The sequence below is a fragment of the Juglans regia genome, chromosome 16 (assembly GCF_001411555.2).
Source record: "Juglans regia cultivar Chandler chromosome 16, Walnut 2.0, whole genome shotgun sequence".
NCBI classification, from domain to species: Eukaryota; Viridiplantae; Streptophyta; class Magnoliopsida; order Fagales; family Juglandaceae; genus Juglans; species Juglans regia.
This window is the reverse complement of record NC_049916.1, coordinates 6,781,072-6,853,160: the sequence shown is the minus strand read 5'-3', so window position 1 is coordinate 6,853,160 and position 72,089 is coordinate 6,781,072. Positions and strand designations below refer to the sequence as shown.

The 72,089-nt window shown below is 36.6% G+C and overlaps 5 protein-coding genes across 5 annotated transcripts; 1 reads left to right on the top strand and 4 right to left on the bottom strand.

Moving 5' to 3' along the window:
- Nucleotides 1–2,959: 2,959 nt before the first annotated feature.
- On the top strand, nt 2,960–4,757 carry LOC109007460. Its single transcript, XM_035686181.1, has 4 exons — nt 2,960–3,167; nt 3,309–3,547; nt 3,658–3,867; nt 4,398–4,757. Exons 1-4 carry the CDS (start codon nt 2,960–2,962, stop codon nt 4,755–4,757), a joined length of 1,017 nt encoding a protein of 338 aa, XP_035542074.1.
- Nucleotides 4,758–28,960: 24,203 nt separating this feature from the next.
- On the bottom strand, nt 28,961–30,978 carry LOC109007459 (G-type lectin S-receptor-like serine/threonine-protein kinase At1g11330). The gene is made up of 6 exons (XM_035686180.1): nt 30,486–30,978; nt 30,260–30,367; nt 29,901–30,115; nt 29,579–29,789; nt 29,205–29,442; nt 28,961–29,102 (listed from the first exon to the last, which is right to left on the bottom strand). The coding sequence occupies exons 1-6, from the start codon at nt 30,976–30,978 to the stop codon at nt 28,961–28,963; spliced, it is 1,407 nt and encodes a 468-aa protein (XP_035542073.1).
- Nucleotides 30,979–36,543: 5,565 nt separating this feature from the next.
- Nucleotides 36,544–37,188, bottom strand: LOC109007457 (S-locus-specific glycoprotein S13-like). The gene has a single exon (XM_018987130.1). The coding sequence runs from the start codon at nt 37,186–37,188 to the stop codon at nt 36,544–36,546; it is 645 nt and encodes a 214-aa protein (XP_018842675.1).
- A 6,271-nt stretch (nt 37,189–43,459) lies between these two features.
- On the bottom strand, nt 43,460–45,806 carry LOC109007472 (ubiquitin-like domain-containing protein CIP73). Its single transcript, XM_018987144.2, has 2 exons — nt 44,506–45,806; nt 43,460–44,362 (listed from the first exon to the last, which is right to left on the bottom strand). The coding sequence occupies exons 1-2, from the start codon at nt 44,543–44,545 to the stop codon at nt 43,977–43,979; spliced, it is 426 nt and encodes a 141-aa protein (XP_018842689.1). The 5' UTR covers nt 44,546–45,806; the 3' UTR covers nt 43,460–43,976.
- Nucleotides 45,807–52,352: 6,546 nt separating this feature from the next.
- LOC109007456 (protein RKD4) lies at nt 52,353–64,646 on the bottom strand. The gene is made up of 4 exons (XM_018987129.1): nt 64,528–64,646; nt 60,828–61,329; nt 60,199–60,335; nt 52,353–52,437 (listed from the first exon to the last, which is right to left on the bottom strand). The coding sequence occupies exons 1-4, from the start codon at nt 64,644–64,646 to the stop codon at nt 52,353–52,355; spliced, it is 843 nt and encodes a 280-aa protein (XP_018842674.1).
- Nucleotides 64,647–72,089: the final 7,443 nt, after the last annotated feature.

Below are 72,089 nucleotides of genomic sequence, written 5' to 3'. Positions count from 1 at the left end.
AATCTTATAATTTACATTGTGTGCCGTAATTGGATTGGTAACAAATTTAATATTCACCTATATTACGTTATATTATGTACAAAGGTGGTGTAAAAATTATTAGGCTCAAAGGCAAAATGAAAGGCCCAAATTTTTAGGCTCAGATGATAAATTTATTTTTGGTAGTCAAAGTATAATTAATGCAAAGCAGATTTTTATAATTTACATTGTGTGCCGTAATTGGATTGGTAAATATTGCAATGGAAGGTGCAAACATTGTATTGAACCATAAGCGTGAATCTCATGCAAATGTGCAGAATGGAGTAGAATATTTAGGGGCTGTACAAAGAGGCGGGAGATATTTGTGTAAGGGCGGGCTAGTAATTTTAAGCTACGGGGGAAATGGCGCCAGGGGTCAGAACATGTAGATGTAAGGGCAGGATGGCCTGGACAGCTGGCAGTGGGTGATATTACACATTTGGAGTTGCTTTTAATTTGCTTTTCCATGAAGACAAATGGAGGGAAGTCATTTTGGTAGTCAAAGAGAAGAAAGTCCAGTTTGCCTTCCTTCTTCTTCCAGCGAGAAAGCTCCCAAGTTGCCTCCATTTGTTAAAGCTTGAGCAAGTCTTCATTTCCACCAAGACTTGCTGTTTCTCTCCAAGCTGTTTTGCACCAAGTCTTCAGGTACATGCAACCCAGACCCAAAACATTTGCATTAGTTTTTTGCTTTTCTAATTTATTCCTTATCCTCCTTCTGCCCTCCTTGATAATTTATGCATTGTTATACTCTGTTTTACACATTATAACAACAAAAAAGTCTGCTTCATTTCTGGGTGATATTTGTTTCCTAACTTTAGGATATTTAGAATATCGGGCTGCAAATGCAAGTCTGCCAACACAGGCAATTGCATTTTCTGTTTTATTTTTTGCATTTCAAAAAGTAAAAGAACACAGATGTGGCAGCACTTTTGGCATTTGGAATAGGTTGGACCAATATGAGTCTACACCTGACTTCAAATGGGCTGTGAAACCCATATGTGACAACAAATTTCTTCTTAATTTATATTACATTATTACCAAGAAAGTTGCTGTCAAATATTTTGTGACTAGTGCTTCTCTTGAAAGAACCCTATAGACCTGGAAGATCAGAACATGGCCTTAAAAACTTTTTTCAGTTATTTGGTCGTGCAATTGTGACCAAAGTTAATACTATGCCGAGTGTTATGTATCTTATATCAACCACCAACACATTCTAGTTTCTTCTAGATACATATATATGTGTAGCAGTAAACATATGGCTAATATAAATCTGTTCATCTATAAAGGCATGCTCTCCAGTGGTCTACTTATAATGATTTGTTCTAAATCCAGAGGCTGTTTTCTTAGATGTTTCCCTTCCCAAGAGGGGTGAGTACTAGTAGAGAATATAAAGTGTCATACACCTTTATTTAATACATTTGTGTAAGAGACATTGTTGATTGTTTTCACAATAACAGAATTTCATAGATGTTTTGGGTTTGAAAATTTCATAAAGTGAATGGTAATACACTTTATGAGAAGTTAGTAATGAAGTTAAAGTCTACTTATATATATAAAAAAAAGAGTTAAAACCTAATAGACATTCTAAATGGACGGAAAAACCACAAGTACATAAAGTCATACATCAATTTCAGACTTACACATGTAGTAGATTAAGAGCTTCAGCTTTATCAAAATGTGTAAAAGAACAAGGAAATCAAAAATTTTAACAACTATATTTTTGAATGTATAATAAAAGAGGCAACACTATGGAGGTTGCCTCTAACTTCCATAGAGTTGACAATAAAATGAAAGGCACTTCAGAATCCTACAAGGGGGCAACATTTGCACATCCTCATTACTATTGATTTAGAGATGAACCCTACAAAATATAACTACAACATGAATTATATCCATCAAAGCTTCTTAGTTAAGCATGTATGATCTAAGGTGGGTGAATAAATGGTTGCAATATTAGTAATGCTCAATTGCTGATATATGTGTAGCAGGGAATCTTAAGCTCAATTGCTGATATAGTCAATTGCTGATATACTCCAGATGTTCATCTATAGTGGTCTATTTATAATGATTTACTCTAAATCTAGAGGCATGGTTTTCTTAGATGTTTCCCTATAAAGATGGCTGTGTTCAGTAGAGAATATAAAGTGTCATCCAGCTCTATTTAATACATTAGATGTAAGAGACATGGTTGATTGTTTTAACAAGAACAGAACAATATAGATGTTTTGGGTTTGTCGTGTTTCATAAAGTGTAATGGTAATACACTTTATAAGAAGTTAGTACTGAAGTTAACATCTACGTATAAGAAAAAAAAACATAGTTAAAACCTAATAGACATTCTAAATGGACGGAAAAACCACAAGTATATAAAGTCATACATCAATTTCAGACTTAGTGATTTAGTAGATTAAGAGCTTCAGGCTTACAAAATGTTCAATGAGCAAGAAAAAAAAAATTAACAACTATATTTTTGACAGGTATAATAAAAGAGGCTGCATTTATGGAAGTTGCCTCTAACTTCCATAGAGTTGACAATAACTTGAAAGGCACTTCAGAATCCTACAAGGGGGCAACATTTGCATTACATTCCCATTAATAATGATTTATCTATGAACCCCACAAAATAGTAATTACAACGAGAATTATATCTATCAAAGCTTCTTAGTTAAGCATGTATGATCTAAGTTAAATGGTTGGAATATTAGTAATATTCATGCTGATAGATGTCTAGCAGTGAATCTCAAGCTAATATAAATCTGTTCATCTATAAAGGCATGCTCTCTAGTGGTCTATTATAATGAGTTACTCTACATACAGAGGCGAAATGATCTAATATCTGGGTTTACTATGTTCTGGATAGTATATTAATAAAAAGTGCTTAGTAGTGTTTTGTTTGCTACATGTTACAACGTTCTTCAATTGAATTCAAGCAAAGGCATGGATGTGGAGATCTGTAAAGAGGGGAAGGAGGGGGCGACTCCGACACTCAAGACCGATCATATGTAGCACTCCAGAATCAGAAGCATTGCCTCCGGCAAATAATTTACGAGATGAGGTGGACCCAAATGAATCAACTCAAGCAGTAGGAGGTGCAGACGTACAAGAGTGCAATCAAGCAGCACAGGGTGGAGAGGGGAATATTAATACAGGTAACCCTTTTGTGGACTCATAACTTATGCATCTTTTGTGATCAATTTATGGACATCATTAAATTGGTGGGAATTTATTTACTCTTGTATTCACATGTAATTTAAGGTTTTGATTTAACTCCATACCTCTTCGAGATATAGATCCACCTATTCAGAAACGGGGTCGAGGGACTGCACGGGGCACACTATTTGAACGCCTTCGGAAGGTGGGTAAGATTCCTTTGGATATAAAGGATGGCCATCGAGGTCCTTCATGCGAGAATGCCTCCATCTTCACTGGTCAAGTTACATGGATCGTTAAAGTATATGCCGACATGAGGCATGAAAGTTGGAGTTACGTACCTGAGGAGGAGAAACAAGAGTTGGTTGACCGGGTTAGGGTAAGAGAGTTATTTTATAGTAACCAATTAAAATGTAGTTGTTGAATAATTTCGCTTATAGTGAGTTTGCAGAAAATATGCCTTCAATTAAATCATAACTGAACTTGCAGGCTGATTTTGTATTGGATTGGGGGAAAGACAACCATCGGGAAATGGTTGTGTTGCATTTGTCCGACAAGTATAATGCATATCATTATGAACTGCACAAAATCTACCAAAAATATGGATCGCATGAGGAGGCCATGCGTGGTGGGACACCCATGGTGGAGAAACCTGTTTGGGAGTTGCTTTGTGAGAGGTGGGCAAGCAAGACATTCAAGGTATATATGCCTTAAATTTCAGCTTCAAGCATGGCTATCCATGATTGTCATATTTTTTTGGGGTTTGTGTTAGCTGTGATATATATAATACTGCCGCAAATAAATTACAGCAATAAATGTGGAAAATGTTTATACATTTTTTGGGTAAAAAATGCAGGAGAAGTCACGAAGGAACACGTCAAATAGGCAAAAACTAAAGGCGAATCATACCGGAGGGAGGAAATCCTTTGTAAGGATTTTGGAAGAGAAGGTTTGTGCCTTTTATGATGTATTTAGTGAGTTTCCCTATATATGAAGAGACTTGAATATTAACATATATGGTTAATGATATGTGGCAGCGGGAGACAACACCAAATATGGTCGATTTCTATAAATAAACACATTGGTCAGCACGGAAGGGGAAATTCTTGAATGTCACAACTGAACACAATTATGTGGGAAATACTTGTCCAGTTTGAAATAACTTGTGTTAGACTATAAAGTAGATCAAAATTAACAGGATGTTTTATTTTCTGTGATATTATTTTCAGAATATCATGGTGGAGAGATTGAATGAAAAAGATCCCGATGAGGACTATGAAGAAGCGGCGGCTGACATTGTGAAAGACGTGTTAGGGTTCAAATCAGGGTATGCGCAGGGGATGGGGCACATGGTCATTCCTGACCCCTCTCCTTCAATGAAGAAGAACAAAGCTTATATGCGTCTAGCGGAGGAAAATGAACGGAATAAGGGCGAGGCGGAAATGTACAAGGCCAGACTAGACCAGATGATGGCAGATATTGTGGCAATGAGGAGGAATTTTTCTGAATACGAGAAAGAAATGAACTTTCGGGTATCGGAGTTGGAGCAAAATACTGAGTCTCATAGAGAGACTCAGCAGGATGCATAGGCATCCCAAGTCCAGTGAATATTTTTTGTGGACTTCTTTTGTGGATGTTTTTTGTAGATGAAAACAGTCCAATGCCCATTGGGGTTTGTAGAAATGCAGATATTTTTCTATTATAAGTATTTGTTAGGTTGGGTATGTTAGAACCAGTGTAGGCAAATTACATGTAGTTTGCTCATGACTTTTTTTGCTAGCATTTTGTAATGGGAACATGATATGGAAGTCATGGAAGTTTTGTTGTCTTGCTGCTGCAGAGAGACTTGTGGTTATGAATGGGTAATTCCTGACTATAATGTGTATATAATTCTCCTAGTTACGTTTTTGTGGACTGTGTATATAATAAACCAGACCACTTTTAGGCTAATTAGATATTTGATTTCATTGTATGCAGGTTTAAGCTGTCTTAAGTATAAGTATGGGGAAAATTCCATGGAAGGATAGAACAATAGTTGGCGGGCACCCCAGTAAGTTAAGGTTGTTGACAACAGGAAGCATTGGAAGGAAATGATAGCAGTAAGTAATAATTTTTCAGCCAATTTCCTATTTTTGATTCAAGTTAATCATGCTAGTGTACATGGTGGATGACTTGTCATACTACATCCTTGGTTGGGACATACTTGAAGGTGTTAATGTGCAGGATTGAGGTTGGTTATTGTTATTCCCATCTTATTATAAGACTATGATTGTCAAGTAGCTTAGCCTCATGCATGGAAACTAGTTGGATATGCACTCTGGTCAGAATATAACCCTGAGTGTATCTTTTGCTTTTTTTCTCAGCTAGATATAATGTTCACATGTTACATTAAGTATCTTATATCAAATATACATCTCGGACATGGTTAGTAGTATGATCTTCATTATATATAGATGTGTATATATATTGATAGTTGAGCATCAGAAATTTCATACGAATGGCCATGTAAAAAAGATATAGTTTAGTAACTTTATTCTATCATCCCGGATAGACCTTCTGGTTATTATGTTGATATTGGTAGGTGAGGGGAAATTCATGATTAGTTGTTATTGACATTTACTAGTATTTGAACCGAAAATAATTTGTAAACCATTGGGTGGTTTGGTTGGCACAAACTAGGGGGTTTGTGGGGGCACCAAGCTCAAACACCAATTCCATGCATACTTTAATTACCTGCATTAAGTCACCCAGATTATCGATGCATGGTGATCTGTAAGGCCATAATTTGGTCCATGCATGATGACATGTCAGCCATGAGAACCATAACTAATAACCAAGAAATATGTAGTGACGGGCAGGACCAAGTATTCTGCTATAGCATAATAAATTGAAGAAATCTACATGTTAAATACGTCACTAAGTATTTAAAATATCATAACAGTTGGTAGATATATATATATATATATATATATATATATGAATACACTAACTTTTTACTTATAAAAAAAAAAGCATATATATCGACCAACTTGGTCGAAATTAATTTGAGATTCAACTCCTAGGACATTTGGCATTTTCCATGCATGACCCTAGGTGGGTTTATTTTGGGAAGCCTCATTTATTTGGGATTAATGCACTATGAAAATAAGTAAATCTGTGTATGACATGTTACAACAATTATCATGTTACAACACAACTTATATGTTTTGTTAAGCCTCATTATTTGTGATTCAATTCTTGATATCATTAGTAAGCTTCCCAACCCATCTCACTTCCTTGGCCATATAAGTATTAATATCAATGGACATAGTTCTCATAAGAAATATTTCCCATCAATACCCAACATGAATGGCCAGACTTAGGAATGAAGGGGGATTCAAAAGAAAGACGTCAGCTTGAATTTGGCCACTTCTTTAATATAATTGTGCACTATTTTCCTGTAATTTGCCTTGGCAATGGCTATTTATATTTTCTAGCTACTACCTTTGCCTAAAAAATGTTTTCTATTGGCTATTACAGTTAAGCATGGATGACAACTAAAATTCGAGTGGATTTTAGGACACCATGCTTTGTAGATCAAGAGGGGAATATTAATCATGTTTTCAAGAATGAAGATTGTCTCTTGTGAATCAGCATTACTGTCACAAGAGATGTTTACAAAAGATACACTCTTTTAGTCCCAAGGCTGCATATCATCTATGCTGTTGGGCTGCACCAGCAATTATATTTGCTCTATTCATTGTATTTTGATGGTCTTAATTGACTGGTTAACCCAGTGGACAGAATTGTAAAGTACAATATTAATTATGTATAATATATGTTGCCAACTTTGGTGGTTTGGTTGGAATGATTTTTTGGGTGTTGGTTACATTTGTTGATGGATTATATTGTGTTGAGAGAGGTTCCATACAGGCCTATTTGTGGGATAAATGTAAAAAGTGCCTATATTTTTGGTTGGATTGTCTATGGGATTGATTGGCAGGAAATCGATTTTTTTCATAGTGGCAGATATTAACAGCGAAAACTGCTATTTACGAGGGCTTGATTTGGTGGGAAAACAGGTGTAATGCAAGAATTATATTTCCCACGACTATTATTCATGGGTAATAAAGGTTTTCGACTTATGACGTTTATGGCAAGTATATCACAAAATTGAGTAAAAAGTAATATTTCCACCGATAATTGTAATGAGAAAAACTATTTTGCCATGACCCAGTACCCGCGGGATATAGGCAAGACCACTTTTCCTACGAAATAAGCTTAACCAGGAAAAACTATTTACAATTACATTCGTTTATAGGAAGTGATCTTTTCCCACCAATTGATTGTGGGGGGGAATACCATATTTCCACCAAAAGTCACCATCGGGACTAATTTGTTCCCTTGAATAGCATGGTTGGTAAAACTTATATACACGACTTTTGCCACGAAGAATCTTTCTGGATATAGGAGATTTTTCCAGGACCTACCGCCATGGGTAATGATGCTATTACTGACCACGAGTTGATGTTTGGGAACTTAGTTGGGACGAAGTTAAAATGCTTTTATGCACCGTTCTAGTGGTGGAAAAAAGTGATGTTTTACCCATGAGATCCAAATTTGGTGGAAAAGGATCTTTCCCCAGCCGTTTAATTCCACGAGTCTCCCACGAGAAAAATTGATGGGAAATAGTTGATTTCCTACGAAAGATGCACTTATTTCGACCGCACCCCCTCATGGCAAAAGGCCATAATTCTTGTAGTGAGATGAAAGGGAAACAAAAGATAGAATCATATATTTATCACTGTGCTTGAAGATGATAATGGGTATTCGAGTCACCAAGTTTCAACAAAAAATTCCATAATGATCTCTCTCTCTCTGACTTTCCCTCCTCCTATTCCCTCGCAGGGGTAACCCGTAACAAATATGAAAACAACACGTGGAAAGTAATAACCGACAACAAGAATTTAACTATTACAACGAAATAAAATGCAAAACGTTCAGGACCCAAAAAGCTGCGTCTCATTGATAGGCCTTCGAGTCAAATGGTGATAGACCCACTACACTCTTTTTTCTACCTTGCTCGACTGAACCGTCCATCTCTCCTTTGTCTTCACTTCCATGAAGGTTCATAACAAATTTGTGGACCAAAATGGTATCTCGGAGGGAGCTTGCAGAAGGGCTAGAGTACCTTCATTCGAAAATTTGAGTCTAGAAGTTGCTAGGTCAGACAAATGGTTTTCTCTATTTGCTACCCAAACAATCCTCTGGTCTTCTAACATTTTGTACCAGATCCCCAGGTAGATTTTTGAAGAATTACCTCGTTTCAAATATTTGAGTTCAAATTTGTTATTATGAGATGATAGGCTGTAGGCAGTATACGCTGAGAATGACTCACCCATCGAAAGGGTATCATCTACAATGAAGAAGCATTCTCTGAGGAGTAGAAGGAGAACCAAGATCGAGAGGAATGCCTCGGTTGTATCAATAGCCATATCCCTCAATAAACATGCAACACCTCAAATTGTAGTTACTTGAAGACGCCATAAGATCAATGATGATGATGCATGCATGCTAGTCACTTATGTAAGCCACTTATGTAACCAGCAAGGTCACCATATTGTTTTGGCAGGTCAGATGAGAAGATAATAGGCAAGTGTGTTTCCCAAGGCTCTCTTACTAAGGGACAAAAGCATTGTGACGCCCCCAAATTCCGCTTGGGATCGGACGGACATTTGAAGCGTCGAGATATGCAACACCAGGTTACCTGCCCCCGTTCATGACATATAAGATGCAATATTCCTAACATGCATCTAGCATTATGCAATATTCGCAGCGGATAATTTTTCTTTTTAGCAATACTATGAACCAAACCGAAATATCCCAAATACTTAAAACATACTTCATTCATAATGACGTACTAAACAACTGAGATCACAATAATAGTCCATATGGTTATGATCAAAAGAGTGCTGGAGATTGAACTCCATAAATACAAGTAATAACCTGAGGTAACTACTGTACTACCATCTACGTCGCACCATCGCTTAATCGATCGTTTCCAGATGGTCGATTCTCGATTCTCCTTCAGATCCTGTAACAAAATCTACCATTCGGGGGGAATGGTAGTTGAGACTACCACAGTGAGATTTGATTACAAATCTCGGCAAGTTAACAGGAAACTTCCACACAGGTTAATGATGCATGCATGGCAGTAAAAGCATGAATGCATAATCAAATCATAAGTAATCATAGCATAACTTGACATACAACATAACTGGCATAACTTAAACTGAAACTGAAGCTTAGCATGAATGTGACTTGAAACATAACATGGACTTGAAACATAGCATGAACGTGAACTTGTAACATAACATGGACTTGAAACATAGCATGAACGTGAACATGCATAATTTGAACTTGCACTTGAGCATGACATAACATAAATGTGAATTTGGAACATAACGTAAACGTGAACATAACATAACATGAACTTGGAACATATTCTTGTCTCATGGGATTACCATGATTGCGTGATCGTAAACTTGAACATAACATAACGTGAAACATGACTTGGACTTGGAATCTTATTCAATAGACTTAATCATTAACGTGACCATATGGGTGCTACACAGGTCCTCTTGAGCCGTGTGTCCCTGCCGATTACCGCATCACATCACAGGTTTCTATACTAGCTGTGAGTGCGTTAATACGTACTCCACAGTTGTTGTGGCCCCACGTATTCTACGTGTCACAATTGCTGTGTCTCACGTAGTGTATGCTCCACAGTTGTTGTGGCCCCATACTTCATGCTCCACAGTTGTTGTGGCCCCATGACTTATTTGTTTGTGCCACACTTGCTGTGGACACACGTAACATAATGTGTGGCACCATCGGCGTTAGTGCCTGGTGCGCTCCGGTGACCAGCTAATTAGGCCCCATTCGCAACCTGTTGACTGTACTTCGTCAACCCAGGGAATTTCACACCTATTTAGACACTCCAGCGTGAACAAAGGAGTTCCACTAGGATATTACCCCATCCTAGCGCTTAGGGTCGTGATTGACATGAATAACTTAACTGTCATACATGACATTTCGTAACGTGACGTAACATGAACGTGACATAAAAGACAGAAATCATGACGTAGCGTAACGTGAAATGAGCGTAAGACGACAAACATGACATACTTTGAAACATAAATGTAACAAACAACATTTCATAACATGGCATACATGTAACAGGCAACATTTCGTAACATAGCATACCATGTAACAGACAACATTTCTTAACATGGCGTAACATGTGACAGTGAATATTACGTGACATGAAATACATGTAACAGATGGCATACTTAACTTAACATGACATACTTGCAATGTACAGCAATACGTGACAGAATATCTTGTGTAACAGATGAATAATTCATGACAGAATAAATTCTGTGTAACAGATAAATATGTAATGACTTGGCATGGCACATATGATAACATGCATACATACAATTTAGTTCCCTTACTTATCACACATACACATTAAATTGATAGTAAGTTAAAAGCTAACTTACCTCGATCTTCGCGCTTCGAGACAAAACTCAAGTGCGATCACGGGAAACTGAAAGTAGTGATTTCTAAAAATTAGAACTTAATCACTAACAATTAGGAATATGGAGAAATATCAACTTAGAGTAAAATTACCATTTTACCCTCTACATGTGGGAAAATGACCATTTTACCCCTAACTTAAGGATTTTGCATCCTAACTCCAAAAATCACCAAAATTTACATACCTTATGTAAATTTTGTCCTAAGCTCAAATATCAATTCAGAAAAATTTAAAACTAAACACAACCATCAAAACTCTATATGGCCGAAACTTACAAGGCTATTTCCTTTGCTTTTTGTTGTAATTCTTTCAAATCTCAAAACTCATGATTAAACCAAAATTTTTCTTCTACTACACTCATAACATATTCTTAAGAATAATCATGTTTTGAATCATGAACAAAAGTCATCAAAATCACTAAAACCATACTTGGAACTTTTTGGTTTCTCTTCTAAGTTCAAAACAGAATTTTGTTTCTAACTTGTTTTGATCAACCTCTTGATCCATGACTTATAAAGAAGTGATCTTCAAACCAAAACATCACATGGTTCAAAAAGGTGTCCTAAAACAGATCCAAGCTTCAAACTCAAGATCACATGGGTAAACATCAACCAAAACATAAATTTAGCCAAGAACATCATCACTTTGGCCTAACCGAATATCTCCTTGCATAAAATTTCATATATTCGAAACTAACTTCAAATATCTTCAAAATAACATTCTAACATGTATATAAGATGCTTAGGATCTTCCAATAAAAATATCAAAGCCATTGGAATAAGATTAAACCATAAAAGATTTAAACTTTCTCAAAACAGAAACTGTTTTTCCTCTTCCAGTTTCTAAGTTTCTAGACCTAAGAAAATATTTCACCAAAACTTTTAATCATGCAACAAATCCTCAACCAATAATCATATACACATGTTAACAGTACTCCATAAAAATTTCGGACCAAGATCTATTCATTAGCTTGGTTAAAAACTCCAAAATATAACACACACTCCAGTTTATCGCCCAGAATGACCTTTCTGGGGTCTAAACAAATTTTTACCAATCAAATGATCTCCAAATGGAACTAATAAGATATCCACGTAAACTAGACTCCAAAAGAAACAACTTTCATGAAGGAAACTTTGAGAGAAAATACTTACAAAAGCTTCGAAACAGGCATTCAAAAGAGGTAAGAAAAACTGTCCGAGAGTGTCTTTTGTGTTCTATGAAGGAAAAGTGTAAAGGAGAGCTGCTTTTCGTGGGAAGTGGACTGAAGAGCTTCTTACACAAGCTATGTAAAGTGATAGGACTGAAGGAATGGTTGAGTGTTGGCCTTTTCTTCTCATAAAAATCAGACCAAGATCTTTTCTCATGGTGGAGTGTGAGAGTGAAAGAGTGAGGTGGCCCTTTGGCTTTGTCTTTCAAGAACCTTCTAGGCTCTTCTTGTACAGATCTGGCCAGCCAAGTGGGGGTACAAAACTTAGCCATGAAGCAATCCTATGGTGACCAAATTCGTGGGCCTTAATGGGCCTAAACCGAATGGGCCTAAATTTTGGGGTTTAAAGAGGGTTTGAGTTGCTAACAAGCCCAAATTCAATATCACTTGGTCCAATCAATTTTTCAAGGTTAACAAGGTTGGATAATGATGTTCTAACACAAATATGAAGGATTAATAGCATGTGGAAGTGATTTAATCAAGTGATTAAACACAATGCTAGAAATCGGATTAGAAAGGGTTTAGAGGCCAACTTTAGGGTTTTGGAGAAACCGTTTAGGGTTTCGATTTCAACAAAGCTTTTGGGCTTTCAATTGGATTCCCACCATTTAGGGTTTCACTAGGATTGAAAACCTCTTTGGTCTGACACAATTTGGTTGAGCAGATGAAACAAAGTTTTGCTTAAGTGACATGATTTCACAGCTTGGTTCCTTCAAATCCATCAAACGCTCCTCATGGTGCCAAGTGTCTAATATTATTCACTAAGTGTGGCTAAGATCATGCCAAGTGTCCAAATAAAACTTTTCTAATCTAAGTTGGACATTCCACACTGTGATTTCGAAACACTGCAATTGGTGTACTTACTGAGGTTACTATTCACTCCGAAAAAGTGAATAATAAACTTAACACTAAAAATTCTTAAATATTCATATTAACCTACAGTGAAAATATTATACCGAAATTCAACCTCGAAGTGCCCCTAAAAATAATTTCACAATTTCCAACAGACGTTTCGTCCGGAATTATGAAAATAGGATATTGCGCCATAAAATCCTAAATAATCCATTGAGTCTAATGGCGTGGACCATAATGCATTCTGACACTTCTAACCACCTCAAATAAATAAAACTCATATTTCTAGCACCATAGTGAGTGATAACACTGACTATGTTGATAGACTAAAACCTATGCGATTGGTCGATTCATAAAAACTTATGGAGTTTTTACTAGGGCTGCAAACGGGCCGGTCAGGTCCGGTCCGGTCCGGCGATGGACCGAAAATTTTCGGTCCATTATTTTTCCGGACCGGACCGGACCGAACACCCAAAGGGACCGGACCGGACCGATAGCTATCGGTCTGGTCCGGTCCGGTCCGGTCCAGTCGGTCTGCCCTCTTTTTTTTTTTTTTTAAATAATTAATAAAAAAATTTATTTAAAATACTAAATTAAATTAAGTGACTTATTAATGTGGATTATGTAACAAACTCAATAAAAAAATATTTTATATGGTCAATGATAATAAATTAGATGAAAATTATATTATTAATTTATATAATTACTATATAATTAACTAATTGATATTATATATTTATTAATTCATAGAATATTAACAAGTTTTAATAGTATATTTAAAATTTTATATTGTTAATAGTAATAGGTTAAATGAAGATATATATAAAATATTGTTAATTTATAGAATATTAACAAGTATTAATAATATATTTAAAAATTTATATTGTTAATTGTACAATTATTATATATAAAATATATATAAATTTTTTTTTTTTTTTAATTTTTCATTCGGTCCGGTCCGGTCCAGTCCGGACCGAATGATTTCGGTCCTCTAAAATATGGACCGGACCGGACCGGTCTAAGTCTCGGCCCGGTCCGGTCCGGACCGAAATGGTCGGTCCGGTCGGTCCGTTCGGCCCGACCGGACCGTTAATCACCCCTAGTTTTTACGAGATTCTTAAAGTCAATAGAAATTCCACCAATGAATTTCTTGCGGGCTGTTACAAGCATAGTCCATGAGCTGTATCTTCTGCCCTGATCCCACTCTCCACTTACAGCCCAACACCAAGTATTTCTTGGTCTCCCATATCCCCTTCCATGCAAAGCTACGATTAAAGCCTAGCTTAGACTCTAGAAATGACTCTTTTGGAAAGTACTTTGCTTTGAAAACCCTATATTTTCTTCACTATAAATCATAGCATCGATATGGTTCTTAGAATAACTTTTAGTCACATGTAACATAGTTTCCTGTAAAAACAGAATCATGGGAACTTCCCCCTGACCAGGTCATGAAGTGCTCGACCTGCCTGTGGGTTCCCAAGCCCATGGCAGTTCCAACTAATGCAAATCATGCTCCCAGAACTAGCCATTGGTCTGCTGCTAAGAGAGTTCTATGATATCTCAAAGGAGCCCTCATACATGGGCTTCACTTCACTACTAGCTCTCTTATCTCAATGCATTTTGTAACTCAGATTGGCATGTTCACTTGATGACAAAAGGTCCACAAGTGGCTTCGACCTTGCCTCATTGCTTGAAGTGCCAAGAAACAACCCATTGTATCTCGCAGCAGCACCGAGGCGGAATACAGGTCTTTATCCATTGTTACTGCAAAATTATACTAACTTCGCATTTGGTTTAAAGATTTACACATCTTACTTCCAAATACTCCAACCATATGGTGTGATAATCTTGGTACCATAGCCATTGCGTGAAATCCTATTTTTCATGCAAAAAGTAAACATATCAAAGTAGATTATCACTTCATCAGATAAAAGGTACTTAACCAGGACATTCAGATCAAATTCATCTCTTCCTCAGATCAATGTGCATCAATATCTTTACTAAGGGGCCGACTAGAGCATGGTTCCTTTGGCTACGTGACAAGCTAATACTCCAAGAACTCCCCATTAGCTTGAGGGGGCGTGTTAACCAATATTCATTATGTGATCCTAATAGTCTCCAGCTGGATTCCTATCAATCCAAGATCCTTGAAGATCAGTACACAGATACTAATGTTAGAACTAATTTAGCATGATAATGTTCTTTGTTACCTTTTTTGGATATTAGTTTAGCTGCACAGATTTTCTTCAATTGCTGCAATCTTTCAAATTCTTTGCATTTAAATAGATCATTATCTTTTCTTTTCTTTTCTTTTCTTTTTTGTTGGTTTTTGTTTTTGTTTTTGTTTTTGGTTTTTTCAGGCCAAATAAGAGAGGAGTGCCGGTTGGAGACCTTCCGGTGGTCGGAGGACACCATGCGCCCACAGGGTGATTCAGAAGCTGCTGATCTTTCAGCCTACCGAACGCAACGTCCAAAGGAGCAGCGCGTCTCCTACATGTGTCGATTGAAGTCTGTAAATGGCCGCCACGTGCCCCCATCCAGTTTTTTTCTTTTGTGCCGCACGCGGCACCGCTAGATCCAGCACCTCGACGATTGTCTACCTGGTTTCTACCTTCACTGCTGCGTGTCCTACACGCACTCCTGCAGCCTCTTTATGCAGTGTTTTCTCTATTTTTGCAGTGTTTCCTTAGTGTTTGTAATTTGTTTCTCTGTTTGTGTCGATTAATAAAAGAAATAGACTATTGGACTTATGTCCATAGCAAGGGAACCCCTCCTCTTTTAAAGGATGGGGTAGTTATCTCCTCCTCCTCCTTTGGAGGATTGGGGTTTGGATATCCTTTCCTCCTTTGGAGGTGGGGGTTGGTTTTTTATCTCTGTTTTTTACAGAGAGTGTTACTCTCTTATAAGAGTTTCTAAAAGTTAAGACAAATCCCTTCGCAACGAAATTTGTCAGCTGGGAGGTGTACAATAGATGTGTAGCTTAGCTTGTATTTGAAATTTTTCTCTATATTGACTAGTCATAACTGTAGTTTCTTTCATATGCAGCAAAAGAAAGGTAGAAGAAAAAAAAGTAAAAACAACGTGGGGGTGAGGTAGTAGAGAGTTAGAGTAGAGGATCGGTCTGGAATGGTTGGGAGAAGACAAAAGTCAAAAGCATCATAGAAGAAAATAAAAAATAAAGACACGATGAATGCCTAGTAAAACGGTGGTATAACGTCATAAGGTTATCATTTCCCAAATAAATGATTGAGTAAAGATATATACATTACACAATGCAATATATAATAATATTATAAAATGATGATATTTTTAAAAAATAATATTACTTTTATAAGATGTTTTATAAAAATAATATTCATTTAAAATATAGTTATATAAAATCATGTTATAAAAAATATTGTGTATAAATAAGTTTTGTAAATGATTTTCTTGATTTTCTACAATAATTTGACATGTCATCTTGATTTATTGGGATTCTCGAAATTTCAACAACTACTTCGGCTTTTTCCGGCATTAACTAAGCCGTAGATCATAACTAGAACACACGTTGTATTTGCAGCAAACACATGTTCAGGTACATTCACCTTCTCAATCCTCCATCTTTTTTCCTAAGCATCCTCATTGGCTTAGCATCCAGTCCTTTTACTTAATTTTTGCCTAATGTCATCATATTTTTGCCTAATAAATTAAAAACTATTATCTTCCCTCTCCATGTAAACTCAGAACATTGCCGATCTCTATGCCCCTCTTTATCCAATTATGCTTTAAATGAGGACTATTTTTATAAAATAACATATAAATCACTTTATATAAATATCCATATTTTCAAACATAATTGTATGAAAAATTATAAAAAAAAAATTTGGTATATCATTACTTCCGCTTTTTAGTTAGTAAAAAAATAAATGTACGAGAAATATTATGCGTTTATCTCTCTCTTAGAATTATGGTAGTGGCATGTTAACCAAACAATGTTTGAGACTTAATTCAAGAAGAAACATTAATTATATATAGAGTCTATATATATTAGGGTCCATCTTTTTTCTAAGAATTTGAAATATGTAGCTATAGAGATTGGTATATTTAAATGTTGAGATGAATTGAGTTGTGAATAGGAATATTTGTTGCTCCCATTGAGATGGGTTTAACTTCTTTTGATTGAGATGATTTAACTTTTTAAATTGAAATATCTCATCAATGATTTGTTTGGAATGAGTTGAATTTGATTCAAAAACTAAATACAACCTCGTTTCCATCCCTTAATGGTTTAAACCAACAAACAAATTCATAATTGAGAAATGATAGTTGTAGTCGTGAGTACGCAAGTGCTGCATAATCAATTTAAAAAAAGTGAATATATATGAGATTCATATGAAAAAATTAATTAATTTTTTAATAGTGGACCACATTCTTTTTCAAAACGACTATACAGCGTATGCACATTTAACAATTGCATGTAGCATTGCTTTTCATAATTATACCCAATTCATTTTCTTCACAAAACTAATTCAATCAAACAAGTAGGATCGATCCTAAATCATGTATGATTAGTAGTCAAGTCGAAATAGTAAGAGACAGCCACCTAGCTTTTCTTGGTCTCTCTGTCAGCTCCACATCTGGCAGTTTTTCTAGAATTCTCTTGTACTCCTCCAATATCTCTACCTCTTTTGTCAAACCCAATTCCGACAATATGCCAAACATCTTCAGACAATTTGGCAATGAATAAGAAGGGTTGAAAATAATAAATCAGGGATAATTCTACATCCCCTACTGTCGTCCCGCTGCTATTGTCCTGCTTGACATGGATGCCACGTGGAATCCCTTTTAATATTTAAAAAAAATGTAAAACGAATTGAAAAGAGAAACAATAGCCCGCGTGTTTCGGAAACGAAGAACACAAAACAAAACCCTCCCCTACTCCATTTCAGAATGCTCCCGTCGCCTTCCTCCATGGCCTCCTCCTCCGGCACAGACATCGAGTCCGTGCGGCGAGGAAGCTCTCATCCCCGTCAACAGCCCCTCCCCTCATTTCGGTCGCAGTACAGCCCCTCAAAGAAATGCAGTCCAACGCAGCACCTCAACTGCCCCTCCTTCTCTTCTGTCGCCTCCTCCGGCATCGGAACTGGCATTGACTCCAAGCTGCAAGGTAGCTCCTCATCCCCCTCGACCTCCCCTCATTTCAATCGCAGCCCCCGGTGAAGAAATCTGAGTCGCAACCGAAGCACCCTGCCGCCCCTCCTTTTCCAGAAAAGCCTCCTCCGTCGCCTCCTCCGATACCTGCATAGAGTTCGTGCGGCAAAGGAAACCCTCATCCCCCTCGAAAGCCCTCATTTCCGTCGCAGCCCTGCCTTTCCGCATGTGGGGTTTTTTCTGAATTTATTTTGTTGTTTAGATGGATTATTCTGGATTTGTTTTGTTGTTGTTTAGATGGCATCATGTTAGATTTTTTTGATGAGCTATTAGAGTAAAAATGACTGATTTTTCTGATTTTGCAAAGGTAATTTGCGTAAAAATGACTGCTTTTTTTTTTTATGGGAACTAAGATAGTTTTGTCTACTACAATTCCTGAATCTTGTGTTGCTGCAATGGAATTGAAAAGGTCACACGTTGAGCAATTATTCTTGTGGGATGGATTTGTATGGCTTGGGTTGATAAGTTATGCTTTTATTGGCACATATTCTATATTTTGTGCATATATGCAATTTGTTGTGTATATATGTAATTGTTTTGGCACATATTCTAATTTGATGAAATGAGTTGCTATTAGCTTAATCTTGATTGTTATACTCTAATTTTTTTTATATAATTAGCTCATATGATATTTTGAGATGGTTAAGTTATTGAGTTGTGTTGCGAGTGTTTTCTATTTCCATTGTAAATTTCACATATGCATAGATATGAAGAGAGTAGTTGTGTTTGTCTTATTTTTAGTTGTTTTCTTCCAAATGGAGTTGCTAATAGTCCTATGCTAAGGGCATAGTAACACAGAGAATTCTGCATATTAACAGTCCTAAGTATTGTGTGGCATATTAACATAGAGAAAGTTGTTTGTCTTATTAAAAATTATGCTCATTTATCTATTGCTTCTATTTTAAGTAAAGAATTTTCCTTGTATTCAAATGTGTTGTATTTTTGTAGACAATTAGAACGTTGGATGGAGACAATGGTTGGCGACATGCTTCATTTAGATAATGGTGTGATGAGGTTGAAATTGATAAGAAGATTGAATGTGATGAAAGTATTGAAGAACCTACTGTTGGAATGAAATTTTCATCTGTAGAAGAAGTGAGGTCTTACTATTTGAAGTATGGTCAGCTGAAGGGGTTTGGGGTGTGTAAAAGGAATTCTAGAAATGATGACGATGGGAATATAAGATGGTTATGCTTGGCATGTGCGCGAGGAGGCAGTTCACACAATAAAGCTGCCAATGTTATGAAACCAAGACAGACAAAGAAGATGGGGTGTATGGCTAGGATTAATGCAATATTGAATAATGAAGGTGGATATACCTTATCTAAAGTGATCTTGGATCACACACATGTTTGTAGTCCAGGAAAGTCTAAACATTTCAGATGCTTTAAGAAAGTTGATACTCGTGTGGCTAAAAGGTTTGAAATAAATGACAAGACAGGAATAAAATTGTCCAAAAGTTTCAAGTCTGTGTTGTTGAGGTAGGGGTTATGAGAATGTGCCATTGGGAGAGAATGAATGTTTTAACTACATTGACAAAGCATAACAACTTCGCTTCGGGGTTGGAGGTGCTGCAGCTCTATGTAACTATTTCTAAGATATGCAAAAAAGAAATCTGGATTTTTATTATAAGATAGACGTTGACCATGAGGTGCGGTTAAAGAATGTGTTTTGGTCAGACGCTCGAAGTAGAGCTGCATATGAATCATTCAGGGATGTGATTACTTTTGACACAACATATTTGACTAATGCGTATAAGATGCCTTTTGCACCATTTGTGGGTGTGAATCACAATGGGCAATCAATCCTATTCGGGTGCATATTGATATCTAATGAGGATGCAAATACATTCGAATGGTTGTTTGAGTCATGGTTAAGGTGTATGAATGATCAACCGCCAAATGCAATCATCACAGACCAAGATAAGGCCATGAAAATTGCAATTTCAAGGGTGTTTCCAACGTCTAGACATCACTTCTGCCTGTGGCATATAATGAAAAACCTTCCTGAGAAGTTTAGATCACATAATTATTATGAAGAAATCAAGAGTACTCTATATAGATGCGTTTATGACTCTTTTAGTGAGCATGAATTCGAGGAACGTTGGCACGATATGCTCAATACGTATGAGCTACATGAGAATGCATGGTTGGTATCACTATATAGTAATCGACATTTTTGGGTGCCTGCCTACGTTAGAGACACATTTTGGGCAGGAATGTCAACTACACAGCAGAGTGAAGGCATGAATGTATTTTTCAATGACTACGTTAATTCTAGAACAACTCTGAAATAATTTGTTGACCAATACGATTCAGCTCTTAGGAGGAAGGTAGAGAATGAAGCAATTGCGAACTTTAATTCATTTAACACGGAAATTCCTTGCATCAGTCGGTATCCTCTTGAGAAGCAATTTCAAAAAGCATATACAATTGTAAAATTCAAAGAAGTACAAGAGGAATTGCGAGGCTTCCTATATTTGACTACCTCATTATTGGCATGTGAGGGTGGTAGAACCACGTTTGTAGTTGCCGATGAGGTTCAAGTTGGTGATGACCTGTTAAAACGTGCAAACTCCACTATCATAGTTGATCAAGATCCCCTTAATGTCAAATGCAGTTGTGAGTTGTTTGAGTTTAGGGGCATATTCTGCAGGCACGCTATTCATATCTTGACTCAGCTAGGCAAACATACAATACCATCAAAATACATTTTAGATCGGTGGAGAAAGTATGTGAAGCGAAAATACACCTTCATGAAAAGCAGTTATGACACTAGAAGTATCGATGATGCCTGAAGGTACGATAGGATCCAGAATTGCTTCTATGAACTGTGTTCCAATGCATCAAAGGCCGAGAGCAGTTGTGTGAAATTGATTAGCCAGATAGAACAATCGAAGATACAGTACCCTGGTATTGCTGATCCAGCTACTTCCATGGGGGACACGATAGTTGATCTAGTTACTTCTATGGGAGGCACGACAGGTGGAGTTCTGAGTCCCTTGATAGTTCGGAGTAAGGGAAGACCACCGTCTAAGAGAAAAGTGCACCCCATTGAGAAGAGACTTAAGAATCTAGTACGAGAAGACGATTACCCGTCGACTCAATTGAGGTCCCTTTTTTTAATGTTGTATATAAAATATTATATTTCTTATAACGATAAATTATTAAATTCATTTCAATGAACAGCAGAGTAGTCACGCTCCAGATGACTGCACTGTCAGCAGCACATAACGTGAGGCTCCTCAAACCCCAGATCAACAAAGTCAAGTTTGGACACATGCGCCAGATTTCTTTGCTACTCCTTCGATTGGTGCGGATTATTCTGGCATTGGAAAGACTGCTCCTCCCTCACAAGTAATTCAAAGAACATTAGCATGCAAAAATTGTTAACACAGTTCATTTAACAATTTTATGACACACACAGTACACGCCTCATCAAGTATACACAATGAATTTTTTTGGTATTGGACAGATTGTTCCTTCCTCACAAGTAATTCACACTACGAATTATATAATTTTGGATCCGGATTTTTTTTAAAAGTGTGCTGCCACTTTTAACATTTTTTTATGCCCCCCTTAGGACACAACTGATCAAGTATACACAACTGATTTTTTTGGTATTGGACAGATTGCTCCTCCCTCACAGGTAATTCACACTACGGATTATATTATTTTGGTATTATTTTTTTAAAACTGTGTTACCACTTTTAACATTTTTTTATGCCCCCTTAGGACACAACTGATCAAGTATACACTACGGAGGTTCTGAATATCGGACCGAGTGCTCCTATAATGCAAGTAGTCACTTTCGTGAAATATCATATTTAGTTGTAAGGATTTTTTTCTCCCTTGATAGTAATGATTTTTTGTTCATTTAGGTGCAATGGAGAGGATTGAATTTCTCGGACCAGGATAATGATCCGAGAAATTAATAATATATTATGCAGATATGGTGATTGGGAGACACCATGCTTCTGGAGGATAGACTAGTTGCTTTTGTATATTTTGTAATGAAACTATAGTTGTTTGGTTTCTCTATTCCCATTGGTATATTTTTTGAGGGACCAATGGTATATTTTGTATATTTTTGGAGGGACCAAATGATATATTTTGTATATTTTGAGATGGACCAATGGTAATATTTTATTTGGCTTTCATTGTTGGCAGGTGCTAAGGAACAAAGAATTTAGCAACTAGGAATTTAAAATGATGAGGCCAACTCCTTTTCCTATGAATAAAATTTTGGTATCACCTATAAAAAAATTTGATGAGATCAATTGCTTGATAGACTGGTAGCCATGGAAATCTACCACATCACAATTACATGCTAGTGTGGTGAAATGTATTTTAATTGTTTGAGTTGGTAATATTACAGTAAGGTGCAATTGCCATTTGCACCTTTATTTTGCATGTCTCCTTTAATTCAAAACAACCATGGCCTAGACAATTGCATCTCCTTTGCTAGGGGATTAGCAGCCCAATGATTAATAGTTACCCTGCTTAAAGGTTGAAACCCATTAATAGCCCAGTGATTCATTTCAGCATCAATTTTCTCTAAAGCAGTAGCTGAAATGCCTTCACCAATGGAATCAGCTTCATCGATCATCCTCAGGTAGTTCCCCAGTCCAGGCACCAATGCTTGTTTCTGTCAATATATCCCCAGGCCAACCATAAACATCCATCATCTTTTTGATAATTGAGATGCAAAATGCTTCCAACTATCCAAATGAAGTTTACAATTAAACTTTTTGAGGATAATCAAAATTATATTTCATGGTCTAACACGAAAGAAAAATGTGAATCTTTAATAACAACATGAAAGCATTGGTTACATATGTAGATATAATTCCCAAAGTCATTAGTAATAGGGGTGCAGTATGTACAAACATGATTTAACAAAAGCGCACTACCAAGTCTTTTTTATATAAGTAAAAGGGCACTACCAATTCCTCAACTGAATAGCGATTTTATGTCATTTCTATGCATCCATCAAGCATTGTCAACCCATACCAACAATAAAGTTCATTACAAATGATAGAATATTAATAATCAACAGATGTGGCTTGGGCTTTCGTTGGGTTATTACAAATGGTAATTAGACAAAATTTCCTCAGTGTAAAATATATTTAATTGATTAAAAGATACAATATTCGAAATGCATAAATACCTCTGTAGCATCCAGAGACATGTTTAGTGCATAGTCAACTTCAAATGATGGAAGAGATCCATCTTTTACACAGTAAGTTCCTCCTTTACTTAGATAAGGCAAACCAAGTTGACCGAGAGCACTGATTATAACCAAAAAAACTCCAGTTGCAAGACTAAAAGACAACATTTTGAAAAAAGAAGAGCTCATCTCCAAGTCAAGGAACCAATTATCCTAGCCAATGAAGAAAACCCGACTAAATTAAACAAATACTCATTTCAACTTAATCAAATGGCAGAGATCAAACACAACTTTTCTGTAACGAGATACCACAAATTACCCCTAGAATAAGCCATCTAAACAACAAAATAAATTCAGAAAAAACCCAACACGCGGAACGGAGGGGTTGCGACGGAAATCAGGGCTTTCGAGGGGGATGAGGGTTTCCTTTGCCGCGCGGACTCGATGCAATTTCTTGAGGAGGCGATGGAGGAGGCTTTTCTGGAAAAGGAGGGGCAGCAGGGTGCTTTGGTTGGGACTCGGATTTCTTCACCGGGGGCTACGACGGAAATGAGGGGAGGTCGAGGGGGATGAGGAGCTACCTCGCAACGTGGAGTCGATGCCGGTGCCGGAGGAGGTGACGGAAGAGAAGGGGGGCAGTTGAGTTGTTGCGTTGGACTCGATGAGGGGTTGTCGACGGGGATGAGGGGAGGGGCCACGATGACTCGATGCCAGTGTCGGAGGAGGAGGTGACGGGAGCGTTCTGAAATGGAGTAGGGGAGGGTTTTGTTTTGTGTTCTTTGTTTCCGAAACACACGGGCTATTGTTTCTCTTTTCAATTCGTTTTATGTTTTTTTTTAATATTAAAAGGGATGCCACGTGGGCATCCATGTCAAGCGGGACAATAGTAGCGGGACCGGCAGCGGGGGATGTAGAATTAGACATCGAAAAAAAAGGAAGAAATAACCATAGCTACAACATATATAGAATATATAATTTTATTATGTTTTTTTTTTTCTTCCCACGGAATTTGTGAACAAGCAAAACTTGGCAGTACTCAACCAATTTTACATGCATGCATGCATGCATTTTGGCAGTCAAATAATTAAGCTCGTAATTGTAAGATATTACATGTTGAATGAAGTGCACGACATATCAGGTCGTGTTGCCAACAAAATAATATTTTCTTTTGCATGCTTTGTACTTCATCGGTCAATGCACATCTAATTCTGTCACATATGCAGCAAAAGAAAAAAACATAGAGGGACTTCAAGCTCTTGATCATGAGGCCACCGCTAGCTAGCTTGATATTAATTAGTTCCCTGCACCTTGAAAGCTGAAGCGCGGGAGCGGGACCAAGCGCACGAGGAAAAGTAAAATCTTACGAAGAAAGTCTGTTTGAACGCCACCTTAGATTCCGTTCGATTTGAGAAAGGCTGCTTTTGAAATTGCAGATTTGACTCATGGCCGAGCAACTCAAAAGACGCCCACAAATTAACATGATCTCTACAATTGCAAACTTCATGCCCACGAGCTCCAAGCTTCAAGTTAAAGAATAAAATATTATTAACATATTATTTTTAATATTATTATTATTTTAATATTTAAAAAAACTGAATTGTTTATCATATTTTGTACGAGAATTTGATAAAGTTGTAATGATGAGATGAGTTGATATGAGTTCGGAATCCAAACAAGGTCTTAACCTCCATACTAAAGAATTCACTTCCAGTCTTCAGATGATCAGATAGGATTGGTTTAGATGTTGAGCTGAGGTCAATTATTTATAAATAGTAGTGAGTTGAGTAGTGAATAAAGTTACGTGGAGCCCATCTAAATTGAACTTAAAATGTGTTTCTATGTTAAGATGAGTTTAATACTATTTATAGGAAGGTAAAAAAGGTTGTGGGTTCCACGTATAAAGATATGTTAAGTTGAAAATGACTATGGGTCTCACACGTAAGGAGGTTTTGAGTTGAAATGAATTTAATAATTTAAGAGTTGAGTGTTTGGATGTCAGACTCAGCTTAAAATTAGACTGAGTTCAGCCGAGTCTTGTAACCAAATGCAGCCTTACAGAACTCACACTTCCTTTTATACACGACATTACCAAAGAATGATATTAAAAGCAACACTTTACAAGCTAAACACACCCTGCAACACAAACTCTACAAACGCACCATTCTACTTATTATAAAACCACACTACACAATTACAAAATGATAGATCACTTCTCAACATAAAACACACAATTTCATTAATCTCCAAGCTCCCCGTTTTGTCTCCCTTTATTCCCGGATGGTTAATTCGGTTGCATCCTTGACAATCTCGCTCCCCATCCCTCTGATTTTCTCTCCCACTCTTGCACTCTCTTCACTTTGTTTTGCCGTCGTTCTTGCAGCCGTCGTCAATCACCTTATAGAAGCACCATGCCGAGCCACCTAGATCTACCATTTCTCTTCTCGATCATCTCCACCATGCCTCAAAAGTATCAATTTTGGACCCACTACAGCTCAGCACTCAAATCTGCCATGGACCTCACCCAGCCAGTTGTGAAATTGTGTTTGTAACGCCCCGTCCCCAAAGGTCCTGAGAGTTAACTCATATTACTTGATAATCAATTTCAACAAATATTTCCAAAAGCTCCAAATCAAACGTAACCACTTCAAATTTAATTAACCACACAAACTTATATGTCAAATCCTCAATACAGTAACCCAAAAAAATTATCTTCCTTACATGTCACTTAAACTTATATTTCAACAATATAATTAACAAAAATCATCAATACTCATCGAAAACTTTATATTCTTAATCTACTATTCTTAAGTCGTCTAACCCAATGCCTCATAGTCTTGATCCTCAGATGAAAAATCTAACATATCTGAAAATATTGTGAAGATAAACGGGGTGAGTTATCAACAACTCAATAAGCAGAGAACATATGTTAGTATACATGAACATTTTCACAGAGTTCAGAATGCAGAAACAAAACATTTCAGTTTTCAATATGCATATTTCAAAAATACATATTATCATAAATCCAGAGTGATATTAAAAATATTTCATATTCAGAAAACAACTTTTCATATTCAAAGACTCATTTGGCACAACATGACTGAACATTTTCATCTTATCCTATCATATTATAACAGAGGCCATGTTTAACCCTCGTGGTACGGTTGTGCATTAGGCGAAAAGTCAAGTAGAACATAAATCACCATGAATATCAAAGCGATTGCACTCAAAACAGAAATCCACTATTGTATCCCGTGACACGGCCACATACCAGAGCAAAACAGAATCAGAGTCAGAACAAAATCAGAAAGCCATGCCAAAGGTTTTTCAGATGCCAAATCATATCAAAACAGAGTATTGAAATTCAGATCATTTCACATTTTCTCAAAACAGATTCAGAACATCTTCACATCACATGCAAATTTATCAAATTTTCATATTCGCTCATTTTTTTCACAGTTCAGAAACATAATGTCAAAAATAAATTCACGTCTATACCAGTCATGCCAGAAAATATCTTATTCTTATACAGAATTTCATGAGTAATGCAAAACAAATAATTGAAGTTGTTTCAAGTTTCTTTTCATAAAAAAACATGAATATTTTTCCAAAATTGACCTCAATTTATTTCATTTTTATGCAAAATCTAGCATAAGAACCCCGCTTACCTGGAGTTCTTAGCTTTTCAGAATTTTCTCCAAAAATGTCGAGTCAACTATAAATCGTCACCTGGACTTCTTAGCTTTTCAGAATTTTCCTCAAAAGTGTCGAGTCGACTATAAATCGTCACCCATAAAAATAATCACGTAAATTTTGTAAGTTTCCAATCAATCACGTATTTCAATATTTAAGCCTAAGCTTCTAAAATAACATATTTTAATTCCTCAAAACCTAAAACTCTCATAATCCCAAAATATATATTCACTTTCTAAAATCATAAATATCCACCATAACCATCGTCAAATTCAAAACACCAGTATTTAAACCCAAAACAGCCAACAAATCCCAATATAAACCAATCACACAAACAACTCCATCATCCAAACCAACCGACCCCTTTACTTCTCGGACTCAGTTTGTCAAAACAAACCAATTCACAGTAAAAATGGTTAATGTAAAAATACATTTAAATCACGAAATTTTTTAGGGAAAATACTTACAATGTTATAATATAATTTTTGAACGAACACGGAGGTGCAAGAGGTGGCGGCACAGCAACAGGACAGTGCAAAATGCACTGGGCCGTGGGTCTCAAAAACACACTTTTGAACATGGACAAATCAAGACTCGAGATTACTAGGGAATGGCTTAGAGATGTCGGTGAAGCTAGTGGTGGTGGTGGTTGGCCGTGGGTGGTGGTGTAGAGGGCGGTTGAAGGCCAAAATGTTCAAAACAAAAATGTTGATGGTGGAACTTCACCGATGGCAGATCGGAGCTAGGGATGGGTGGTTTAAGTTGATGGGAGGTTAAGGAAGATGTGGTGAAGAAATGGTGGCCAGAGCTGAGGCGACGGCGGCGTGCGAATACAAGAGGTGCCGCGGTTTGATGCCATGTGTGGGGGCCCACGGCGACTCGAGAGAGGCTGGAAATCGGAGGGTGAGGTCGCCGGCCGGAGAGGAAGAGAATGGGAGGGGTGGTGTCGACCACGACGGCGCACGCGGCAGTGGATGGAGGACGACGAAACAGACGGAAGGAGGGAGGGGCTGCGCGCGGGAGAGAAGAGAGAGAGAGAGAGAGGAGAAAAAGAAATAGGGGGAAAAGAAAAGGAGAAGAAAAGAAAAAGATGAAAAAAAAAGTGGGAAAAAAATGAGGTTCAATTCTCACATCTTGGGTCACAAAAATGATCCAACAAAAAAGATTTCAAAACAGTAAGTAAAATAAAATAATTTAAACGTAGTGGTTAAATGAAAATAAAATAATTAACCCCACAATAAATTAATTTAAAATTAAGAGCACTTTAAATGCATAACAATAATTAATATATAGAAAGCATATCAAAATAATTTTCACAAATAACAAATATCATGAAATAAACTAACGAGAAACTCAATAAATTTTAAAACAAGAGAATCAATATTTAAATTAATTAAAATAAATCATTAAGTTAAAATACACTAAAATACAGGGTATCACAATATTTCTTGTTGTCGGGTTGTGAATTATGATCGAATTAAGTATGTGAAGAGTTGGTCATAGCATGCGACAAAAATGCTATAACATATTCATCTATCACGCAAAAGCAAACGACAGTTGGGGTTTATTAGGATGAGGGTCGTTAATCAGTACGTAACAGAACAATGTTCAAAAATTTTAAATAAAAACAATAGCTCTTGAAAAAAAAATGGACAAAACAAATTCCGTTAAGCAAAAGAGTAGACTCATCTAGCTTCCATCATTGAAATAGTTACACTATTTATTGAGCAATTTTCTGCATAATTAATTTTTGGATTCGAGTGCATTAAATTCCGACATGTTGTAAAGGCAGGTTGCTTCGGTATAGGTAGAGGTGCATGTTCATTGCTTATCATTGAAACCACATCAAACATGGTAGGTCGATCAGATGGGGATTCTTCAACGCAAAGCAGCCCGATGTTAATTAATCTCACTATGGTGGACTCGCAAGAAGGACGCCCTATCATTGAATCCATCAACTCCAAACTTCGTTCATCTCTCCACAACTCCCAAGCCTACTTTCATTTCAAATCAAGCTATTTGTTAAAAAGTTAGTGCACTTTAGTCTATATTGAAATAAAAGAAGAGAAGGACTTGAGAGGTTACAAAAGCTACACACATGGCTAAGAAGGTTGAGTGACTCTGTTATAGAAGCCTGTATTCTTCTCGCCACTCACAACCTCTAGTAGCAATATTCCAAAGCTAAACACATCAGACTTTATCGAGTATAGACCCTCCATAACATATTCGGGCGACATGTAGCCACTGCATTTCAAGATTTAGAACATAACTTTTAAGTAGCTTGCTCGATGAATTTTGCAAACAATACCACGTATCATATATATAACAAGTAGATAGTATACTCACTGAGTTCCAACAACTCTGTTTGTATTTGCTTGTGCTTCGTTATCTCCAACTATTCGAGCCATGCCAAAATCTGATATTTTCGGGTTCATTTCACCATCCAAGAGAATGTTACTGGGCTTCATATCTCTATGTATGATTCTTAACCTTGAATACTGATGAAGATAAAGCAGTCCTTGAGCAATCCCATTAATAATGTGTATGCGTGTCCCCCAATCTAGCATCTTTTTCTTGGTTGGATCTGTTTATATGTTACAACAAAGCAAATTAGCTCTCAAGAATACGGAATTACACACGCACATGCACATATGTATGTGTATATACGTGTATATGTAATGAGATACATGAGCATCAAGATGACGAAACAAATGACACACCGAAAAGGTAGAAATCCAAACTTTTGTTCGGCATGTACTCGTATATTAGAATTTTTTTATCTCCTTCCATACAGCAACCCAAGAGTCTAACAAGGTGTTTGTGCTGGAGTTTTGCGATTAGTGTTGTCTCATTCATGAATTCGTCAAGCCCTTGTGTAGATCTGTTTGAAAGCATTTTAACTGCAATTTCTTGGCCCTTAAGTGACTTCCCCTGTGAAAGGGAACCACAAGGCCTTTAACTTTCTGCAAAGTTTATATATAATAGTTGATTGTCTCGATAATTTTAGAAGCACATTCATTTTGGAGAATGAAACATACATACCTTGTAAACAGGTCCAAACCCTCCTTCTCCAAGCTTATTTGCATTTGAGAAATTATTGGTTGCAGCTGATACACTCTCATAACTAAATAGCGGTAACTCCACATCTTTCTTTCCACTTTTTGTCGCATTATCTCTAGTGTTTGTTTCGTCATTGATTGCATGAAGTTCAGTATTAAAATCAAATAACAGTAGATCATTGCTTGAAACCACATCTCCTGTTTGATATAGAATGATGCAACTTTTGTCATTTTAATAGAAAATCCTGTATTTTCTCTAACAAAATCAATTAAAGGAGTTTGGAATATGTTGGTGAGGTTAGTTGGAGTTCTCCCGAAAACTTGGTCAGATAAATTACCTACCTTTGCATTTGAGCTTTCCCTTGCTTGAGAAACCAACTAAGAGGCAAAAGATTAGCACCATTACAAGGACCGGCAAGGCCACAATCACCCATACTTCCCATTTGTTGCCTGGTTATGATGATAAGAATGACTATAAATTAGCTCTAGAACTAGAACCGAATTACGTATCCATTAAGTAAGAAGATAATATAAAGTTATGTACTGGACATCATCATATTGATCCTACCTTTGGTATTTTGAGGCTCTTCGGCAGAGAGTCTGAGAAATATATCCTGTCCTGCCTCACCATTATCTGAGGATCGCTGTAAGTTCAAAAGAGATCCTTCCCATATCATACACCCGCTGCTGTTAAGAGCATAAGCCGTGCAAGAACAATTATTCATGCAAGTTAATTCACATGATCTCCTAGCACTCTGTGGCGAATATGCTTTCGAGTTAACAGGCAATATCGCGTTTGATATTTTTAGGAACCAATCTTTTTTGCCATTACGGTTTTCACATTGTAAAGGGTGTTTCCTTTGACAACCACCTGACCAATCGTTTAGTCTGTTCTCGATATCTGAAAATGGTTCAAACCCTTTTGGACAATCACAAGGGTTAGATGAATTATTGTTATAAATACCGAATGCACCACACAATGCATAGACATTTGACAGTGATGTCGGTCGAGCCCAAAGTACAGTCCATGGGTGGCTCAGCGACTTGGACCCAATTGCCATGATCTGTCCGGTAGAAGTAATCGAAAGATATTGTGCATAAAGAAAAAAGTTAAAATATGATAAAGAATAAGTAAAGTAGGTTTCATTTTCATTTGACACCAAACTCATGTGCATGTCGGAGAACAAAGATGAATTGTTCCAGACTCCACTGCTCCAATAAACATGGTGTGATAAACACAAGCAGAGTTCCTTCTACTTGAGAAGGTACTCAGTAACCACGAAACAAGACCCAAACAAGAAATCTCAAGAATCGGAGATCAACAAACAAGAATATTAACAAGAACAAGTAAAATAACAAGAAAAGTATAAGGATAAGAAATACAAACAGATATTACGTGGTTCGGCCCTAATGGCCTACATCCACGGCAGGAACAGCCTCAGAGATTATTCTTTATTGCGCAATCTTCAAAAGCCAATGTATATACACAGATCAAGCTAATACTGAGCCAAAATACAAGCCTCAATACAGCTTTATTTCTTCCCTCAGTAAAACCCTAGAATCCCTCACATATGTACAAAGCTCTCTCTCTGTTCTCTTCGAAAACAGTAGAAAACAAAATGCTCACCAAGAATAAAATCCCGTAACCCTAACACGGCTAAGAGGCATATATATATGCACTAAAGAGATGGCCGCGCGTGTCCTTAATCCAGCGGCTGAAGAGCACAAGTCAGGAGGCCAAATGGTTGCTCACGTGTGAAGCACATGACCTCAACTCTGCATATCAATAAGTGCCGCTGCTTATCACCAAGAGTCCCATTCTTTTAAATGCTGCATACACACGGTGTTGGAGAAACAAATATACAGAATGATGGGAGTAATAGTTGACACAGTAATCAAAATTCTCCACTTTGACAATATTAAAACCATCACTCCTATCCTACTCTCATATCGGCTGTTCCTGCAATGTCCCTCTATTTGGGATCCTTAACATTCTGCATGTTAATAAGGTTCAGACAGTGTCTGAACTTAGCTACCGGAAGGGACTTAGTCATCATGTCTGAGGGATTTTCCTCAGTTGGAATTTTCTCTACTCCAACTTCCTAAGACTCTATTACATCTCTTACAAAATGAAGCCTAATATCTATATGCTTAGTCCTTTCATGATATACTTGATTTTTGGCCAAGTATATGGAACTTTGGTTATCACAATGTACAGTAATATTTCCATTGAAAATCCCTAATTCTCGTGATATACCATTTAGCCATATGGCTTCCTTTATAGCTTCTGTCAAAGCTATATATTCAGCCTCGGTAGTAGACAAGGCCACAACAGATTGTAAGTTTGACTTCCAACTAATAGCCCCCCCATAGGCAGTAAAAACATATCTTGTTAAGGATTTCCTGGTATCCATATTACCAGCATAATCAGCATCTACAAAACCCTCCAACTCACAACCCTTTTTAACATTTGAACCATATTTCAGGCCCAAATTTATAGTTCCAGAAATATACCTTAAGAGCCATTTAATAGCTTGCCAGTGAGCCTTACCAGGATTACCCATAAACCTACTAACAACACTGATAGCATAAGTAAGATCAGGTCTTGTGCATACCATAGCATACATCACACTTCCCACCATGCTAGCATAGGGAATTTGTTGCATGAATTCAATTTCAGATTCTAATTCTGGTGCCTGGCTAGAGGACAGCTTGTAATGCTGACCCAGAGGTGTACTTGTAGGTTTAACTTGGTCCAAACCAAACCTTTTTAGAATTTTTAAGAAATAATTTTTCTGAGATAGGTACAGACATCCCTCTGACCTATCTCTAATAATATCCATTCCTAAAATTCTACTAGCAGGTCCTAGTTCCTTCATGTCAAATTCAGATTTCAACATACACTTAGCCTGTTTGATTAAAGCAGGATCTTTACAAGCCACTAACATATCATCCACATACAGTAAAAGATATAGTAATGTTCCATTAACATCTTTATAGTAAACACAGCTGTCATAACAGCTTCTTTTAAAATCATTTTCAAGTATGTAATTATCAAATCTTTTATACCACTGTCTAGGAGATTGTTTTAGACCATATAAAGATTTTTTAAGTAAACAAACTTGATTTGAGTTAATGTCTTTTATGAACCCCTCAGGGGGTTGCATGTAAATAACCTCTTCTAATTCTCCATGTAAAAAAGCAGTTTTTACATCCAGCTGTTCTAAGTGCAAATCATGATATGCAATGTAAGACAAAAGTAATCTAATGGAACTATGCTTAACCACAGGAGAGAATATCTCATTAAAATCTATTCCCTCTCTTTGAGTGAAACCTTTAGCCACTAGCCTTGCCTTGAACCTAGTACCTTCTACCCCTGGTATGCCTTCCTTTCTTTTAAAGATCCACTTGGATCCCACTAGTCTAACCCCATTAGGTTTGGAAACTAGTTCCCAAGTTTTGTTTTTCTTTAAAGACTCCATTTCATCATGCATAGCAAGTATCCACTTAGTGGCATCCTTGCTGGATATAGCCTCTTTATAGGTTCTTGGTTCTTGATAAACAACCTCATCTGCAACAGTCAAAGCAAAAGCTGTAAGTTCAGCTTGACCATACCTTAGAGGTGGTTTTATAATCCTTTTCTTTTTGTCTCTTACTAAATTGTAAGAATCAGAACCTGGTTTATCTAATTCCTCTGAGTTTGAGTCCTCAGAGTTACTGTTTTGCCTAGTCTTAGGATCTATTGAGGTGTTTGCCCTCTCCACCTCAAATTGTACCTTTTCCCTAGTGATACTAGGCCTTTGATCTACCTCTGACTTAGGTATCCTAGCCATTTGGGATTCATTAAAAAACACATCTCTGCTGATAATGCACTTATGTCTACCAGGTTCATCAAGCCACAATTTATACCCCTTCACACCCTCAGGATATCCCACAAAGATACACTTGAGAGCCCTAGGGTCTAACTTATCTGTTTTTGAGTGTGCATAAGCTGTACAACCAAAAATTCTAAGATAATCATAACTAGGTGGTTTACCAGTCCACATTTCTTGAGGTGTTTTGAAATTTATGGCAGAGGAAGGACACTTATTAATTAAGTGTACTGCAGTGGCAGCAGCTTCTGCCCAGAAAGTTTTAGGTAACCCAGCATTAGATAACATGCATCTCACTCTCTCTAGAATAGTCCTATTCATTCTTTCTGCAAGACCATTCTGTTGGGGAGTTTCCCTCACAGTTTTGTGCCTTAAAATCCCCTCCTTTTGACAGAAAACATTAAACTCAGTTGACAGAAACTCTAGCCCATTATCAGTTCTTAGGACTTTAAGTTTCCTGTCAACCTGATTCTCAACTAAAGATTTCCAGTCCTTGAAAGTTTTAAAAGTGTCACTCTTGTGTTTGAGAATGTAAATCCATACCTTCCTAGAGTAGTCATCAATGATGGAGAGGAAATAATTCCCTCCACCATGAGAAGCTACTCTAGAAGGTCCCCAAAGGTCAGAGTGTACATAATCAAGGGTCTGAGTAGTCATATGAGTTGCCCTTTTAAAACTGATTCTTTTAACCTTTCCAAAAACACAGTCTTCACAGAGGTAAATTTTCTAGACCAGCATCAGTCAACAATCCTTGTTTGTGTAATTCTGAAAGTCCTCTTTCACTAACATGCCCTAACCTCCTGTGCCAAAGCACAGATTTATTTTCAATGGCATTCTGCACAGAGGATGCTTCCTCTACAGTGGTTTTTCCAATTAGAGTGTAAAGGCCATTTTTAATTACCCCTTTCATAATAGTGAGTGAACCTTTAGTAACTTTAAGGACCCCTGCTTCAGACTTAAAAGAATAACCTGAATTATCAAGTGTGCCAAGAGAAATCAAATTTCTCTTTAAGTCAGGTATAAATCTGACCTCCCTCAAAAGTCTCTCCATTCCATCATGTAATTTCAGTCTTATACACCCAATGCCCATGATTTTACAGGGTTTATTATTCCCTAGAATTACATGTCCACCATCTAATTCAGAAAAGGTTTCAAACCAGTCCCTATTGGGACACATGTGAAAAGAGCAACCAGAATCTAAAATCCACTCTTTTCCAGACCCTACCTCAGATACATTCAGTACCTCAGCACTTTCATACCCATCTAACACCACTGCTACATCTCCATCCTCTTTAATTTTGTTACCTGCCTGAGTTTTCCTATCAGGACAGTCTCTCTTGAAATGTCCTTCTTTATGACAAAGAAAACATTTTAACTGTTTTCCTTTTGACTTAGACCTTCCTTTCTTAAAATCTAATTTGTTTTTCTTGCCTTTCTTTTCTGGTCTTCCTCTAACAGACAAACCCTCACCATGATCTCGTTTGTTATCTTCTTGATTCTGTAATTCCCTAGCATGAAGAACAGACTGCACTTCATCAAGAGACAGGGTATCTCTACCATACATCATGGTCTCCTTAAGATTCTGGTATGAAGAGTCCAAAGAACTCAGCAGGAGGATTGCTTGATCCTCATCCTCCACCTTAATATCTATATTAGCTAGGTCTAATATAATTTTGTTAAATGTATCTAGATGTTCCCCTATTTGAGTTCCAGGAGTCATCTTGAGAGTATATAACCTAGTTTTCTTACAAAGTCTGTTAGCCAGAGATTTTGTCATATAGAGATGTTCTAGCTTAAGCCAAATACCAGCAGCAGTTTCCTCACTTGCTACTTCCCTCAAAACTTTATCTTCTAAAGACAAAATAAGAACACTGTGGGCCTTTTGGAGAATGTCCTTATGGACTTCTCCCTTTCCTTCCTCTTTCGAGGAAAAGCCCCTTTTCTCAAAGGTGAGAGCATCCTGTAAGCCCTGTTGGACTAACAAAGCTCTCATCTTTATTCTCCATAACCCGAAGTCATTAAGCCCTGTAAATTTCTCAACATCAAATTTCGTGGTCCCCATAGAACCTAAGCTCTTGATACCAATTGTGATAAACACAAGCAGAGTTCCTTCTACTTGAGAAGGTACTCAGTAACCACGAAACAAGACCCAAACAAGAAATCTCAAGAATCGGAGATCAACAAACAAGAATATTAACAAGAACAAGTAAAATAACAAGAAAAGTATAAGGATAAGAAATACAAACAGATATTACGTGGTTTGGCCCTAATGGCCTACATCCACGGCAGGAACAGCCTCAGAGATTATTCTTTATTGCGCAATCTTCAAAAGCCAATGTATATACACAGATCAAGCTAATACTGAGCCAAAATACAAGCCTCAATACAGCTTTATTTCTTCCCTCAGTAAAACCCTAGAATCCCTCACATATGTACAAAACTCTCTCTCTGTTCTCTTCGAAAACAGCAGAAAACAAAATGCTCACCAAGAATGAAATCCCGTAACCCTAACACGGCTAAGAGGCATATATATATGCACTAAAGAGATGGCCGCACGTGTCCTTAATCCAGCGGCTGAAGAGCACAAGTTAGGAGGCCAAATGGTTGCTCACGTGTGAAGCACATGACCTCAACTCTGCATATCAATAAGTGCCGCTGCTTATCACCAAGAGTCCCATTCTTTTAAATGCTGCATACACACGGTGTTAGAGAAACAAATATACAGAATGATGGGAGTAATAGTTGACACAGTAATCACACATGGGAGTTGATCGACTCTAAGATAAATTGAATGACTCCATTTGGGTCTAGACCGAACGAGAACACACCCGGTGATGGATCTTCTGAATTTCTCCATGAAATAAGCTGCTTCGGTACTTTTCCTACCTTATCGATTCCAAGCTTTGCACCTGGCAGCCATGTATCAGTTGGATGATCGAAACTCTCCCAAAATATAGTAGAAAGGTTTGACCTATCTCTTAAAACAAAATTCCCATCATCAAGAAGTGTTGCTTCAGTTGAATTTGACGGAAGATGCCTCAAATTTGTGGACCAAAATGGTATCTCAGAGGAAGTTTGCAGAAGGACTAGATTGCCGTCATTCGAGAATTCGAGTCTTGAAGAATATGGGTCAGACAAATAGTTTTCTCTATTTGCTACCCAAACAATCCTCTGGTCTTCTATCCCTTTGTACCAAATCCCCAGGTAGATATTTGAAGAATTACTTCGTTTGAAATATCCGAGTTCAAACTTGTGATTATCTGATGATAGGTAATCGCCAGTATACGCTGAGAGTGACTCACCCATCGAAAGAGTATCATCTGCAACGGTGAAGCATTCTCTGAGGAGTAGAAGCAGAACCAAGATCAAGAGGAATGCCTCGTTTGTATCAATAGCCATGTCCTTTACAAAACAAGTAGCGCCGCAACGAAAATCAGCCCAATGAGGTATCCTGAAGATGTCTATGAAAATCAGCCCAATTTTCAGGGTTTGGTACACTGAAGATCATGTATAACAACATGCCGGCCATAAGAATCAAATGATGATCGATTGAACAAGAAACTTGAGATTATGAAAACTCCGAAAAGTTATTTGTTTGTATTAACATGCACCAACTGTACGTTAGGACAAACCTCAAAAACCTCGTCAAGGACGTTAAACCCTGAAAAGTTCCCGGCATCAGAGATAGTATCATCATCGTGATACAACCAAGAAATATATTACTTTATTATTGTTGTTTGAATATGAAGTTTTCGATCTGTGTGAATAATTTATTACGGTATGTGTGAATAATTTCCCTCCTTCTAGTCCTTGTAGAAAGCATATGAATTTTGTACTACAAATATAAATTAAGTACAGAGATTGTGCGCTCCGGTCTTGTAGGGTCTTGAAAGTTAGCTCTTATTATTCAATATTAACTCATATATCATAATTATAAATAATCTAGAAATTTTATAAAATATTCATTTATTCAAACTAAATATTTATGTTCTTTCATAAGGACAATAAAGAAATTCTCAATCAAATAAATTGAAACTCTCCAAAAGATTCGAAAATATCGTTAATTCATCAAATTAAAATAACTGAAAATAACCAATTTACTAACTAAGACTCTCAAATAAATACTTGTACCATTGGACACTTATTCCTCTGCGAACATCAAACCTCTATAATACTGCCTACTCTTGCTCTCCAGCAGAACCATCAAGACTATCTAAAAAATGTTTGAAAATAAGGGGTGAATTATCAACAATTCAGTAAGCAGAAAACATATGTTAGTGTGTAAACATGAGCATTTACAGATATTAGAATGCATAACAAAACATTTTCATTTTTAGAATGTGGAGGCAGAACATGTTATCAAAATATCAGAGCGAAGATTCAGAAATAATTTCATTCAAAAATATCATTTGGCATAGCATAAATGATCATCATTATCAGAACAGAGACCATGTATAACCTCCGTGGTAGGGTTGTGTATCTGCGGATAGCCAAGTAGAACATAAATCATTCTGTCACCAAGGTGTGTACTCAAAACAGAGACCACTACTATAATTTGTGGCAAGGTCGTATCCACTATTATAACCTGTGGTTGGGCCGTATCCACTATTATTAGCCGTGGTTGGGTCGTATCTACTATGATAACCCGTGGTTGGGCCGTATGCCACTATTATCACCCGTAGCAGGGCCGTAACTGAACAGTGCAGAAATAGAATCAAATTCAGAATCAGAGAGTCATGCCAAAGGTTTTCAAAAATCACATTTATCCAAACATTACTTAACAAAATCATATCATCTTCATAATCAAAGCATATCCAAGGCATATTTACAAAATTATGCACAAATTTTCATATTCGCTCTTTTTGCATAGGTAAAAAATAGAATGCCAAAAATAAGTTCATGTCTATACTAGTCATGTTAAAAACGTTTTCTTTTTCATCAGAGTTCAATGAGTAATGACGAACAAATAACTGAGGTTATTTTCACATTTCTTTTCAAAACATATAATGCACATTTTCATAAATCAACCTCAGTTCATTTTTATTTTATGCAAAGTCTAGCATAAGAACCCCACTTACCTAGACTTCTTAACTTTTCCGATAATTTTCTCAACAATGCCAAACAATTAACAATCGTCACCTATAAGATAATCATGTAATTCTCATAAATTTCTAATCAACCACGTATTTCGATATTTAAGTCTAAACTTCTAAAATAACCTATTTTAATTCCTCAAAACTTAAAATTCTCATAACCTCAAAATATATCGTCACTTTCTAAAATCATCGATGCCCATTTAATAACTTTGACTAAAACATTTAAAAGTCTAACCTATTTACTCTTGAAGTTTAATTATAAAATCTGATACTAGATAATATAATTATACCAAAATATTTTAAATTATACAGCAACAATATAATAAGCTAAATCATAATAATAAAATACAACATTATTGTTTACTTTTTGAAAGAAAACCTTGCTTAATACCAATTTAATTTACTTAAAAGATTTTTGTAAAACATAAATAAATTAGAAAGTACTAATACAAAGTTTAAAAGCACATTAATACAACTTGTAGTAAAGGGTACTAATGTAATTTCATTTAATTAATAGACCAACTATTCAGCAAGGTATAGTTAGTCATTTTGTTGTTTGAAAACATATATAACATAAACATGCGCGAGATTAGCTTTGCATGGCAGGGGCTCACCAAGAAGGGAACGTGTGACAGCGCAAGGAGCTGGTTGTGGTCAACGGCGGTGAGGGCAGCGCTTGGGCAGCTGAAAATGATAGAGAGAGAGAAAGAGTGATGAACGAGAGAAGCACACAGAGAGAGAGTGAGGGAGAGACGAAGAGAGAAGCAACCGAAGGTCGTGGCCTTACCGAGTGAAACGACAATGTGGCTGACAAGAGGTGCTCGGTGGCACCTTCATGCAAAGGCGATGACGTCGTGGAAGGCTGACGATATCGTTGAGTTCACTGCGCCGTGGTTGGTGTCACCTAATGTAACAAGCTTGCTCTATTTTGAGTTGCAAAAACAAGGGTGTAACGTGCTGAGTTTCCGTGAGATGGGGGTGGTGGCGTACTGGGTTGTGGGTTGGTTGAGCAGATGGGGCTTTCATGGTGGTGGTGCAGGGATGGCACTGTGGGGGGTTGTAACACAGAGGCAGCAGGGACACTCTCTTTTGGGCTTCCATGAGGGTCTTGGACGACAACAGGGGTGCACAATTTGATTTTCCTGGTGGACGATCACGCACGGGCTGTATGCATGGAAGGGATGGCTTCAAAGGGGTGCAGCTTAGGGTTTTCGTTTCATGCAGGGGGTGAGCTTATTATAAAAAGGCGATTGAGAATCCCAACTAAAACTTCGATAAAAAAAAGACGTGCATGAGAGTGGAAACATGCGTGGCGGCGAGATTTCAATGCTGATAGTTGTTTTTCATGGTTTAAAACAAACGAGTTTGGGCCTTGTTCCACAATCTACTGGGCCAAAAGCTCAAAAATAAATTACTACTTGATCCATAACATATTAACCAAAAATAACCTAAATATCAAGCTCAATTAAAAAAATAAATAAAAATCCATAATCCATCAATACAAAATTTGAGGCTCGGTAACCTATTCTCAAAAATTATTCGTTAAAACTCAGGTAGGCTTTTCATTCATACTAAAAACATTCAAACATGAGTTTCGTGTTGGACCTGGGTGTTACAGAGATCATTTTAACATTTAACCCTATTTTCAGATCCAACCAAGTTCCTTAGTCAGAGACAAGATGGGGGTAGATCAGCTTGAAAACATTTACAACCAAATGACTAATGAGATTGAGATTTACCCGCTCATTCCCTTTTAAATCTAATAGGTTTAAATTACAAGTGCGCGTGCAGATCATACACTAAGTGCATGTAAATTTTTTATTCCAACTGCAATTATTGCCGAATGTGGGTGTTAAGGGCTTTAGCATCAGAGTTTTCCTTTGAATAGAGTATCCATATATTTTATAATTACAAAATATATAAAAGACGGCAGATTAACCCTATAATATTTAATATTAAAATTTAATTAAAGAAAAGTATCAGATAATGCATCTATATAATCTCGCTTCTAATTAAAAGTACTTTCTACACATACCTACAATTTTATGCACAATATTGTGCATATTGAGTGGCAGTCTCATTTTATCATGCCTACAATTTTATGCACAAATTCAAATAATGTGTCTAAATCTCGATCTCTTCTTTATGGCATTGTCATTTTAGAAATATTCATGCTATCGCTACAACAAAAATTTGATTTTGGGATGATTTTTTTGTGATGAAATAAAAATCATCTCAAAAAATGAGTTTTGGGGATAAATTTGAATTTCTGAAAACCGACGGAAATTGTTAATTGTTCAAACAATCAATTTTTAGTTTTAACGTGAGTATATGTGGGGACGAGAAATTTTGATCCTAATAAAATATCCATTCCAACATTTAATAAACCTTTGGAACATAATGAAATAAACTTTCAAACGAGAAATTGGCGGATTAAGTGACTAAATTTAGCAAGACTTACCATTCGAACAACTTATAAAATTGTTTGAACGTCAAGGTTAATCTCTATTCAAATGCAAAAGGAAGGGTTTGAATGGAAATTAATTGTAGAAATATTTGGTGGGAATGGAAAGACATTCGAAGGCTGATACATTACGTTCGAATGGTAACATAATTTTTACAAATTTTGACAGCAATACAATACCTTACTTAATTATGGACAAATATTTAATTTATTTAGAAATTAGCAAGTAAATGATATATATATAATGGAAATAAATAATAAATTTAGAAAAGAAAAAGATGATTCATAATTAAATTAATTTTACAAAACACAAAATATTGTCTATACAAAACAAATGCAAATAAAAGATACACATTACTATACGCCCAAATCTTTTACCACCTCCTCGACTCTATCTAGGCATGCCTTTAGCTGTGTTAGCCAAGTACTGATCGTCACCTGAGTTAAAGAGATGCTAGCAATCTTTGTACGTAAGTCAGAGATGGCACTTCAGATCTCCATACGCACTGTAGCAATCACCTCTGATGTTTGTGCACGGATCTCTGCACGCATTATATCTGCAATCTCCTCATGAATAGTTGTGCATGATGCCTCCTGTATAGATGTCTCACTGGTCAATACGCCATGATCTCTTGGGTATGTATCTCCCTGAGTCTCGACTGGCTCTATAATAAGAGCACGAAGAAAAAATTTCCAGTGTCCCATGCTGAGTGATAAGGTTGAGGAGTTGATCGGTCCAATCGGCTCCCACACACGCTCAGGAATATCTGGCAGGATCCTTGCAAGCTAATAGAAATCGTGTGATCAAGATCCCAAATGGCAATATATCCGTCATGATGTAGTGCGCCTCTGATCGAATCCTAGCGAATATATAACTTACTAGATCGATAGGCACCCCACGAGCGATACGTATCATAAACCTTGCCCGATCCATGCCAACCTTAATCTTGTGCTACATAGGACCAATGTTGTTTTCAATGATTATATTCATAATCTTGAAAAAACTAGATAAATCGGCATGTTTGATGCTCTTTGTCCCATCATCGGGAGGAGCATTTGGACTAACAACTAACTGCCAAACCTCATGATCAGTGAGGCCATTGACTTGATCTACATCAGTGCCCTCATCCTCAGTCGTCTCCCCATCACCCACATCTGTAGACTCCCTAGGCACCACATTCAGATATATAGTGGGCAATCAAAGGATACCAACAAAATCGGTGAGTGTGTCCACAGAAAATGTAACTGAGGCTCCCCAGACCAAGATCGTATATGCATTGTTATCTCGGCTGGCACCATCGAGCGCTCTATAAAACTCAGATACGATGTCAATAAAGAAAGTAATGTGCCTCCTTTCGTCCTTCTACTCAAAGATTGCTGTCCAACCACGCTTGGACAAACACCTGACCAATCGTTCAGTCTGGTCTCGATATCTGAAAATGGTTCAAACCCTTTTGGACAATCACAAGGGTTAGATGAATTATTGTTATAAATACCGAATGCACCACACAATGCATAGACATTTGAAAGTGATCTCAGTCGAGCACAAAGTACAGTCCACGGCTGGCTCAGCTACTGCGACCCAATTTCCATGATCTGTTCGGTAGAAGTAATCGAAAGATGTGCATCGAGAGAAATAATAGAAAGCTCAGAATAAGTAAAGTAGGTTTCATTTTCATTTGACACCAAACTTGTGTTGTTGGAGAACAAAGATGAATTGTTCCAGAATCCAATAAACATGGGAGTTGTTTCACTCTAAGATAAATTGAATGACTCCATTTGGGTCTAGACCGAACGAGACCACACCCGGTGATGGATCTTCTAAATTTCTCCATGAAATAAGTTGCTTCGGTACTTTTCCTACCTTATCGATTCCAAGCTTTGCACCTGACGGCCATGTATCAGTTGGATGATCGAAACTCTCCCAAAATATAGTAGAATGGTTCGACCTATCTCTTAAAACAAAGTTCCCATCACCAAGAAGTGCCACTTCAGTTGAATTTGACGGGAGATGCCTTAAATCTTGTTATGAACCTGCTGGGTAACTCTAGTAAAAATCGAAAAATAAAATGGAAATAGATGAAAAGGAAACAGATGATAGAGCATTCGAGATACCGTGCCTCCAAATGAAAACCACAAGTTTCAACAAAAAAGTCCAGAATAATCTCTCTCTAACCATCCCTCCTATTCCCTCGCAGGGGTAACTCAGAACAAATATGAAAACAACACGTGGAAAGTAATAACCGACAACAAGAATTTAACTATTACAACGGAAAAAATTGCAAAATATTCAGGACCCAAAACGCTGTGTCTCATTGACAGGCCTTCAAGTCAAATGGTGACAGACCCACTTCACTCCTTCGACCTTGCTCGACTGAACCCTCCCTCTCTCCTCTGTCTTCACTTCCATGGAGGTTCATAACACTCTCCCCCCTTTAAAAAAAACTTGCCCACAAGGTTTATAGCTCTGGTGCAATTGTCATATACCTCCAAGAGAAGAGTATAGAGCTGAAAAACCATTATCCATTGTCAGGATACTGGCATAAAATGTCCAACCATCGGGGTAAAAAATAAGTATATTCTTTTCACCCATGTTAAATTGCCAATGGCTTGTAGTTGGAGTAGGATCAATTGCTGTATGATTTGGTAAACCCTCCGACGATGGTGGAAGGGGATGGATGTCGAACAATAAGATGTAAGGTATAACCATCTTCAACATGATCGGAAGAGAGGAGTTCATCATCCTTTAGAACCCTTCTGCGGCCTATTAGGCATTGCTGCTCTAACAACACATTAGTGATGGAAGCAATCAACTTTTTTAAAGCAGGAACTGGCACCTGTTTATCAACTCTCGGAGTATATGTTTGAGAATCCAATGTTGTTATTTTTGTTTCCATTGTTAGTTCAGAACCTCCAGCCTCATCAACCCTAGGAATTGCATCCGCACCATTACTTCCCATCTTCCTCAGAAGCTTCAAATAAAGAACCAAGTCACCCATCTTGCAAGTTCCATCTATGATTAAGTGAAAAGTAACAACATTAGACCAAATTCCATTCTTCAACATAAGGTAAATTATTGAGACTGTTTTTGGTAATTTGCATTCCATAAAAAGAGCATAAACAACCATATTGAAAGTATTCACACTTTCACTATACCCATATATACGAAATCAATTCCCAGTACATCTCCCAACATCTATGGATCTCACTCAACTTCAATAGGTGACCCAAAAGCTTATTCCACGCCTGAGTCATAACTGAATAACTCTCGGTCCTCAACTTCTTGATCACTTCATAAGCACATCAGTCTCCCCAATCTGAGTACAAACCCTGATCAATGCATCAAACATTGTTGGACTTGAATCAGATGCTTTATAACTATTTGTCAACCCTTCCAAAGCCTTCAGGGGAGGCACGCCAGCTACATACATCAAGTTCCCCATAATTTTTTTTCAACTTCCTCTATCAAAGGGCCACAAGCCATGCTCTTCCATCAATTGATATTCCCAAAGCTTTAGTAAATTTACTCCATACCACCCCAAAACACCCCCTAAGTGGCAATATCTCAAACAATTGAGGTGCAATATTTCCCCCTTCATCCAATTTACTTCCATTCTTTGGAAGAGCCTCCTGCCACTCAACAACCAACAAACCAACAACCATCAAACAAACACTTTCAAAATCAACAGATGAAAAGGCACAAATGAGCTTGTACTCGGCAACAAAGTTGAGTACGTCATAACAAGTGGAGGCAGGGTACCGTGTGCAACGATTGCAGGCACAAGAAAAGCTCCAAGAAGTGCGGCGTCGCCCAAGAACAAAGGCCCTAACCTAAGCCTTGAGAGGGATTATACTCCTTTTTCTACCTTGCTCGACTGAACCGTCCCTCTCTCCTCTGTCTTCACCTCCATGAAGGTTCATAACAAATTTGTGGACCAAAATGGTATCACGGAGGATGCTTGAGAAGGCCTAGATTGCCGTCATTCAAGAATTCGAGTCTTGAAGCTGCTGGGTCACGAGACAAATGGTTTTCTCTATTTGCTACCCAAACAATCCTCAGGTCTTCTAACATTTTGTACCAAATCCCCAGGTAGATTTTTGAAGAATTACCTCGTTTCAAATTTGTTATTATGAGACGATAGGCTGTCGGCAGTATACGCTGAGAGTGACTCACCCATCGAAAGGGTATCATCTGCAACAGAGAAGCATTCTCTGAGGAGTAGAAGCAGAACCAAGATTAGAGGAATGCCTCGGTTGTATCAATAGCCATATCCCTCAATAAACATGCAGCACCTCAAATTGTAGTTACATGAAGACACCATAAGATCAATGATGACGATGCATGCATGCTAGAAATAATCGACTGAACAAGAAAGCTTTATATCATAAGAATGTTTACCGGCAGACCATTCACTTTCATATGTACATGTACACATGTATAGTTACTTAACACCAACCGTTAGTATAGGACATGAAACGTCAGAAACCTCATCGAGGACATTAAACTCTGGAATGTTTGAGCATTGCAGATATATAGTATCCATCATAATATAACGCCAAGAAATATATTACTATTATAATTGAAAGACGTCCAAGAAACGTTAAAGGATATCATGTGTAGAAGAAACTAGGAAAAATTCGGACCGTGACGCGGTACTTACAGCTAATCGTTTGCGTGTTAGCATGCATGCAAACAAGAAAAAAACTTATCGGGTTCTTGTTTTGCTTCACACTGTAAGAGTTTTATTTAAACTCTATGTCCCACACACTTATATCCTGATAGGTTTTAAATAGTTCAATACTTATCACTTAATTGATAAGTCATAATGAGATAAGATTAACTCTAATAAGATAAGATTAAGAGCAATGCTAGATACAGTCCCCAAATGGGGACTGCAATGTAAGCATAGGTAATTTTATCTTTAATTTTTTTTAAAATTACAAAACTATCCCTCCTAAAATGATGTTTTTTCTCATTTAATAAAGGGCCTACACATACAGTCTCCAAGTGGGGACTGCAAATAGAATTTCTCTTGGGATAAGATTAACTCCAATAAGATAAAATTAACTCTATATCTAATTATAATGAGACACAAAGTCTCTAAATTTTTTTATGGTCATAAGTCTATAAATAGTACTGAGGAGTTAAAGGTTCTCAGTTACAACATTATTGTGCCTCTAGCTATCGAGAGGCACTCGGAAGTAAAGTTGTTAGGGTAATCATTCTCTCATAATCAGGTCATATTCTCTATCAAACTGTAATAGAGGGAGGTACGTTTTCTAACTGTTGTTATTTTATTATCGTGGATCATAGAAAATCAAAGATCCAATTATAATGTTCATGTTAAAATATTTAACATGTGATATCAGAGGTTTAGGTTATAGACTTTTTATGGTCTCGATAAAATATAAATTTGATATTATCGTATATATATTAATTTAATATCATAATACCGTGTACTTCTCTCATTTTATGTTGATGTATTTCTATAAAAGAAAAACTCACGTGATTGTGAACCATTCTACGAAGTATTGATGCATTTGCTTCAATCTTTTTTTGGATTTTATTTTATTTTCTCCCTCATTGTTTGCACTGTGTTGGTAGTTGAGGAGCCGTTGTATGTGTTGAAAGTATACAATGTAAGTTGGCCGAAGTCCCTTACCGGTGATTTGAGGACGTATGACGACTTTAAAAGGCAGTGTAAAGGGGTCGAGAAGCCCCGATCGGATGATAAGAATATTTTGTGGGTTTTCATTGATACAAAAGAAAAATCATAGAGGTGAAGCCACTAAGTGGGGGGTGGCGCAAGGTGATCGGAGTACTATGTTGGCACCTCAGGATGGGAAACTACCACCACCACCATATAGATTCTCAGTATGGTGGCTCGATCCATCTCTGAGATGGATTTCTTGAAAAACAATACTATGAAGTACAGTGTTTAGTGCTGAGAGGAGGTTGAGAACCTCCTCGTCTACATCTTTGTAATGGTGGCAGAGGGCTTTAAAGCCCACTAACCATGGCGGTATTCTGGTAAAAAAAATGGGGGGTAGTGAGTTTGACGTGTCGGTGGGAGGTGGTTGGGGACACCATGCCGTCCTCTCCTCGCCGGCAATGCCCGCAACTGTGGCAGGCCAGAGTTGGAAGAACTCTGATGCGATGATTGTTGAAGGAAGAAGAAAGAGCCTCAGATTTTTTCTTTCAAAATAGAAGGGTTGGGTTGTAGAGTCGGGTAGTGGGCTCTGGCCCAGTCCAAGATTAAAAAAAAAAAAAAAAAAAAAATTCAACGGGCTAGTATAAATGGGCCACTGTTGTGGCCCAGCCCAATAAAAGAAAGAAAGAAAGAAAAGAAATTTTCTTTTCTTTTATGTGCATGTTATTATTGTTGAATACATGTATTAAATTTTATTTTTCTTTTATGTACATGTTATTATTGTTAAATACATGTATGAATTCTTTAATATTTATTTTGGCTCTTAGTTAAATTATTATGCCATATATAATTGTTTATCCAATATGGGGCAAATGATTTACACCAAAATTAAAGAAAAGATTGGTTGCCCAATGGTACAAGATTTTCTTAAATTTTGATAAAAAAAAAATCATTAAACTCCATAGTAAGGTGGATATGGTAGAGTGAATAATTTTGTATGTCAATATCTACTCCCAAATGAGGATTTTGATGATACTACTAGTTCATTCATTAAAGTCAAGTTGGAGTGAACAATTTGTGTGTCAAGGAATAGTACATCAATTATTATTGAGAATAGTGATAAGGTTAAAAAAAATACAATATTTAAAAAGATTGAATTAATTACTACATATCAAATTGTAGGAATTTTTTAGTTTTGTGCATAATAGTTTACTTCAGAGGCATTATTATTTCATTAAAGTAATGAGATATGAACAAGTTGGTAACATAGTTGTTAGCTACATATCAACTTAGTTTGCTAATTTGTATGGAAAATTATTTGTATCTTTTGGAAAAGGAATCAGATGATGGTGATGAAAATATAAGAATTGTGTCAATTGAAGTTTGAAAAAAACAACGAGCCATAAAGATTTAAGTGTCCTAAGCATAAGATATGATTTGAAGGGAAGGGTAAACCCTTTTTTTGTATAAGTTTCGAATAAGATCTTATACATATTTATACATTATTATTAGATTAAATTCGAGTGTAAATGTTCATATTTATTTTGTCTGTATAAGTTTCAAATCAAACTCTATAAATGTTGATACTTATTTTAGTGGTTGAAGTCAACTACAATGTTCGAAATTTTAAATTGTTTCAAAATACCATTTATATTTGTTCCATTTTTCCTTCCAATAAAATTTTTATTTGTCATGTCATCATAATAGTGCTTTTGTTAAAATGTTTTCCTTTTCACTCATGAGATATGTATTGAAACCAAATGAAAAATTATTTATGAAAAATTTTTACAATTTGTGGCATAGAATTTAAACATAATTTGTGAGATAAAAGTTTGGAGAATATATCCAATAAAAGTTATAGAGATTAGTAAATAAAATATTTTTTGCATTTAGATTTTCTAATCTCAGGATGTGTGTTGGTTAATATAAAATGAAATTAAATCAAACATTTCAAGAAAAGATAGTACAAGTAATAGAGAGTTTCTTGAGATAATGCATATAGATGCATGTAAACCTTTTTTTCTATAATATTTGATAGATAGAAGTATTTCATTACTTTTATAGATGATTTTCATAGTATGAATGTATCTATCTACTACATGAGAAGTCTTAACTTGTTAGTAATTCTTGAGGTACTTCTCATGGAGAGGAATTGCAATTAGATAGAAATGTGAAAATCATTGAATTTAATTGAACTAGTGAGTGCCAGGAAAAATATTATAAGTCAAGCCATAATCATGACCTATTTTGTTAACTTCTTGAAAATACGTGCAATAAGATTATTAAAGATAATGGCATATGGCTTAAATTGTGATTCTAGTAAGTAGTCTTAAAGACTTATTTTGAGTTGTAGAGTGATAGGTACTTGATTTAAGGTATATACATGCATGAATAGTCAATCTAAAGTAAGAATTTACAATCAAAATGAAAGAAAGTTGGATCATATAATAGTTAATACGTACATTATTGATTACTCAGGGAGATCCAAATGATTTAGATTGTATTGTCTCTATTCATAGTTAGAATTTTGAGGAAATTGAAATGTCATATTCCTTATGCTTGGCAAAATCAGTAGGAGCATAGAAACTAGAGATGCAATTGTTGTGAAGTGCATTCTTGTACTTCGAAAATGCTTATAGTTCATTTTATGTTTATCTTCATGATAACATGGAACAACAAGCAAATGATCATTTACCTCATTAGAGAAACATCATTGAAGAATTGGCCATGGACACATCAGAATAGATAATCCCATGTGATTTTCTTGATTTGATTTTTGGTTAGGTTATGTGGTGTATTTTCAAAATTTAAATTTGACATAGAAATAAATGAAGGACTGCATATGTTTTCACAAGTTATAGAAATAAGTGATTTTATAAAATGCCAATGTATAAAAGAGTAACTGAAATCATGAATCAACGTAAAGTTTGTAATTTCGTCTAAATTGTCTGAAATGTATAAAAAATCAAATGTAAATAGGTGTTGGAGACAAAACCCTAACTTTAAAGGCAATATTGAACGATATAAAGTCAGACTTGTAATTACGAATTTCTCTCATAAATGAGCATTAATTATAAAGAGATTTCTAATAAACCCGAAAGAACTCATTAAGAATCACTATGATATTAGTAGCTCATTGTGATATAGAGTTACATCAAATAAATGTAAAAATAATTATAGAGTGAAAGTCTAAAGTCTACAAGAAATGAATAAAATGGTTATTTAGAAAATGTAACAGATGTTTTAAAAATTGATATCTGAAATTTGATAATACCAATACTGTTTTTGGATTTAAGAAAAATATTTATTATTAATTTATATAATCTATGATTAGTAAGAGTATATTTTTTTTTTTTTGATAATAGTAAGAGTATATTTGTATTTATAGTCATACATGTATATGAATTTTTGGTCAGTATGAACCATGGTTTGTAGTATGACATTAAGTTATGTCTCTAAATAACTTTAAAAATGAAATTTATGAATGAGACATCATTTGTAATTGGGATTGAATTTTAATACCAAGAAGATGACAGTTAGGATTGTCTCAGTATAGTTGCATAGAGTTTTAGAAAATTTATATGAAGAATTTTTGTCTAATAGATACTTTAAAAATAAAATGTAACATCCTCAGTATTTTACAGTGTCTTCGAATTGATTAAATTGTTAAGGAAATCCTGTATATAATTGTTATAATAAATTTGATGATCACACAAACTTGTATAAGGTTGAATATCAATTTTTCAGTTGGCATTCTTAGTTGTTGCCAAAGTAACCCAAGGATGTTTGACCCCAAAAGCTATGAAAAGAGTGCAAGGTTATTTGCAAGAAATTAAAGCATATATTGTTGCCTTAAGAAGAACAGATACTTTTAAGATAACTGATTATTCTGATCCTATTTTGTGGGATTACTCTAATGATGAAAAATATAATTATGGTTATGTATTTTACTATCTAGTAGAGTTATTCTATGGAAAAGTATGAGGCAGTTCTCTTACTGCTTTATGTGAAATAGGGATTGAGTTTGTAGTATGTTTTGAGGCCACAATATATGGTACCTGACTGAGGAAATTTATTTAAGGATTTGGAATTGTCAACTTATAGCCAAGCCGCTAAGAAAGTATTGCAAAAATTTCTCAGAATATTTTTTTCTCTGAATGATAAATATTTAATGAAGTTTTAAATATCTAAGCATTAAGAAGAAAGTACAGAAACAAATATGTCCATAACAATAGTGTGTTAATGATTATACTTTAAAGGACATGTTGAAAAGATGTGTCATATGCTTATACCCATGATGTAAACGTGTTAAAAGGATCATTGATATGCTGAGTATTTTGTTACTGGACATTGAAAGATATCTATTATGCTTGTTTCTGTTTTCTTGTCTTTACACTTTACATATACATTAAATGGTGTAGATGAATGATGACAAGATAATGTCTACAATAGACATGAATTGGAACCCTAGGCATTACAGTATTAGCCTTAATTGTCTCAATTAAATATCGTGTTGAATTAAGTTACTAGTATTGTGGTACATGGAAGAGAATTTGTTGGACATATAACAGAAGACCACCATGACTCGCATTTGTAGCTGGTTTGACATTGATATTACGGAACTCATGTAATGTATTTTGAGTTATGAAAGTTTTCTGGAAATTAATTTGCGTAGTATGGTTAATTTCTTATAATAAACTCATGAATGAAAAATATTATTTTATGGACCTACGGGCCAAGTGGGAGAATGTAAGAGTTTAATTTAAACTCTATGTCCCACACACTCATATCCTGATGGATTTAAAATAGTTTAATACTTATCACTTAATTGATGAGTCAGAATGGGATAAGATTAACTCCAATGAGATATTATCCAAGTTTCTCTCGTAAGCTTCTCCAACCCCCCGTGAGGAGCTCCATCGCCCATACCAGTACACCATCATCTCCCTCCCTCCCTCCTTACTCCCCCCCTCCCCCCAACCTTTCAAACACCAATCAGTCCCAAAAATCTTTCCTTTTTCTTCCTCTTCTCCGTCTGACCCCACAAACCAATCAACCTCTCTTGTCCCAAAAATCTTTCTTTTGTCTCTTACATTCCCATCTTATCCCACCAACCAATCAACCTCCTTTTTCCTCTTCCACTCTCAAACAATGGACCCCTCCCAAGACCTCGACAGCATAATATCGCTCACAGAAGCTCTCTCATGGGAGCAATTGAAGCTGGACCCCGCTACGAATGCCGCCATTCACACTTTGAAGCATACTCTGGTGGGTCGTCTCGTCTCCTCCCATCCACTCAACAAGTACACCTTCCACTCCATCATAAAAGTCTTTTGGAATTTTGTTGAGGGTCTAACCATAGAAGATATAGAGAATAACACATTTTTCTTCACTTTTCCCTTGTCCTTCGACAAAGACCGTGTCATCTCCTAAAGTCCTTGGAATTTCTGAGGTTTTCATATGGTTCTGCAACAATGGAACCCTGCCTTAAGTCTCCCTGAAATAGACCTAGACCACACGGCCTTCTGGCTCCAGATCCATGGCCTCTCCCTTGAGTTAATGACCTCAGATACTGCAAAACAAATAAGAACTCTAGGTTCCATTATTGAAATAGACTACACCACCTATGTTGATTATTTCTCATGTCTTGGAGCCCCTCCAAAAAATGCCTTCGCCTTAAACTTAGAGTCAAAGTATTGACCCCATTGCAAGCTAGTTTTTTTCTTCCTCGTCCAAATCATAGTCCTGCAAAATTTCTTTCAAGTATGAGAGACTCTCAGACTTCTGCTGCTCATGCGGAAGACTAGGTCACACTCACCATCAGTGCCCTCTTTCCTCACACCAATTTGACCCTCAACCATTTGGCCCTTGGATGAGGGCAGACTCCCCCACCCCAACCAGAGCTGATAACCCAAACCAAAAACTTCCTCAACGTTTAGAGTCCCATCCTTATCCCTATGGCTCCCCATCCCGAGCCCTAACTCATCAGGGCATAGAACTAGATGATCTAGTCCCCACCCATTCCCCTTTTGATCCAAAAAAAGGAAAATAAAAAATGGAGTATCACCCCTCCAACCAGCTTGAGACCAACCCCCACCATGAAAACCACCAAAAAATCACTGTAGAAACCACCCTTAGTCTTCCATGCATGCAAGACAATTTTTCAAAATCCCTTTCTGCTCCCTTTGGTCTCACGACGTCACAGCCCCCAAATGAAACATCAGCATTAAATTCTAGTCGGTATGCCGCCTTCTTTTCCCTCTCCAGCTCACCCTGGCCAACACATAGGAACATTCTATCCCTTTCTAGCCCACAACACCAAAATTCCACCCACCAACCAGACCACCAAATCCAACAAAACCAACAAATCCCAATGTTGACCCAATCCTTTGCACATAATCAATTTTCTGATCCAGTAGACTGTCCAGCAAACCCACCCTTACTCCACATGAACCAACACACACTCTCGGCCCTTCTTTATTCAAAATCATCATCTCCCAATTTGACCACTTGCTAAGCCCAGCAAATCTAACTCACCCAAACAACAAAATGTCTCTTCTGGTGAGCCCATCAGGCAAAGCAATCCTCTCCCTCAGCCCTATGGCATCTGACTTAACCCACTTAAACAACCCTCCACCGCTACAAACCCTCCCATCACAATAAATCTCCTTTATAACTCAACCTAATCCATCTACCCCCTTCCAATCAAAACCCCCATCTCCCTTAGGCACAAATACTTCTCCAAAAAAATACCCCCTGATTTACAACTTTCCATTGCAAATCAACCATTCATTCAATAGAAAAGGAAGCTCACCATTACCAGAGAGGAACCAATCCATTGCAACTCTTTATGAGCTTATCAGCACCAACCCAGCATGAGAAGAGTCCCAACAGATCCTCCCTCTCCCCAACTCTGGCATAAATGTTCCCTCTGAAGAGAACCTCACTTTGGCTGCTTACATATCCACTCAAAAGGAGAAATCTAGCATCAAGCAACGTCCCAACCCAAAAAATCCCAGATACAATCCTTACCAAAAGCATGATAAGTCCTCTGCAGAAAGCAGCTCCCCAAATCCAACATCCAGTTCTTCTCTATCACACCAAAGGTCAAAGTGGCAGACCCAAAACTACCACCCCCATTGCAATGAAGCTCATCTCCTGGAACTGTAGGGGCCGATCCCATGCCATGAGAAGTCTTAGGGCAACCATCAAGACTCATCAACCTGATGGAGTCTTCCTTGCTGAGACACTTTTGCAATCTGTTAATACTCCCGATATTGTAAATAGGATAGGATTTTCCTTTTATGTATATATGCCCCCACTAGGTAGATGGGTAGGCCTTTTGTTTATGTGGAAATAAGGACTTGAGGTAGAAATTGGAAATATCTCTAGTAATATTATTACTCTTTTGGTGCATTCTGATCCTGTTTACAATCCTTGGCTACTAACTCTTGTTTACTCTCTTGCACAAAACAAGGATAAACAGACCTTTTGGGATCACCTAAATTCCATTATTAATGCTTTTACTGGACCTTGGTTAGATATTGGAGATTTTAACTCCATTACTAAACAATCTGGAAAAAAAAGGTGGCTTTCCCTTTACATGTTCCTCCAATCCTTCGAGTTTAACCTCTCTTAAGAACCACAATGGTTTCATAGACCTAGGATCATCCGGCCTTCCTTTCACATGGTCCAACAAAAGACATGGTTTGGCTAATATTAGAGAAAGACTTGATAGAGGCATTGTTAATACCTAATGGAGAATGTTTTTCCCAGATGCTCACCTCATAAACCTCCCCATGGACTCCTCTTACCATAACCCCATCATTCTCTCCACCAAAGGTACAATCAACTAGAAAAAGCCTTTCAAGTTTGAGGTGTTTTGGACTAGGGACTCATCCAATTTTGAAGTAGTCAATAGGGCTTGGAACAGGTACTTTTTTGGCACCCCTACTTATAAACTCTGCAAAAAGTTAAAAGCTACAAAAACTACACTAAAATCTAGAAAAGACAAACTTTTGGGAATATCCAAGCTGGTATTTCCTTCATTAAATAAGCCCTTTCAAAAATCCAATCATCCTCAACTGGTTTGTTTGACAGATACCTAGAGAAATCCCTTCAACAAAACCTTAATGAACTATTGAGGAGAGAAGAGAAGCTATGAAAACATAAATCTCGTTTGATTTGGCTCACCACAAGAGACCTATACACAAAATTTTTCCACCTATCCACCATTATCAACAGAGGAAGCAACTCTATTGATAATATCAAAACTGGCCTAGGAATGTGGACATCCGATCCAAACATTATCCAAAACTCCTTCATTGATCATTTCATAAAGATCTTCAACACATCCAATCCTAATTTACCTAAAAAACTTGACATGCGCTTCCTTGAAAAAATCACTCAAGCCCAAAGTGAGTTCCTCAACTCAATTCCAGATGACACTGAGATTAATAAGGCTATCAAAGACACCCCATTCACAAAGGCCCTTGGCCTTGATGGTTTCACATAGCTCTTTTACAAGCACTATTGGGAGATGGTCCAACTTGATATGCTGAAAGCTATCAAAAATTTCTTTCAATATGGTCATCTCCTCAAGGAAATGAACCACACTCATATAGCCTTAATTCCAAAAGTCAAATTACCAAATTCTATCAAGTGATATAGACCAATCAGCCTTGCCAATGTGTGCTATAAAATCAACTCAAAAATCTTGGCCAATTGTCTAAAGCTCATTTTACCCTCTATTATATCCCCCTTTAACACATCTTTTGTTCTTGGGCGCATTATCTAAGAAAACACCATTATAGCCCAAGAAATTTTTCCCATCATGAAAAGAAAAGAAAGTCTGGACTCATGGCCATCAAAATTGATATTGAGAAAGCTTTTGATTCTATAGAGTGGCCCTTCATAATTCTGGTCTTAAAAAGTCTTAGTTTTAGTCAAGTTTGGATTAATTGGATCTCAGAGTGCATATCCACCGTCTCATATCCGGTCCTCATCAACGGCTCCCCTCATGGTTTTATCAAGCCAACTAGAGGCCTTAGACAAGGTGACTCCTTTTCCCCTTTTCTTTTCATCTTGGGTAGTAAAGTCTTATCTAAGCTTCTCATCAAGGACACCACTTCCAATCTTCTTGAGGGAATTAAAATGGGAAAAGAAGGTCCTATCATTTCTCACTTGCTTTTTGCTGACGATCTCATTATCTTCAGTAAAGCCTCCATCCAATCAGCTCAAGCCATCCTTCAAAGTCTCACAACCTACTCAAACAAGTCTGGTCAGAAAATCCAGAACAGAAAGTCAGTCATGCAGTTCAGTGCAAACACATGCTCTCACAAAATATCATCAATTCTCTTCTCCCTTTTAGACTTTCCAATGAGCCTATCAAGCATCTAGGATTACCTCTGATCATAGGTGGATCAAAAACATCATTGTGCATTGATATCCTTGAAAAAATTCAGGCTAGACTCAGTTGTTGGAGTTCCAAACTTCTTTCCCAAGCAGGGCGCAACACTCTTATTAAATCTGTTTTGGCTTCCATGCCATCCTATCTCATGTCTTCTCTTACCATCCCCAAATTTGTTTGTAAACAGATTGACTCCCAAATAAAAAACTTTTTGTGGGGTTTTAACTCAAACAAGAAGGCCAACTTCACTCCAAAAGCTTGGCAAGCTATTTGCCAACCTAAGTACAAAATGGGTTTAGGTATCATAAGAACCAATGATTACAATTTGGCACTAATCTCAAAGATTGGGTGGAATCTAGCCAATAAAATATAAAATCTGTGCAATCAATTCATTTCTTCTAGATCCCTAAAAAACTCATCTTTCTTGGAAATCACCCCGAAGGCCTCAGACTCCTAGTTTTGGAAATGTGTTTTAAAAACTAAACCCCTCATAACAGCAAATCTTTGTTACCAAATTGTAAATGGGGCAAACACAAAAGTCTAGTATGATCCTTGGATTCCCACAACCAATTCTTTCAAGTCTTCTCCAAAAGATCAAACCATCCTTTTAGATCCAGGCTTAACAGTCTCAGCTCTGATGTTAGAACAACCAAAGAGATGGAATGATACCCTTCTTGACACTCTTTTCTCCTCTGAGTCAGTCTATGAAATTCAAAAAATCCACCTTCCTCAAACAACCAATCCACAAGCCTCTGATAAAGCTATCTGGATTAATCACCATTTAGGATCATTTTCTGTCAAATCCTCATACGATTTCATATTATCACGGCATACCTCTCAACCCTCCAGTCCATTCACAAAAACTAACTGGAAACAACTGTGGAGAATTAGGATCCGAGACAAATTGAAGTTGTTTCTTTGGAAGGTCTGCACTAATGTTCTCCTTACCAGGACCAAACTTCAATCCCCTTTATCACTTTCAGATTCTGATATTCTTTGCCCAATATGCCAATCTGAATCTGAAACCCTTGACCATCTCTTTCTAATATGTGCTCGTACTCAAATCCTTTGGAGACTCTCCCCCATGGCCCCTCAACATTTCTCAATTTGCAGCACATTTCTCAGTTAAAAATCATCCTGAATCCCTCAAAGCTGCAAATTTCAAACCTAGAATTGACGCACATTTTTCAAGTTTTTACCATTATTGCTATGGACTCTATTTGGTTTCTAAGAAATCAAATAATCCATAAGCAGCAGTGCTAACCCACTCCCACTCCCCCAATCTTCAAAATAGTGGTCAAGATCTACAATGAACACATTCTCATGTGAATTCAAAGAAACAAAATAATCTGCCTCCCCTAAAAGAGTGGTCTCCTCCCCCTCAAGGACATTTCTCACTCTCCGATGATGTAGTAGTTAGAAAGGAGGATTCCACAGCAGCTGCATCTACCAGACACCAATCATTGCATCTACCAATCCAACTTTTAGAGAAGCAATGGCAGCCAAATTAGCAATTGAAGAAGTTACTATTAGACAGATTCCAAAAATCATCATTGAAGGCAATAGTCAAGTGATAACACATGCTTTGATAAGCCCTCATCCTCTCCGGATTGGTCCATTCTCAATGTACTCACAGATATCAACTCCTTGTTGGAGTCCTTCCAGGAATGGTCCACTCAAAAAATTCATCAACATCAAAATCGATGGGCGCATAATTTGGCACAATGGGCCGCTACAAACAAGATGTTTGGATGCATACCCCTTATTAAGTTATCTGAATGTGTTCTGAAGTTTCATAGTGGTAAAGATCCCCCCTGTTTGTAATGTTCTTCCGTTTCAAGATTGTACCAGGACTTTATATTTTCTTCTATATTATGCTCAAGCTTGATTAGAAGGAAAAAAAAAAACACTTCAATGAGATAAAATTAATTCTATATATCTAATCATAGTGGGACTCAAAGTCTCTAGATTATTTGGCTAGAAGTCTATAAATTGTACTAAGGGGTTAAAGGTTCTTACTTACAACATCATTGTGCCCCTAGCCATCGGAAGACACTCAGAGGTAAAGTTGTTAATTAAAGTGAGCATTCTCTCGTAGTAAGGTCAGACTCTCTATCAAACTCATGTAATGGAGGGAGTTGCATTTTTTAACTGTTATTATTTTATTATCATGGATCATAGAAAATCGAAGATCCAACTATTAATGTTTATTTTAAAATATTTAACACACAAAAGTATTAATCAATCCCATGCATATTTATATTAAAAACCAAAAGTCCAAAAGTAATAATGTTACGACTACGTGAAGAAAAAAATCAACCCAAATTAAGAAAGAAACCAATCTTTATAAAGATCAAGCACATTGAGATTTCCTTACTTTTCAAAGATAAAAAGATCAAGTTTGTAAAGCAAAAAGAAAGTTCCACAAAAACCCATTTATTTGTATTCAATTGAAATGAAAGAGATCAAAGTTCTTACCTGGATTTCCTTTTCTTGAAACATTAAGAGAATACCATAAAATGATAATATCAAATTCTTGTAAGAACTTAAAGAACTTCGAGTGGAGAAAAATTGTGATACCCCATATGATATGGATAAGGGTATGTGGTGTATGGGATCCCACATTGCTTGGGAAGGAGAAATTCTTACTCTTTATAAGGTTCCAATGGGGCTCCAATTGTATCATTGATTAGTCCTTTTAGAGTATAGGCCATGTGGTTTGGGCCTTCTATTGGGGCATTACAAATGGTATTAGAGATTATCCCAACCAGAAATGTGGGACTTGAGCCGTGCCACCTACAATGGACAGGCCCGACGAGGACGTCGAGAATTTAAGAGGGCTAGATTGTGATACCCCATATGATATGGATAAGTGTCGGTGGTGTATGAGATCCCACATTGCTTGGGAAGGAGAAATTCTTACTCTTTATAAGATTCCAATGAGGTTTCCATTGTATCATTGACTAGTCCTTTTTGAGTATAGGCCATGTGGTTTGGGCCTTCTATTGGGGCCTTACAAAAATAGATACACAAATTAGTTGGCCCTACACTATTTTCTTCTATTAAAGAGAACGAACCTGCAATTTTATTCATGATTTCTCACTTAGGGTGGAGGAATACTGTGATTAAAACTTCGGACTCTATGTCGTTTACAAAAATCAACATTAATCCAAAGTTTGAGGTATTTATATAGATTTGTGTGTGTGTGTGTGTGTATTATATATATGAGTGGGCGGGTGAGGTAGCCCCCCAACCGCCGCTTGTATATCTATCTTTTAGGAAGGAACCCACCTGCACCGGTCGGGCGGGTTGCTCGACCATCCCCTAGTAGCCGGGCAGGCGGTATTTATTTTCTAATTTCTTATATATATTTACTTATTTATTGTTCCTATGGAATATTGTTCACCAGCGCCCTTTCAAATCCATTAGGTTTAAATTACACGTGCATACAAATTCTTTATTCCAATATGAAATTATTCCCGAATGTGAGAAAAATATATATGTGCGTCATGTTTAGGGCTTTAGCAACAGAGTTTTAATTCCTTTGAATAGAGCATCTATAATTATCCAAAATATTGTATGCAATTATAAGAAAAGAAATTATAAATATGAGAGGTTATAAACTCTATAATATTTAGTATTAAATTTCATCGATGTGGGATGGCAATTAATTAATGTGCCATATATCATGATAATCTAGATAATTAACAAACTAGGCCTCTATCTCTCTCTACATTTAAATAATGTGCCATGAAATAAGCTGCATGTCACGCTTGAATAGCAAGAGACCTCCTCTTCTTGTAATTGGCTTTGAAACAAGCCTGCCTCAGTTTTCTCGTTCTCTCTGTCAGCTCTGCATCTGGCAGTTTCTCTAGAATTTTCTTGTGCTCCTCCAATGTCTCTATCTCTTTTGTCAAACCCAATTCCTATATACAATACCCCAAACATGATCTTCAGACTTTTCAGCAATGGATATATATATAAGATGGATTGGAAAAAAAGAGATGATTTGAGCACAAGCAAAAGTACTACTTCGGAGCTTCAACAATCTTACAATTCACCAAGTGGCAATTTCGTTGCCAAAACAATCACAGAAGTCAGATTCTCCATGCATGCATGCATGGATTTTGACACTCAAATTATAATCCTCGTAATAGGTAACACGATGCATGCAATTGAATAAAGTAGCTAGAGGTCTACACGACATGATATGATCAAGACGTGTTGTCCAGCCATAATCACAAACACGCAACAACCTACGATTTTCTTTATGATTCAACTAATTCAAGAAATCAAGTCATATCTGCAGCAAAAGAAAAAACATTGAATGATGGGTTCTATTCCTTATTGATAGCTCATATATAAGACTCATGCCTGTCATCAACTTCATTATGTTAAAACAACAGGCAGGCAGGTACCTTAACATTGTTAATGAGGGACGTCAAGCTCTTGAGCTTCCTGTGAGGCCATCGCTTGATATTAAGTTCTCTGCACCTTTTCTTCAATACAGTCAATCCCACATTCATCTTCTTTGCTGCTTTTGTTATTGGTATGTCAAAATGCTTCTGTATTTCATCCAACTCCAACACAGCCATCTTCTTCCTCCCACTTATTGTCCTCTTTTCCTCTTCAGTGTTGTTTGAGCTCTGATATTCACCCTGATGAATTATCGTGGAATATTCACTTAAGTAAGTTGCAAGATTTTCAAACTGACCAATAGAGTCTGTAACAGAGTTTAGAGGACTTTGGTCGACTGCTACATCTTCATAAAACAATGGAAAGTCAGGTTCTGCCGAGAAAAAATCAGGATTCAGAGCTTCGAAGTTTTTGAACTCAGTGATGTATAGTTGCTTGTTTCCATGTGGGAATGGAAGTGGGTCTAACTCGAAGTAACAATCCAGTGGTGGCAATTCTAATATCCTGCAGAAAGAACAACCCAAACATTTCTCTTTATATCACTACTTGTCTTACCAGCTGGGCCAGAAACAGCAATACACAAACTCTGTATTTTACTAGCATTTTCCCTTTCTAGTTCTTTAAAAGTCTTACGCAAAAAGTGGTAAAATTAATCGTTTTTCCTGCCTCGAAAATTTTACTAGCATTTTCTCTATCTTTTTCCCCATAACTTCTAAGCAGCATGCATGTAGCAGACAAAAAAATGTTAAAGAAAGTGTGTGTATATATGTATCAGAGGTTCATATGAAATACAAAAGAATGCATGCGCAAATGGCAGAATTTAGTCGATTACCTATCAGAACATTCTTCTGGGTAGTACCAGTTAAATTCATGTGGGTTGATCTCCATCTTTGGAATATTTTCTAGTACTGGCCTGGCAGAATCCATTTCACAGAAGAGAGAGAGAGAGAGAGAGAGAGAGAGAATAGAGAATGTAGAATACAGATAGCGGTATAAATTGGGGGAAGAGATGATTGAAGTTGTTGCACACGTCTTTGGGGGTTACATTTTTCGGTGGAATCTACTAAATGTGAAATTAATTAGTGAACGATTACCAATCACAGAAATGGCATGGATTCGCAATATCATCATTCATGTTTCATTAATGCTTTGCTATGTTTTTCTTATTGGTTTTACACATGACATGCATGCACATCATTCCATCTACATTGTTTATATATATATATAAAGGCCGCCTGCATGCATGCATGCATCCATCATCCCAAAAATAACTTGTTTTTCCCTTATTTATTTTGGGAAACAAAAAAAAAAAAAAAAACTTAACCAATGTGAGTTGATAATATACATGCAATATATCCCTCTTGATGATGCTTCCACTTAAGCCATTACTATTTGCAAACGACTAATTATTCTCTTTCTGATTATCTTTCTGATAATTTTTTTTTAATAAGGAAATACTGATGATAATAATTAAAAACGAGGTGAATGTCTTTTTTTTGTCATTTTGTTTTTCAAATTAAGCCTCTTTTAGTTACGCAATTCAGATGAGATGAGATAATATGTTTTATTAAAAGTTGAATAAAATATTGTTAGAATATAATTTTATAATATAATTTTTATTTTAGAATTTGAAAAAATTGAATTGTTTATTATACTTTATATGAGAGTTTAACAAAGTTGTAATGAAAAGATGAAATGGTTTTGTATATCCAAACCAAGCAGTATCCAATTTTTATGAGAAATATTCTGATCATAAAGGGATAATATAAAAATAATCTCATAAATGATGTGGTTTGATGTATTTCGTCAGATTATAAAATTATTTTTATTATAAAATAGATCTGATAGATCACATAAATCTATATTAATATATAAAATTATTTTTATGTAATTCGATCTATTACGGTGGTAATACTTGTGGACTTTTATTTATTTTGGTATCAATTTTGGGTCGTGTGTGCACATATATCAACACATCAGCACACATGCATGAATGCATGACCTGAACATCAACATTCTGAAACGATTATCGAGGTTAAGAGCATAAATTCGGATAAAAATGTATTAACTATATATAAATGATTCTAATTAATGTACATAATAAGTTGATCACTTATTACTGTCTTCAACATTTTTATTTTTTAGGTAAATTCCGTTTTAAGGTTTGATTATAATGTGGTATTTAATGGTACTGTGAGCCGTCATAACCTTCCAATATTGGGCGCCATGCATCCATTTACACATACTTTAATTTCTCTACGGCCAGTAGTACTTTTTAATTACAACTTCATGAATATTCTGAAACGATCGATCGATTGAGTAACATCTTTTTTATCACACTTCTTCCTTCATTCCATAATAAATAAGTGAAAACTTCCATAATAAATAAATTTTGGCTCTTAAAATGGATGAAAAAGGAATGGTACGTACGTGCACATTAATCGTGGCAGTCGAATTTAATGATGCAAAATTATAATAAAACACACGATGGTTTAAGAGAATAAAATGCTTTATCGAATAAAAAAAAAGAGTACAAATTAAAATATATGATTTTTCTCTTAAAAGAATAAAGAAATTAAAGCCTAATAAAAACACTCTGAACCAAATGACATGGAGGAGCTAGCCAAAGTACTCCATCACATGGAAATCAAAGAAGCCTAAATTATGTGTTTGTTTTGTTTATAATTTTTTATTTTTATAATTTTTTTTAGAGGTGTGTTTTTTCTGACCAAGCTTATGCTTAAGAAACAAAATCAATAATACTAAATACAGTTATGGGTTGTAGAAGTATCTTGCACTCTTTTTGAAAAAGAGTGAAATTCACTATTAAAAAATTAATTTTTTTTTTATGTGAATCTCGTATTTACTCGCTTGTTTCAAAGAGATTACATTGCGCTTGCGCACTCCACGACTGTAAATATCATTTCTCATTATTAAAAAATTAATTTTATAATGTTGATCTCATATTTACTATTTTTTTTTAAATCAATGCTCGGCGCTTGCATATTCTATAATTGTAAATATTATTTCTCTTGCAACAAACAATCAGTATTAGAGAAGCCTAAAATGGGAAATTATAATAGAAAACCCCTTTACAATGTCTAGGAAGTCCACATCAACAAAACATAAAGTTGGTCGCTTGATATTCAAAAGTGCATATATGTTAGATCTACACACATCTTACAATATAAATTTACAAATTAACATAATTTTAATATAATTTATTTTACAACAAAAAATCCTTTACAATTTGTTTTGGACGTGTTTCGCACTCTTGCTCGCCCCGACTTGCAACCAAAGAAACTTGAATATAAGCTTGAAGGGTATAGAAACGCCTTCGATGCATAAGTCAAATGTATTGCTCGATCAATCTTTACAATGGAGAGTAGGAGTTATGTTAACATACCTAATGGATGATCATGGATCGATATATATATATATATATATATATATATATATATATATATTACATAATAAAGAGGATGCTACACGTAGTTTGGATAAAGGATAGTAAACTGTTTTCTTCATTTCAGATTATTTACGTTTTACATTATTCTTTCATTCTTTGTAATTAGCAACTTGTAGTCGTTTTGGGTAACTGATTCAGTTAGTTTGTTAGTGAACAGTGCCTATATTTAGTTGTATTATTCTGCTTTGAGATATAATGAAATACGACACACACGGAAAAGGATTCTTCCAGACCTTCTCTGCAACTCGTCTCTTTCCCTGTTTCCTTCCGCAACCTCACATGGTATCAGAGACAGGTTAAGCGCAACCTCCATGGAAGACCAACTCGAAAGCTCTGCAGACTCTTCTTCCATTCACGCATCTGGCCATTCCAACCCCAACCCAAATACCCCTCGTACCGACAATATGGCCCGATACCTTAACTTGAGCGATCCCGGAAACCCATTTCGGCTAGATAACGGCGACAATCCCGCTGTTATTCTCGTCACTGATTTGCTCACAACCGATAACTACATCACTTGGTCGCGTGCTATGCGACGGGCCCTTCGTGCCAAAAACAAATTGAGGTTTATTTCTGGAGATATCCCCAAACCAATCGAACCCATGGATCCTCTTCTTGAGCTCTGGGAGCGTTGCAACGACATGGTGGTGTCGTGGATCCAAAACTCCATCAGTTCTTCAATCAAGTCGAGCGTGGTCTTTGTTGATGATGCGCGCGATATATGGCTTGATCTTCAAGCCCGATTCTCCCATCAGAATGGTCCACGGATTTTTCAGTTAAAAAAAACTCTAGCCAGTCTTAATCAAGACACAGACTCTGTAAGTATCTACTATGGTAAGCTCAAAACTCTTTGGGATGAGCTTTCAATTTATGACCCGATTCCTGTGTGTACTTGTGGAACTGCGAAAACCCTTTTGGATAGATATCAACGTGATTGTGTATTTCAATTTCTTATGGGTCTGCATGATAGCTATTCTAATGTTCGTGACCAGATAATGTTGTTAGACCCTCTTCCACCCGTGAGCAAAATTTTCTCCCTCATTCAACAACAGGAGCAACAACACCAACTTCTTTCCTACCAACCATCTCCTGAGTCCATGGCTTTAGCCATCAATAGGCCTTTTACCCAACCTGCTAGAACCACAAATCAGACCAAAAATACCACTAAGAAAGACCGTGCTTATTGCACACATTGCAAAATTTCTGGTCACACATTTGAAACATGTTTTAAGGCTGGAAATGCTGCACCTCCTGTCTGTTCTCACTGCAATTTATCTGGTCACACCATGGAGAGGTGCTACAAACTGCATGGCTATCCACCTGGCCATAAGTTTTTTAACAAAAACACCAATTCCACTGTTCTTGCCACACAAGCTACATTGTCTCCTGCTTCTGACCTTGATACAGTTAGTGACGAAAGAGTGGGTTTAACTCGAGCTCAGTATCAGCAACTACTAGCTCTACTTCAGCCACGGGAACCTTCTGCTGTTCAGCCTCCCTCTCATTCAATTCAGTCCAATCTCACCTCTGCCAATATGCCTAACCCGCCACTCAACTTTTCTGGTATTTCTCTTTGCCTCTCTACATGCACACACATTCCACCTCACTCCACAAATATTCCTTGGATCATTGACACCGGTGCAACGGATCACATGGTCTGCTGCACCTCACTACTCACAACCATCACTGCCCATGTTAATTATTCTGTTAAAATGCCAAACGGCACTGAGGCCCCTGTCACTCACATTGGCTCTATCCAACTCACTCAATCAATTTGTCTACACGAAGTTTTATGCATACCTTCTTTTCAATTTAATTTAATTTCTGCAAAAAATTGGCTGCTGCTCTCACTTGCTGTTTAGTTTTCTTGTCTGATTATTGCCTTATTCAGGACCTTTTATCTTGGACAACGATTGGGAAGGATGAAGTACGGAGTGGCCTCTATCATTTCTTGAGAACTGAGGTCTCCCCTTCCACTTTAATCACTAAACTTTCAACCTTCTACACTACTGCCTTTTCTGGTTCAGCCTCTATTTTCCACCATACGGATGTTACTAACCTATGGCATTGTCGCCTAGGTCATCCTTCTTTTCCTTGTATTAATCTGATTACAGATCCCATTGTAAAGAAAGATGTTTCATCTATCAATACAAAACCTTGTTATGTTTGTCCATTGGCTAAGCTCCATCGATTGCCTTTTCCTCACAGCCAACATAAGACTTCTAGACCTTTTGAGATAATACACTGTGACCTATGGGGGCCTTGCTCAACTGTTGCATATGATGGTTCCAAATTTTTTCTAACAATAATTGATGACTACACAAGAAGTACTTGGCTGTACCTTCTCCACAATAAATCTGAAACCAGAAAATGTATCACTTCTTTTTCTAACTTGGTTGAAAATCAATTTGACCACAAAATCAAAATTTTAGGAAGTGACAATGGAAGTGAATTCCAAATGACAGATTTTTTTAACCATAAAGGCATCATACATTAAAGAACTTGTGTTGCCACCCCACAACAAAATGACATTGTGGAAAGAAAACACCAACACTTACTTAATGTAGCTCGAGCACTCAAAATACAAGCTGGCCTTCCACTTGAATATTGGAATGATTGCGTTTTAACCGCCACTTATTTAATTAATCGAACCCCCACTCCTCTTCTTCAAAACAAAACTCTCCATGAACTTTTGTTTAACTCAAAACCAGTGTATGCACACATGAAAATTTTTGGTTCACTTTGTTTTGCAACAACACTCCCTCAAGGGAGGAAAAAGTTTGAACCCTGAGGTCGCATGTGTATCTTTCTTGGCTATCCCTTTGGCATCAAGGGATATAAACTTCTTGACCTTAACACCAAATCAACCTTCATCTCTCGGGATGTTATTTTTCATGAGAGGATATTCCCTTTTCACTCACTTACTTCCAACATTTCTCCACCCTCACATAATGATTTTGTCTTCACCAAACCACTTCCAAACCTGCTTGATTTTCCCCATACAGCTATACAATCTCATCCCATGCCATCACAAAATAATTCTGGGCAGCCCACCACTTCTCCCAAAAATACAGCAACAACACCTCACACTTCTCCCTCTCCTCCTCACACAAATACCACTACAGCTTCCTCCCTCACACCCCCTCTTCGCAGGACAACAAGGGTAAGGAAAGCTCCTCAATATCTTCAAGACTTCCACTGTCAACAGGCCATACTCCCTGCTTCACCACCATTGCTGTCCAAGCTGGAAGACACTGTTTCAGGTAACAATTATTCTTTATCAAACTATCTCACATACCAGAAATTCTCTCCCTCATTTACTGCCTTTTCCACTTCAATTTCTTCTATTTCTGACCCACAAACATACAAGCAAGCACTTACGGACCCTGGCTGGTGTGAAGCTATGAATTCTGAACTGCAAGCTTTAAAGCAAAACAACACTTGGCTCGTCACTGACCTTCCCCCTGGAAAAGTAGCAATAGACTGTAAATATGTGTACAAGACAAAGTTTAACTCAGATGGGACTGTTGAGAGGCTGAAAGCTAGGCTTGTCGCCAAAGGTTTCACCCAACAAGAGGGTATTGACTATACGGAGACTTTCTCTCCCGTTGTTAAATTAGTCACTGTTCGGGTTTTACTTTCAATAGCAGCTGTTAAAGACTGGTTTATCCATCAATTTGATGTCAACAACGCATTTCTCCACGGTGATTTGGAAGAGGTGATTTGCACATTTCTCCAAGTGTGTAAATTGCTTAAGAGTTTATATGGCCTCAAGCAAGCTTCAAGACAATGGTACTCCAAATTTTCTTCCTCTCTTCTTACTTTTGGTTTTAACCAATCTAAGGCCGATTATAGCCTTTTCACTAAATCTGAAGGCACTTCATTTACTGCATTGCTAGTATATGTTGACGACATTATTGTGGCTGGAAATTGCTCTTCTTCTATTGCTTCTCTCAAAGCTTTCCTCAATAGTCACTTTAAAATTAAAGACCTTGGGTCCTTGCGTTATTTTCTTGGCTTGGAAGTTGCCCGTTCATCCAAAGGCATCCATTTATGTCAAAGAAAATACGCGTTGGATATCCTAGCCGACTCGGGTACACTTGGGAGCAAGCGTCTCAAAATTCCCCTTGATCAGAATTTTAAGATCAGCAAAACCACTGGTGTTCCTCTAGCTAATCCAAGCCCCTACCGTCGACTCATTGGCCGTTTATTGTACTTAACACTTACTAGGCCCGACATATGTTATGCTGTACAGCTTTTGAGTCAATTTATGGATCATCCTACATCTACACATATGGCTACTGCACACAAGGTATTGAGATACATCAAAGCTGCCCTCGGTCAAGGCATTTTGCTGTCCTCTACTTCTCAGCTCCAACTCAAGGCTTTTTGTGACTCTGATTGGTCCTCTTGTCCCGACACTCGCCGTTCAGTTACTGGTTATTGTATCTTCCTCGGTAACTCCCTGGTTTCTTGGAAAACAAAGAAGCAATCAGTTGTTTCTTGCTCGTCGGCTGAAGCCGAGTACCGTTCCATGGCCTCTACTTGTTGTGAACTCACTTGGTTGAGATATTTACTTGCTGACTTTCAGATTTCTCATTCTCAATCTGCTGTACTTTACTGTGACAATCAGGCGGCTTTACACATAGCTGCAAATCCGGTCTTTCACGAGCGAACTAAACATTGAGATGGATTGTCACCTAGTTCGGGACAAGATTCAAGAAGGCAGCATCACTACTTATCATGTTCCTTCTCACAGCCAGCTAGCAGATATGTTTACTAAAGATCTACCTTCTTTCCTTCTCAAGACTCATCTTTCCAAGATGGGAATAGCAAACCTCTATTCTCCATCTTGCAGAGGGCTATTACATAATAAAGAGGATGCTACACGTCGTTTGGATAAAGGATAGTAAACTATTTTCTTCATTTCAAATTATTTACGTTTTACATTATTCTTTCATTCTTTGTAATTAGCAACTTGTAGTCGTTTTGGGTAACTGATTCAGTTAGTTTGTTAGTAAACAGTGCCTATATTTAGTTGTATTATTCTACTTTGAGATATAATGAAATACGACACACACGGAAAAGGATTCTTCCAGACCTTCTCTGCAACTCGTCTATTTCCCTGTTTCCTTCCGCAACCTCACAATATATATATATATATATAGAGAGAGAGAGAGAGAGTAAGGAGGGGACCCCTTGAGCCTCGTAACAAACTGACATCCCTCCCATTTGGATCCAAGCCCGTACGTTCTTATTTGAAATTTTGAACTACCCTTGCCACTTGGATCTTATCTTATCTTTTTATCGTATCCTTTGTTGGGATATGCCTCGGCTGTTAGGAGTTTGCATGAGACATTTTCCCGCAGGCCGTTGGCGGTGTAAATAATTGCCAGTGTTTGCAGGCCGTTTGAGGTGTTTGGCTAGGGCCCACTTCTCTGGGCTATGAAGCTGATCTTGTGAAGGGAGATAGATCTAACCCTTCCGCAATCGTCAAAAAAAAAAAAAACATCATATTGGAAACTTTCTTGTTTTGGTAGATCCAGGCATTTTCAAAGGTGATGAAGTACAATAAATAAGTAGCAACCAACCACGAAGATTCCTAAGGATCAGGAGCGGCCACTCGACTAAGCGCGCGCGCGTCTTCAACTCAAACAGATGAGATAGAATTCACCGCAAATCATTCCCATTCTTCCATGGGACCCATCACTTTCCCCACCAATCACGCCACTTATTATTATTATTGTTTTCAATTAAACTAAAACCAGTTTCTGTCACTATGAAAAGGTCCCCAACTACCATATATTTGTGGGTTGCCACTGCCAGAGTAGTAGTACTAGTAGTGGTGGTAGTCTAGTCTGGATTGATTGCCCATGTGGTGGCCGATTTACAATTATGTAGTACTTTAAAGAGAGAGAGTATTGCTGTTCATAAGTTTCATATACTATATACTATAATTTTTTTATTTTTATAATTTTTTTTTATTTTATTATTTTTAAAACAATTAAATTCTTCTATTCATTATCTATATACCACATATTTGATAAGTGAAAAAAATTATAAAAATTATAAAAAAAATGATGTGTAGTGTATGAGGCTTATAAATAGAATTTTTCAAAGAGAAATACTATATATCATTCCTTATTGATTCTTACATCTAGACTTACACATTTTTTTTAGAGTGTAGGAGTATTTTTTTTAGGAAAATACTCTAGCAACAAAGTAATTATACAAAAATAATCTCACAAACTGACATGACTTGATGTGGTTTGTCAAATTGTAAAGTTACTTATATTATAAAGTAAATCTAACAGATCAGATAAAGTCACATCAGTTTATAGGATTATTTTTATATAATTCCTTTGTGAATGTAATAGTCATTTTTTTTTATAGGGTGTGTGCGTGTTTTTCATAAGAAATATAGTGTGGGGTGTATAATGATGAACAGTAATTGATAAAAAGAATTTTTCTAATTTAAATGAAGTCTAACTTATCCAAAAAATAAATAAATAATAAAGAGTGTACTTATAATTTGCAATTAAGATTTTTTTAGAAATGATTTTATATTTCTTAGTATGCAAGTCTCATGCACTCTGTTTGAAAAAAGTAGGTAAATGTAGGCTATATTTGGTTGGTTGAGTGATCTCAAACCAATCATTAATAAGATTCACTACTTTTGTTAACTTCTCATAAAGAAGTTAAATTCATCTTAACTTATTTCATACATTTACACACACATCTCAAACTTATTCATATCCAAACAAATCTTAATGGGATCCACAACACTAATATCTACAGATTATCTGAGATCATCTCAACATCTAAATGTAACCTAGACAACTATTTTAACTAACTCTTAATACAACCCGCTTTTTAATTGGTAAACTATACTATATTTAAAAAAAAAAAAAAAGTGCACTGAGGCTCACACATGTTGAAACTATATCCAACATTAGGATAAGTTTTTGATTTGTCAAGCTAGCTAAGTGAAAAATAGAGTGGTGAGCATGGAAGGGATGAGGCTGAAAAGAAAAAGGAGTGCATGGGGGTTATGATTGGTGAGAGTGTATTGGAATTGGAAACATCTATTATCAAATTTGCAACGATGGATTCTAGTTGCATCAGTGCTGCTGTTTTTCTCACTTTTGCACCACCAAACTCTCACCTTTTTTTTTTTTCTTTTTTGAGGTCACTTCTTTTGCCTACTTCTTTGCTTAAACCTCAAACCTATAAAAGTAAACAAATTTAAATGACCCTACAACTTAAATAAAAATATCACAATATGCAAATATATATATATATATATATATATAGTAATGATATTTTCATGTTTTAAATTTATTATTCTTTATGATATTTATTTATATTATAAGTAAACCCTTACAATATAAAAATTATAGGTAAAGAATAGAGATTTATGAATTTTTTTCATAAATTTTTTTCATGTCATATGCATTACAATAATACTACTTACAAGTCGTCAAATAACATTTCTATCTCAAGCTCGTATTTTATATTTAATTTGAAAAAGAAATACAAAATTTTTAGATGCAATTATCATATATAGTTGAATCGAAATCACAATCATAAATAGTTTCAAATAATACAAAATAAAATAAAAAAAATTAAGGAAACAATATTTAAAGTGATTTGGGTCTAAGATGTATGGCCACATGTGGTTTGATAAAGGTAGTCATATAATCATTTCAAAAATATATTATATATCTTATAAATTTATTTACATATTTATTTATAGAAAAATGAAAAATACACAATATTTTTTATAATATATTTT

What these genes read in the sequence shown, in the direction of transcription:
- LOC109007460 (XM_035686181.1), top strand. Translation starts at nt 2,960, where the DNA reads ATGTGGAGATCTGTAAAGAGGGGAAGGAGGGGGCGACTCCGACACTCA. An exon ending in AGAGGGGAATATTAATACAG is followed by an intron (nt 3,168 to 3,308) that starts GTAACCCTTTTG and finishes TTCGAGATATAG; the next exon opens with ATCCACCTATTCAGAAACGG. An exon ending in AGTTGGTTGACCGGGTTAGG is followed by an intron (nt 3,548 to 3,657) that starts GTAAGAGAGTTA and finishes CTGAACTTGCAG; the next exon opens with GCTGATTTTGTATTGGATTG.
- LOC109007459 (XM_035686180.1), bottom strand. Translation starts at nt 30,978, where the DNA reads ATGGCAATTGGGTCCAAGTCGCTGAGCCACCCATGGACTGTACTTTGG. An exon ending in TTTGGATTTCTACCTTTTCG is followed by an intron (nt 29,443 to 29,578) that starts GTGTGTCATTTG and finishes ACATATAAACAG; the next exon opens with ATCCAACCAAGAAAAAGATG. An exon ending in AACAGAGTTGTTGGAACTCA is followed by an intron (nt 29,103 to 29,204) that starts GTGAGTATACTA and finishes CTTGAAATGCAG; the next exon opens with TGGCTACATGTCGCCCGAAT.
- LOC109007457 (XM_018987130.1), bottom strand. Translation starts at nt 37,188, where the DNA reads ATGGCTATTGATACAAACGAGGCATTCCTCTTGATCTTGGTTCTGCTT.
- LOC109007472 (XM_018987144.2), bottom strand. Translation starts at nt 44,545, where the DNA reads ATGTTGGGAGATGTACTGGGAATTGATTTCGTATATATGG. An exon ending in AATTGATTTCGTATATATGG is followed by an intron (nt 44,363 to 44,505) that starts GTATAGTGAAAG and finishes ACTTAATCATAG; the next exon opens with ATGGAACTTGCAAGATGGGT.
- LOC109007456 (XM_018987129.1), bottom strand. Translation starts at nt 64,646, where the DNA reads ATGGAAGAAGAGTCTGCAGAGCTTTCGAGTTGGTCTTCCATGGAGGTT. An exon ending in CCCTCATTAACAATGTTAAG is followed by an intron (nt 60,336 to 60,827) that starts GTACCTGCCTGC and finishes TATTGTATATAG; the next exon opens with GAATTGGGTTTGACAAAAGA. An exon ending in GCCAATTACAAGAAGAGGAG is followed by an intron (nt 52,438 to 60,198) that starts GTCTCTTGCTAT and finishes AGAAATTCCAAG; the next exon opens with GACTTTAGGAGATGACACGG.